This window comes from Hemibagrus wyckioides, linkage group LG06, assembly GCF_019097595.1.
Source record: "Hemibagrus wyckioides isolate EC202008001 linkage group LG06, SWU_Hwy_1.0, whole genome shotgun sequence".
NCBI classification, from domain to species: domain Eukaryota; kingdom Metazoa; phylum Chordata; class Actinopteri; order Siluriformes; family Bagridae; genus Hemibagrus; species Hemibagrus wyckioides.
The window spans coordinates 25,319,355-25,382,740 of record NC_080715.1 but is presented as its reverse complement, the minus strand read 5'-3'; the positions used below and the strand labels follow the sequence as shown (position 1 = coordinate 25,382,740).

General features: G+C 38.4%; 3 protein-coding genes across 5 annotated transcripts in view; all 3 read right to left on the bottom strand.

Annotated features, from left to right (window-relative positions):
- Positions 1-5,687: 5,687 nt before the first annotated feature.
- On the bottom strand, positions 5,688-20,177 carry LOC131354220 (MORC family CW-type zinc finger protein 3-like). Of its 3 annotated transcripts, XM_058391595.1 has the most exons (18): positions 20,027-20,177; positions 19,028-19,100; positions 16,974-17,106; positions 16,471-16,694; positions 15,923-16,073; positions 15,469-15,616; positions 14,865-14,993; positions 14,614-14,733; positions 13,191-13,288; positions 11,076-11,168; positions 10,078-10,137; positions 8,818-8,863; positions 8,687-8,698; positions 7,704-7,779; positions 7,553-7,616; positions 7,113-7,431; positions 6,659-6,942; positions 5,688-6,474 (listed from the first exon to the last, which is right to left on the bottom strand). In XM_058391595.1, exons 1-18 carry the CDS (start codon positions 20,063-20,065, stop codon positions 6,339-6,341), a joined length of 2,205 nt encoding a protein of 734 aa, XP_058247578.1. In that variant the 5' UTR covers positions 20,066-20,177; the 3' UTR covers positions 5,688-6,338. The 3 variants fall into 3 exon arrangements, with proteins under 3 accessions (XP_058247578.1, XP_058247579.1, XP_058247580.1); XM_058391596.1 differs by lacking the exon at positions 8,687-8,698; XM_058391597.1 differs by lacking the exon at positions 8,687-8,698 and having other exon boundaries at positions 7,704-7,776.
- A 2,138-nt stretch (positions 20,178-22,315) lies between these two features.
- On the bottom strand, positions 22,316-41,760 carry LOC131354217 (uncharacterized). The gene is made up of 20 exons (XM_058391593.1): positions 38,495-41,760; positions 37,537-37,609; positions 35,401-35,527; positions 35,002-35,247; positions 34,548-34,695; positions 33,946-34,074; positions 33,695-33,814; positions 32,573-32,670; positions 30,845-30,937; positions 29,165-29,204; positions 28,466-28,566; positions 28,083-28,386; positions 27,735-27,920; positions 26,752-26,819; positions 26,407-26,624; positions 24,804-25,060; positions 24,510-24,620; positions 24,282-24,426; positions 24,028-24,066; positions 22,316-23,765 (listed from the first exon to the last, which is right to left on the bottom strand). Exons 1-20 carry the CDS (start codon positions 38,531-38,533, stop codon positions 23,512-23,514), a joined length of 2,796 nt encoding a protein of 931 aa, XP_058247576.1. The 5' UTR covers positions 38,534-41,760; the 3' UTR covers positions 22,316-23,511.
- A 7,152-nt stretch (positions 41,761-48,912) lies between these two features.
- LOC131354215 (uncharacterized) overlaps positions 48,913-63,386 on the bottom strand; it is a 28,415-nt gene continuing 13,941 nt past the window's right edge. Inside the window, exons 12-23 of the mRNA XM_058391591.1 lie at positions 60,392-60,492; positions 59,987-60,302; positions 59,657-59,859; positions 59,270-59,406; positions 55,473-55,519; positions 54,029-54,096; positions 53,684-53,901; positions 50,990-51,246; positions 50,700-50,810; positions 50,472-50,616; positions 50,200-50,238; positions 48,913-49,946 (exon numbers count right to left, since the gene is read on the bottom strand). Of these exons, the coding sequence (XP_058247574.1) occupies positions 49,681-49,946; positions 50,200-50,238; positions 50,472-50,616; positions 50,700-50,810; positions 50,990-51,246; positions 53,684-53,901; positions 54,029-54,096; positions 55,473-55,519; positions 59,270-59,406; positions 59,657-59,859; positions 59,987-60,302; positions 60,392-60,492 (1,908 nt within the window). The 3' untranslated portion in view covers positions 48,913-49,680. The remainder of the gene's footprint in view (positions 49,947-50,199; positions 50,239-50,471; positions 50,617-50,699; positions 50,811-50,989; positions 51,247-53,683; positions 53,902-54,028; positions 54,097-55,472; positions 55,520-59,269; positions 59,407-59,656; positions 59,860-59,986; positions 60,303-60,391; positions 60,493-63,386) is intronic.

Below are 63,386 nucleotides of genomic sequence, written 5' to 3'. Positions count from 1 at the left end.
AAACCTATAAAACAAGAGATGGGGGGTTGGATACTAAACCCTTTATGGTGTCTAGAACCCATAAGACAATTGTCAGAAGTTGCCAAGCTGCTAAGTGATCTGATACATGTGCCATTCTGGCATTTTCTATCTGTTCAGAGCATGGTGGGACACAAGCTTAGGATGGATGAGCCACCGGATGCACTTGTTCCCTGAAGCAGTGGAGTTGGCAGAGGCTCCCCCTGAAAGCAATGGGGGATTCAGAGACATGGTGAAATGGTGAGCTTGAACCCGCCCTGATGGGACTGCTCTTGGAGACCTGGTTAGCAAGTCTTTTTCATCTCAGGCCTTTAGAAGATGACAGTCCTCAGATCACCCTTCCCCAAATGTGGCTGCTCCAAGTGCGCTGCAAAGCCTCTCTATCTTTGCAAGAGGCCCAGGTCTATGGCCCAGTGGAGATCCACTACTGCCTCAAGGACTAATCCCTCAGCCTTATCAAGCTCCCTCAGCAGGTCACCTGGCAGACCTGAAAAACTGCCATAGTGTGAAGGGACTAGTCTGACCTGCTGCCACATGGGCTTTGCATATAAAGACAGAAGTAGTTGTACACGGTCTAAGGGGAGAAAAGTGGGTTTTCTCCATGACATTTCTGATTAGGAGAAAAGATAGTTCTGGACAGGAGCTTCTTAAGAGAAAAACTCATACAGTCAGCTCTCAAGTGCTGAGTGTTCTGCTCCCAAACAACAAATGAAAGAGTGCACAAGGTAGCACACATCTTTTTTAATTCTTTGCTTGCCATATTACTGAGAAACACAACAAAGTAGACAAAACAGATGGCAAAATAGACAATTCACATGGACAGCTTGCTGAAGACAAAGAATCTGGCAAATTTGATATAGATGTCTATTTAAGGTTTTGTTGATGCATGTTGCTACATTATCTGACCACCTCAGCCAATTAGATTTGCCATATGTTTACATGTGCTTCAGGGTGTTCCCATAGCATCAAGCCATGATGCAGCATTAAGTTCCCTGATAGGGAACACCATGTAAAGCAGAAAGATATAATGTTTTAGCTCATTGGTATGCTTTATAGAGTACTATGCTAAAGCTATAATAATTGATGATTAAGTCGTGATAAGTCTGGACATGTTATTCAAACACAGCTGTATTCGTCTGCTTGTTATGAGTTTGTTTAATGTGGTTGCACTCTAGGACCCCAATAACTCCCACTCCTGTGCTGTTAGCCTGGCAACAGAATGCAATAAACACTATAAATATCATCAGAAAAAAATTGTAAAATCACACCAGAACTAAATGTGACTGCATATCAATTGTACAACATGTTTTTTTCTTGCATGATAAATACCCATAAGTAGTGGGGTATATTGGAATACATATCCTTAATTAAAATGATGTGTAATCTGTCATAGATTATCTTGTAGCTGACAGCACTTGATAAGTAAGGAACTCATGGCTACCACTGAATATCAATCTCAGAAATACTTAATGCTAATTAAGGATGTTTTTGCCATAACTTTACTGTTCAACGTGACTTCACAAATTTACAGTATTTGATGAAAATATTGGGGGAAAAAACTACACCAGGTTGTGTATATAACTCTGAAGAGGATGTTTTGCAGGGTGATAGACAAGGATGGAAGGAACTGGGACCTCCTCCTGCCTTATGTCTGGGTTTTGCCATCTGGGAACCCCACACACATCGACAGGTTTCACCCCGTTCAAACTGCTTTTCAGACGGCAGCCTCCGGGACTGTTAGACATGGCCTTGGGAAGCCTGGGAGGAACAGCTGTTGCCCTACAGGTCTGTTATTGAATATGTTCAGGAAATGCAAAGTAGAATTTGCAAATTAACTCTTATCATCAAGGAACACATGGAGGCTATCCAGAAAGAGCAACAGTGAATTTATAACTAACCGGCACAACCACAAAAACTGTCCCCAGGTGACCAGATGCTGCTCCTTGTCCCCAACACTACCTGCAAATTCCTGGCACAGTGGCAAGGCCTGTACACAGTCATTGAGAGGGTCGGTATGGTCAACTACTGCCTGCAACAACCTGTTAGGCACGCAGACACACAACTTTACCATATCAATCTACTTAACAAATGGATGGAACTGGTTGCTGCTGTGTCTCCATTTGCTATTGCCCACACAGATCCCATGGAGTGTACCCTAATCCAGCAGGGGGCTGATCTCTCTCCGTACCAACAGCAGGACCTGACAGAGTTGGTAGACCAATATGCGGATGTCTTCTCCTTCTCCCCTGGCTTGACCCTCCTAGCTCACCATGAGATCAAGACCCCCCCGGGAGTGGCGGTAAAGCAGCGGCCGTATTGGGTTCCCAAAGCCTGCCATCAGGCCATAGAAGCAGAGGTAGGCCAAATGCTGCAGGAGGGCATCACTGAAGAGTTTGTCAGTCCCTAGTCCAGCCCCATTGTGATTATGCTAAATGAAATGACTTCGGGAGGCTCAACCAGGTTTCAGAGTTCGATAACATGCTTTTGCTGCAGTAGAGGGTGCTCAGTTTAGATACCCTCAGCTCCCTAACCAAAAAACAGGTGCATACCTTTCTTGTACTGCCTGGATATTATAGAAGACTTGTGCCTAATTTCTCTTCTATAGCTTTCCCCCTCTCAGACTTTACTAAGAAAGGACAACTGGATTGGGTACAGTGGACTGACACAACAGAGCAGGCATTCCAACAGGTTAAAAAAGCCCTCACCTGTGGCCCAATGCTTAGAAACCCTGATTTCAACCTTCTCTTCTTAGTATTTTACATTAGCTGAAATCTGAGCCACTACACCACAGTGGTACAAGAGGCCCTCATGAACAAGTGGGCCATCGAGCAGCTCAGGTGTTATCTGGCTGGTCAGCACTTTACATTGTTGACTCCAATGGATGGCCAAAGGAAATGACTCTAATGCCTGAGTAACTCTGGGGTTCCTTGCATTGCAGGATTTCTTATTCCAGGTGCAACCCCAAGCGGTAGCTCAACATGGGAATACAGACATTCTATCCAAGTGACATGCACTGTCAGCAACCACCGACAGTAGGTTTGGAGCTGGGGGGGGTGTTCACTGTGACAGTAGCAGCATGCACTGCCATCTTTCAACATCTTCCTTTCGCTTCTCTCACTACTACTGCAGTGCTGCTGAATGGACAGTGGCATTTCAGTACCATGCTTGTTGTGGATAGCCAGAGAGCACATGGCAGTGGGGCAGAGCAGCAAAAGACCACCAAAATCTCAACAGCCAATTGGAGTTGCACTGCTAACTCACCCTCTGGGAGAGAATGAGTGAGTTGCCTGAGGGACAACGGTTCCAACGAGATAAGACACCTTATGGCACGTAAACTAATGCACATTCTTTGCTCTCCAACACAGATTGGCCCAGAGAAACTGCCAAGGAAGAGGACAGCGACCATCCCTGAGCCTGCCACATGCTTTCAGGCACCTGGGTTTCGTCATACTGCCAAGCACTTCTTGGAAGCCTGCATCCAGCCATTTCACCATGAGGGACACCGAAGCCTCTCCCAAGCCCCTAGCTGCTGCAGATCTCTCCACTCTGCCACTAAGTAAACTCTTTTCTTTCTTCTGTGGTTTTGAGCAACTCTCTCACTTACTAATTGCACTTTTACTGCACTGTGAAATAAACCCTGCAATTGCTAATGCCCCACATACAATCTATGTGTCTGTGTCTCGCAGCTCTGAGTAGCCACAATAGGTAAGTGGAATTTTATTATTTTATTATTTGTTTATTTTTATGATCTGGACTGTAAAAAAGCGTTTTACTGCATGTCACATTGTGTTTGGTTGTGTATGACCAATATAATTTCAATTTGATTTGAAAATTTGAAAAAAATCCAAATTACATATTTTAGGTTATGAATAAAAATTAAAAATAGAAGTTATCTAGTAACAGGCAACAGAATATTTAAGAGACCTGACCTTGGAAAAAAAGAAAAACAGATTCACTTACCCATTATGTGAGGTTTGTACCATTTAGTAGGAACCCTCCTACAGTAAAAGGAAGTGAAGGAAAACTCTCTTCAGAGATTGTAATACTTTGTTTAGCCCAGGGGTGTCAAACTTATTTTAGTTCAAGAGCTAGTTTGATCTGAAGCGGGCTGGACCAATAAAATAATAGCATAATAACCTATAAATAATGAAAACTTTTTTTTCTTTTTTTTAGTGCAAAAAATTATAATTATATTATGAAAATGTTTACATTAACAAACTATTCTTTCACAACAATGTGAATAACCTGAACAAACTTAAATTTATTAAGAAAAAAAGTTTAATTTTATCCTCAGCTTAGGCTACACATGTGCATTAAAACTTATAGATCAGTGGATCTTCAAAGGAACAAAACATTTAGTAACAGACATCTGGAACTAAAAAACATATTAAGATATTTAACTTTATGATCAAACCAACTAAGACTCACTGTTTAACTTGCTCCTGAAACTTGGCATCTTTTACAAGTGCATCAATATCAGGTGTCAAATCCTGAGTAGCAGCCAATTTCAGAATGCCATTTAAGTAAGTCATTTAGATAGTCCCAAACATGCACCAACATGCAGAAAAATTTTTGCAGCTAGAGCTGTTAATTTGGCAAGAAGATACTGATAAAATGTGTCCAAGCCTGCTGAGGCAAATTTGTCCTTCAAACCTGAATCACACTGCAAGTCACTTATTTTAAGTTGGATGATCAGAAGCCTTTACTGTGAATGGCGAGTGAAAATTCTATCAAACCATTCATCAAAGACCTGAAGCTGTTGCTCAAACTCCTGTAGCTATCCGGTAATCTTGTCTTAGTTCCGTTACATGTCAATAGTACCTCCGGCCATGCACACATCTGTTAGACAAAGAAAATGAGTAGGGTCATCATTTGACAGCTGTGTCTCCCACAAAGCCAGCTTGAACTGGAATGCACATCTGCTGTCATAATACTGTGTGACAACTTTTCTGAGGCCTTGCAACATTTTGTTCAGATTATTCAAGTGCTCTGTAATATCCACCATTAAGTCCTGCAGCCATTTTGGGTTTGCTGCATTCCATCACTGGTTTGCCTTTCTTGTCCATGAACGGTCCAATTTCCTCTTGTAGATCAAAGAAACTCTTTAGCAAGGCACCTCAGCTTAACCACCTTACTTTGGTGTGGTATGGCAGGCCACAGGTAACATCTTTATCACTGAGAAAGCTGTAAAACTGACTAATTCAGACCTATGGTTTGGATGAAATTAACAGTTCGGATAATCATTTGCATGACATTTTTAACAACTTGCAGCACAATGCCTCCTGGTGCAAACTACAGTCAAAAGTCATGTCCTACATTTGCGGCCTGTACTTTTTCTCTGAATTTTGTTACAACACCTTTTTTTCCCAATCACTGACGGTGCACCATCTGTAGTCAGGCTGACAGCATGGGCCCAGTCCACTCCAACCGTGTCCAGCGCTCCAACAAGAGCATAGGTACCAACTCAAGAAACTCCTCTGTGGCGGTCAAAGTCTCATCAACACCACAAATGAATTTGGCCAGTTGAGCAACATCTGTAATGTCAGTCTGCAAAAATGCGGAGCCAGACTGTACACTGTACCCTTGTTGTGCCAGACCAGTTCACATGTTACCAGCTTCATCTTGATCCAAACATACAAGACAAACCTTTACAGGCCACATGCACAGAGTCTGTAATATGATTTTTTTATTGCAGTTCAAACACACACAAAGAAAGAAATAAAATACAAAGAAAAATGAAAAAATCTGAGTTATATATCTTTTTTCTTTATAAATATTCTACTAGCTGCATTATTCAGCAATATTAACATTTATTTGTGTACATAATCATGTAGCTTAGTAAATCAGGCCCTTGATGAGCACATTATATTGCATCAAACAAACTACCTGCTGTATATAACGTCCATGTTTTTCTCAGTTTTGCCCTACAGCGAAGTATAATATTTTTCATTTCAAGCACAGAATTTACAAAATGGGAACAGAAAAAAATGGAAGATTTTATGCCTATACATGAGCTGAATATATTACCACCCTTTACACATGATTATATATAATAATAATATGAAAGTTCAAATATGAATATGTATATGAAACTTAATTCTAAATACATGAAGTAAAAGGCAAAATGAATAAAGGCTAAATGTTATAAATGTGTAAAAGGGAAAAGAGACAGTACCTAAACCTTACATTTTTGGCTAAAATACACTGGAAACAATAAAAACTTCATATCTTGTCAAAAAATTTTTTAAACAGAATAAGGGATTTTAAAAATCTATATGCGTAGGTATTTTATTAAACAATCAATCAACCACTGTTTTTACTTAGATCTTATTTATAACTTGAGTAAGAATCTCATCAACATCTTCACAGTCGTAGTTCATCTGCTGAAGATTTAGATCAGGGACAAGGCTGACCAGGAGACATGCCACACTTTGCCTGAGTTCTCTTAACCTAAGGCTTTAAAGAAGAAAAAATCGACTTATGTTGCAGTGCAGGACTGGACTACAGGAGTAAGTATTCCATGTCAACTACCATAGTCTACATTATGTTGAACTGCACATCCTATATGATCATATAAAAATATAATACAGATTTTATTGGTATTGTGTTGATCTGCATATTTCCAGACTGGAGATCTTACCGGTATATCTGGGTGTCACTGTTTCCTTGCATGCTTTCCAGTCTGTCCTGTGTCTGATGCTGCTGAGTACCAAAGTGTGAGTCTCTCACTCTTCCTGAGTTGGAGGATTCTGCTGAAGTTGCACCACACCCCTCAGCAGAGGAAATAGGAAAATCTGTCTGCATCAATCGATCTTCTACACTTATTTTTACCTTTTCACTTTTTTTCTTTGTTTCCTCTAAATCTTTCTTCAGGCTCTCATAGCAGCTCGTCAAAGTGCAATTCTCATCTTCTAGACATTTCACCTGTGTGTGAGGATTTTGTACAAAAACAGAAAAGGATAAGATAATAATTACAGTACATGAAACAAACTCACTTAACTATTAATGCAATTTGCTATGACTCATTTACATATGTCTACATCAGTCTGCATATGTTGCATGTGTCCTTCTTGTTCTCTGTCCTGATTTCTTACCTTAAGTTGGAGTTGATTTATTTCCTGCTTGGCCTGAAGGAGCTGAACTTCATAGTTTGGCTGGTGCTCAGAACTGGCTTGTGTGCTATGATTGTATTGCTCCTTCTTCTCTCTGCTCTTGTCAATCATGTCACCTCTGCTGTCTTTCAATTTTGTTTTAATGTTTTTTTCCCCTACTTTATTAACATTGCCATCATGGATAAACATGGCAGGTAAGTCTGTGGAAGTTGATGGGTCTGGTATGTTGTTGGCAAAATCTATTTGCTTGGCTTTCTTCTTCTCTGTGTTCTCTTGAGACTGACCCATGACTCTCTTCTTTCTAAAGGTGAAAGTAAATTATTCAGGTATTAATTATATATCATTAATGCCAAGTTATAAATGCCAATTTGAGAGCTTTAGAGAGAGGGAACGAATTAATATTATAGATTAATAAAAAGTACCTTGGTGTTGTGGAGACAGAAATCTCCTGAGTATCTGATAAAGTGTCATCAGAAGAACTTGAGCCTAATTGAAGAAAGAAAAACTTTGATTAAAAGAAGTTTGTAACCAAAAATACAAATGAATACTTACATAGACAAAATAGATCCTCACCTGCACCTGTGAGAGACTGAAAAATAAGAGAGCTGGGGGTTGTTTGAGTAGATGACCTGGCTTTAGAAGGAGACTGCTGAGAGGTAAACACACATGGGTAAATGAGGAATAAAAAAAATAAAAAAAAATAAAAAAACTACCACATGTACATAAACATATACACTATCGCTCAAAAGTTTTGGGTCACTCAAAAAGTTTATTGTTTTCCAAGGAACCACATATGAAATTAGTCTGAATAGAAAATAAAGTAAAAGACCAGGACATGCTGACATGTCAGAGTCAGAAATAATGATTTTGAAGAAATGATGAATGCTTTCTTCAAACTTTGCCTTCATCAAAAAACAACACAAAAAAACACCTTTTGCAGCAATTACAGCCTGAGCATTCTAGCTGTCAATTTTTCAAGATAATCTGATGAATTCACCCCATGCTTCCTGGAGCATCTCCTACAAGATAAATTGGCTGATGGAGTCTTCCTCCGTAGCTGAAATCACGCTGAAATATGCAAGTAATCTATATATACAGCTCTGGAAAATAATAAGAGACCCCTGCCCAATCTCCAGATTTGAACCCTATTGAAAACCTCTGGAATGTCATCAAGAGGAAGATGGATGGTCACAAACCATCAAGCAAAGCTGAGCTGTTTGCTTTTTGCAAAAAGAGTGGTATAAAGTTCCCCAACAGCAATGTGAGAAACTGGTGGAGATCATGGAGCCAAAATGCATGCAAATCGGTGTTATTCCTCCAAATACTGATTTCTTAATGTTATTTAGCCAAAGCATTAACACAACTGGTTTACAGATTATTTGCATTTTGTTTTATTTGAGTTATTAAAGCTCTGCAAATACTGCATGATCTTGGGTTATTTTGATGTGTTGTCATTTCCTTTAAATATACACTCTAAATAACAATAGTTATATTCTGAATTTAGGAGAAATATTGTCTCAGCAGTTCACAAAAAATGAAACAAAACTGTTTCTCACCAATACATGAACCTGGAAGAAAAAAACATAAGAAACTGATTGAACACTGAGACTTGTATTTACATGAACAGGTTATAATAAAAAGGTACATGAACCATGTTAAAAGTTCAAATCCAAAGAGCAGACATTACCCACTCTCTGTTCTTCTTCTGCAACTGCAACTTCAGATTTTTCTCACTGTTTCAAAACACATACACAAGATTATATAAATAAGAAAAATATATATAGTTTACAGCAGTGGCGGACCATCAAGGCCAGCAAGGCCTTCTCTGCTGGTCTAAACAGCAGTGATCTGAGTCACTGACTTGCATGTTGATATATTTAATATATTTTTCCATGAATGTGGAGTAAATTATTCCCAATAGTCTATTCTCTACATTTCATAGCTTTTCTCTTGGTTGCGCTGCTTTCAGTAATGTATATTTATGATAAGAGTATTTATCCAATCATATTTCAGCTAGTGGCTGACATCATGTGTTGCCCGGCCTTAAGGCCTTCAGAATCAATAGTGCAGGTGCCCGTATCTTAAAATAAGTGGCAATGAAATTGTTCCATTAACCAATCAGATTTTGAGCTGGTGTCACTGGGGCCATCTAGCAGGCATACGATTACGTCAGCAATTTCATGTCTTTTGATTGGATAATTGGAGTAGTCAGAGGCAGGGAACCGCACAAACTAAATAAAATATATATATTTTAACTCACAATGGCTGACAGAGGAGAAGAAATCGATTTGGTCGAGGACATCCTTACAAATGTATTTTTAAGGTGGACTTTTTAAGAAAATTTGATTCTTCAAAATAGTTGGTAAGGTTTTTCAAGAACCATTTATGCTTTTTGGTTTTCTTTTTTTTCTTGGTTTTCAGTTCAGCCTTCATTACAGATCCCCGGGGTGGACTGTGGTTTTTTTTGCTGCAGTTAAAGGAAACTTATGAGACTGAATTGTGTTAATTTGTTTTTTTTGCTACATGTAATGTAATTTTATTCATGTTCGCTACAAGAGCCTGTGACACAACGCACTGTTATACATTTTCTATATTCTGTTTCTATATTCACTGCGTCTCATTTCAGATGCTGCGTCTTCCGGAGATTGCAGTTTGCTGCACACGTCATCAAGAATGTCTTTTTTGAGAAAAGTAACCGTAATTAAATGACTATTCCTTGTGAGGTGTGAAATACTGTAGCGTAATTTCTTTTTTACTTTGTTATTTAACGGTTGATTAGTATCTATTGCCGTGGCGTCCTAATGATGGTATAGAGGTGGATTAATTCAGGAAGGACACCAGTGAAGGCCTAGGTGTGAAATGCACAGCCCACCACTTGTTTACAGTATGTTAGAAGAAATGTTTATTAAAAATGACAGGATTTGATTAAAATGATTGATTGATTCACTGTTGTTTGTATGCAGGTAGTTCCACAATAGAATCCTCAGGCTTCTCATCTGTAGAACTTCTGCAAAAAACAAATAATTGCAAATAAAGACATGTTAATACAAAGAAACTAGTTCAGTTGGCAGCTATGCATGCCTACAGCATAAGGTGAGTGCATTTACACATTATTCTGGTTCAAGTGGATAGGTTGACATGGGAAGAATTTTGTAAGGTGTTTTGGCAAACTATAATCTGGTCTTTCTGTTTTTGAGACTTACCTGTGTCTTACATGTTATGGTAAATGTTCAGTATTTACTCTGGTGAAATTTCTAACATGGACATGAATATACCTACCTCCTGGAGACTTTTATGTTTTAATCATTTTAAAAACAGTTAATGTTTTGCTATTTGTCTGATGGGTTTGTTTAGATTTTTCATCTTAATGGCTTAGTTCACTGGCATTGACATCTCTCTGGACATCATATTGTTAGTTAATAACAACAGATTCCATACGCAAATGTGGAATAAGACACACTTGGCTATTGTACAGGTGAGCAGCCAATTGTCAGATTACTTTTGGTTCCTTTAAAAAAGGGGGAGGGGCAACATACAAAAAGTGATGTAATTCCTTCCATTTCAAAACTGATTTAGGGGATGTATATACCCTCATAAAATAACTGGAAGTGTACACTTTGAAATCTTGCTCATTACTTAAATACAGTTCCTATATATTGTGTTAGATAGTTAAAATAACTTATTTATAGACCTGAATGTATAACATCAAAAGAAATGTATGTCCACACAATCCTGTTTTAATATTTATGTACTTATGTTCCTGTGTTAATCATTGTGGCTTTTTACACAGGATGTGTGTCTGCAGGCATGCAATGTTGCTTCTGTTGTAATTGGAAACTTGGAAACATAATATTTGATTTGTTTCCAGAGTAATTTAAGACATTTGACAAATTTATTTCAAACATTATTAGAATTTTTGAAGGAAGAGGGCATTTTTAAACTTACTCAGTATTCTCAGCAGGTTTAAAGGCTTGATAACTATAAGAGAAGTTCCTCCAATATTGCTCAAGTTTATTATTTAGATTCTTCATAGTGTTCCTGCAAAGACACAAAATAGCATCCTTACTTACATCAATGTTGAAAAAAACCTCTAAAATAGCAGATAGTATGCATACTGTATACTGTAGTATATTCAATCCTGTGTACATAGATAATTATATAAACTTAATTTTCCTGTTGGAAATTAAACTTTGCTGAAATGGTCACAAGACTTAAAGGAGAAGTTCACTTCCAGGACAATAATCTACTAATAATTTACTCAGCCCCTTGCCATCCAAGATGTCTTCATGTCTTTCTTTCTTCAGTCGTAAAGAAATTATGTTTTTTGAGGAAAACATTTCAGGACTTTTCTCCATATAGTGGACTTCAATGTGCCTGAGAGTTTGAACTTCCAAAATGCAGTTTAAATGCAGCTTTATAGAGCTCTAAACAACCCCAGCCGAGCAAGAAGGGTGTTATATAGCGGAAAGGTCATTTTCTTAGACGAACTAAAAATTGTATACTTTTAAAGCACAGCAAAGCTCGTCTAGCACTAGCACGTGTACACAACGCTACATACTACGTAATCACGTCAAAAGGTCATGCATGACGTGGGCGGAACTACAGATCCAGTGTTTACAATGCAAGTCCAAGGAAGATCAAGGAAGTGCAAATAAGTCAAATGCCCTTTACTAGAAAAAAGATACGAGGAGAATGTATGGGTTTGTTGATATCCAGGTGCAGAGCGAGCAACCACAGCTTCAGACGCTCAGGATTTTTTAAAGGAAATTTGTGAGCAGTCACGTTATTTCCAAGCAGACGTAATCTTTTAGGTTTAAAACGATTTCCACATCCAGGGTACACACATGACAAAATACTGACACAAAGACATATAACTTTGTGTCATTCTACACGCAACAACTTCGGAGCAATCCTTCTTCTCCACACTAGTAAAAACTGGGTCTGTAGTTCCTTGATTACGTAGTACATAGCATCGCAGATGCGCATACCAGAGCTAGTGCTAGACAAGCTTTTGTGGTTAAAAAGTATACAATTTTTTAATTTTCTAAGAAAATGACAGATTGTTTCACTAGATAAGATCCTTCAATGGGGCACTACTGAAGTCCATGATATAGAGAAAAATCCTGAAATGTTTTCCTCAAGAAAAATGATTTCTTTACGACTAAAGAAAGAAAGACCTGAACTTGGATGACAAGAAGGTGAGCAAATTACTTGCAAATTTTTGTTCTGGAGGTGAACTTCTCCTTTAAGTCTTGTGACCATTTCAGCAAAGTTTAGCAGAATAGATTATATTTATTTTCATTTTATATTTTATTTCTTTGTGTATTTCACTATTCATATCATTACAATATCATGGTAGATTGCATTTTTGTTTTAAAATAATACACTGAGTTTTATGTATGAGTGATGTTATTTCCTCCTGTGGAATTGCCTAATTGCTTCCCACCCTCGTACAGTAAAGCTTTGGATGTGATCAAGGCAGGTCTGTTGCAAATGGCTTTTTTAGTAAAGTGTTTAAATGTAGCAGATTAAGTTACGATTTTGGTCAATGTCTGTGTATGTCGTGTTTTATTTCTGGATTGAGTCACATAGTGTGTTTAATTGTTGCTTGTTGTGTGTATATTTGGAGTTTTGTGTTTACAAGCTGAATGAGTTCAGCTCAAGCTGCTGCCCGCGCAGTTTTCTTTAATATCGGTTAGCAAAAAGCATAAAATGGTTTAACTTATGCTAATTACTTTAATTTAATGGTAATGCTTTATTTGAAGTATATTTTCATTTTCTATGTCTAAAATACTGTGTATATTCAAATTAATCGATCAGGTACAAGTGCAGCGTTAATGGGGGTAGGTGTTCAGTTTTCTCTTTTCACACTCCTCACAGAGAATACAGACCTGAGGGTGTGTTAGTGATGTGTATTAATCCTTATCCTGTCATTAATATACTGCAGACATAGACCACCAAAGCCAGTGGTGTTGTGGGATTTCTTTGTGGTATGAGATGACAATGAACTCCTGCACGACGGAAAATTGTAGGTCATCTGAAAATGTTACTTAAACACACCTGTACTCCTGAGTATCATCAAAGTCCTGTTTATTGTGAGTTGGTTTGAGGTGGTTACACTCTATAACCCCGATAACTCCTTGTCCTGTATTGTTGTTCTGGTAACAGAAAATAAACACTGTAAATATCATGAATAAAAGAGGATTTTATTTTGTCTTTCACAAAATTACACTCAAACTAAATCTGACCATGTATTATTGAGTTGAAGTGAATAACAGTGATCATCCATGGTACCTTTCTAGTAATAATTCTCCCTGCTAGACTCTAGACTCCAAAAAATGGTTCAGGTTTAACTAAAATAACGAAGAGTTCATAGTGTTGACTTGGCTTCAATCCGATCAAGCATTTGTGGGATTTGCTGGATAAACCAGTCTGATCCATGGAGGTGCCAACTTACAACTTTTAATGAACTTAAAGGATCTGCTTCTAGCCAGATAATAAATCACACCTTCTGAGGCCTTGCAATGTCCATGCCTTGATAGACCAGAAATGCTTTGGTGGCACAGAGGGGATTACATATTATTTGGCAGGTGGTTTTAATGGTATGGTTGATATCAGTGTAAATAGTTTTGCATATTGGGCTACATGTGTTTAAGCAAACTGTGTTATTTATGGAATGTTCTGAAGGATGACCTTCATAGAATGATGCATGATCATATTCTTGGGGATTTATGTTCAGTGCACATGTGTATTGACTACTGTTCAGCATCCCTTGCAAAAAGGCTGACACCATGTCTGACTGACTGACTACAAACCATTTTTTTGAAGAATTCCCAACAGGAATGTTCCCTTGACAACTACAAATGATAAAGTGCACAGCCACTAATGACCATTTAAGCACTTCAGTATGTAGTGGTCAGAGTAATCCTATTTTATGTGTAATTACTGTAATAACTGTGTATATAATGTGTAATAACATTTCGTTAACAACTGCAATACGTTATCTTTTTAAAAATTGTTTAATTCTTTTTGATAAATAAATCAGAAAATAAGTAATTTAGGATTTTGCATACACCTGTATATAGGTCTGTATTTATTCTCATCTATGTCTATATACTGTAGGGTCCAAAAGTGTGAGACAACTACACATTTGCCTGTAGAGACCTAGAAAGAGTGCAGAATTTAAATATTAAATATATTTAATATGTTGAATATTCACTTTGTATGTTTTCTGCATTTTACAACTTTCTCTGTTTGTATTTTTTGATCGTAAAACATCTAATTATTTCCAATTTTAAAAAAGATTTTCATTATAATAGTTTTAGACTTTTGGACCCCACTGTAGTTCTGTATTTATTCTATGTCATTCCATCTGTGTTTATCTTTTTATTCTAGACTTGTTCTCCTCCTGATTCTGTTCCTGTTTGCAGATGTTTGCAAAATTATAAAACATTAAGCATTAAACAAACTGTATGATCCTCACCTTGCGCTGACAGGGGACACGCACATAGGCTTTGATGAGACGGTTTTGGTGGTACATCATCAGTCCATAGTGCTCCATCCTCTTTTTGTTGTAGCCAAATGTGATTGTTAGTCCCTTTTTCTGAGACAAAGTCTTAAGGATTATGAGGTTTAAAATATTTGTATAATAATCATTTAATAAGTAACTCTTACTAGAGAATCATTAGCTTATATGTTTATATTCTGGTCCTCTAATATTTGTTACAAGGATACCAAACAGTCAGGTTTGTATATGTCCGTACGGGCCTTTGCTAGAGTTGTTGTGATAGACTGAGTTTCCACCTTCTGCCCTTGAAGGATAATTTCCATTCTTGGATTCAGGTACAGGATACTACAGTACGCCTGAATCAATCAAATATAAAAAAAAATCGATTTGGCTATTCATTGATCAGTGGTTAAACTTAATCTTGAAACTGCACCTGTAGATTTGACAGCTGCTGCAAAAACTCAATTCAGTTCATTTACCACATTCTCACTCACCTGCATATCGAATGTAACATGGAAACAATGCAGATGAACATGAAATAGAAATGTTTTAGGGAAAAAATGATTACCTGGTTGCATAAGTGTTATCATAACCAATAACCTGATGTACACACCCCTTACAAATAATTTCTTAAAGCACCTTCTGCTAGTAACATATTCAGCAGTCTGGTTGGACCCAAAGAGTCGAGCAACGTTCTGCCAAAGAATCTATCAAATTAGCACATCTTGAGTTGGCAATTTTATTCACCATTCCTTTCTGGAAAGATCCCTTTTCAGCCAATGAACTCTGACAACTCAATATTCATATAATATTTGCTGATTAAATTCTTACCCGCAGTGAATAGTCACTCTCAGGCACTGACTTGCTTTCCTGACCCTGACGCTTGTTTGACTCCCTGAATGTCTTGTACACATCATCAAGGATCCGAATGTCTTTGGGGTCCTTCATGAAATCAAATTCTAATTCTCCTGAAGATTTTCTGCAGTAGAATAATTAGAGGTTAAAACCAGGTAAGAAATTCATAATCTAATTTCATACCATTAAAAATATTGTTTTTAACCTTCAGCCCATTTAGCAAAATAATCTAGGCTACCCTGTTTTAACAATGTTTGCAACACGTTTCAATTGGCGTTACGTTCATATCATTAATTATACTCTTTTTGCACAGTATTAATAGTTTAACTATATTAGACTTTCCTACAAGGAAAAATGCAATTTCATTATTCATATCCTTAACCTAAGCAGAGCTCTCATATAAATCTATATTAAAGCAAATAAAACTCACGTGCGTAGGTTCCAGATGATGATACGGGTTCCACTTGAGTTGCTTAACCTTTCAATGATACTGAACTCAGACAGCAGTTCTTCCTCAGTGTTAAACAAAGAATGTTTCAGGATATCTCGAAGACTCTCTGCATGCTGTGGTGCAGCACTGAGTGAGCACTGAGGTTAAGGAGCAACACAAAGATGCCTTTATACTCTCAGGAAGTATTTATTTACCTTTCTAATGTTGTCCTCTTAAACTCCTTTCCAATTTCCAGCATTTCCAGCATATTTCTCACCTACATAACTACATTAATTCATATTAATTTTACTACATACTCTGAATAATCCATAGTAGTTACTGCATAATATGCACTTTTATAAAACTACTAAACTGAAGAACAAGTCTAAGCACTTAGGTGGTCGGCTACACTTTGTTATTTTTTATTCGGTTTTAATCACAGTATCTCTTGCAGTTACAAAGGATGTGTAATACATTTTTATATTCAATATTTCTGTACACTATTCCATAAAAATCGATCCATCTATCTCTTTGTTTTTAAAGGATATCTGTCTGTCCAGTTTTGGTGAACATGACAATAGGCACTACGACATTCTTTGCTCCTGTCCTCTCGAGGTAAGTCTGTGACAGGAGACCCACACACATGGTGTTGGCTTGCTTTGAGAACACGATGGCGTCTTTCCCCAAGCGCATGGAGCCTGACTTAAAACCATTACCATAAAGACCGACTGCAGCACGGCCTTTTACCGACTCCTTATCACTGAAGCCAAAACTGAGAGAGTAAGAGAGAGAGAGAGAGAGAGAGAGAGAGAGAGAGAGAGAGGGAAAGAGAGAGAGATACAGGCAGACAGACAGACAGACAGACAGAATTATGCTGAGAGCTTTGTTAAGTAAAATGAGAAACTATATATTTACACCATTTAGTTTACACCATTAGTTTTGACTCTCCATAGTTAAACTAAATTGCTGGATTACTGTAAATTGATTCAATTTTGAATTGATTATATATTTGCCTTCTGACAGACAACGGAAGCTTCATGAACACACATACCTGAGCATTTTGTGCATCTTGTCATAGTTCATGCCTTGTCCATTGTCCATGAAGATGAGGCAGTCTGTCTGTTTAAACACCATTTTATTAATCCAGAGTTGTTTTGCACTGACATCTGGGTCATAAGCATTGTCTGTCAATAGGGAAAAAGAGGAAAATCAGACACTATCAAATATTATTTAGGCACAATTTACAATTGCCTGTTTCATGTGTTCTCAGGAGTGCTTACATTTTTAGTCAGCTCTAAAAACCATCAACATAACCTTGAAAAAAGTATTAAAGCAGAATACACAACTTGGGAGAGAGAGAGAGAGAGAGCGAGAGAGAGAGAGAGAGAGAACAAAGAGACCACAAATCAGTTTATCAATCAAATTATCTCTCACCTCATTTTTAGTTTCATTGTTTAGGAAGTAAATGATGTTTACCAGCTAACATTACACACACACACACACACACAATCAGGCACAGGTCAGGAAATCAACAAAGAGAATTTCAAAGGGCAGGCAAAATCAAAAACAGTGAGTGAGTAACTTTACAGGAATAAGAGAGGATGAAGCATGAGGATCTGAGGGGTTAAGTAGAGAAGAAAAGATGTTGTAAAGATTGTGAGGATCTTGTGCAGCAGTTTCCATTTTTCTTTGTAGAAGGGAATCTTAGTCACATCAGAGGAGAAGTTGCGCAGGTGAGCACAATAAGAGTCAAGAAAAAACAGGCAAAGCAAGCAAGGCAAGAATGAAACACCAGGAAAAACTGTGTGACAGTTGAAAATAGGTGTAATGCAATCAGAAGACTTTTGAATAATGTGAATTAAAATGTTGAAGTGCATGTGTATTGTGGGAAGTGGAGTTTGGTGCAGACATGTTTGTAGGCCACAATTTGTGATGGTAACCTCCATACCTACTATCCCCCACAATGAAGAATGCACACCAGGAGCACTTACTTGTCTGGGCTTCTCGCTAGGATGTGGCCCAGGACACTCTGGATGGTTTGCATGGAAATCTCACGTGCCAGCGGCCAGTGAATAAACCCCATGCCACAGGCAGAGGGAGGCTCAACTCCTCCCTCTCAGACTGGTGCTCTCGTGTATGTGTGGGACAGGGCATCTTCTTTGGTCTTTTTAGAATCTTGCTGGTAGAACAGGGTAAACCAGACCAACAGGCCTGTGTGGGGTTTAGATGCTTGGTGGTACACCAGCTCTTATGGTCAGTAAAATGAACAAAAGGATTTTCCACCCAATTGTTCAGTTAGTGCCGCCACTCCTCCAGTGCACTGTGGAAGTTGAGCTTCCCTAGGTGTTGTGATATCTGAAGCTTATAGAGGGATGCAGGGTCTATTGGCAGAGGATAGGTATATTTGACGGCACACCTCTGTCTCAGTAATCAATACATAGTCAAAGTCCCCTTTTTTTGCATCTACATTAAAATTTATGGCATATGGTAGAATCCTGTATCCAGAGTAACTAACTTTCATCTTATTTATACAACTGAGCAGATTTTTTGAGTAGGGATAAGGACTTTGTGAAGGGCTTTGTGTCAGAATAGCAACACCGAGGGTTTAGGTGCAGATTTTATTTTATATTTAAATTGGACAAATCCAAAATGCTAGGCAATCTCAAAAATGAAAACAGGCAGATACGATACAAATCATTTACATTTATGGCATTTAGCAGACTGAGTACCTCTAATATAAAGAGGTAACAGTGTGAACAATAGTAACAAATCAGTTTGCTAAAGAACAGGGCACAAAGGATCATACATACTTTGCAATAAGCCTGAAAAAAGTATTTAATAAACATGAGCTGTGAGTGACAATTCAAAACAGATATAGTACATAGTGCAGGGAATTATAGTATTGAATTCTGAATTTTAGTTAACAAAAATGTTCACATAATTTCCCCTCCTGGTTTCCAGACAGGTCAGAGCTGTGAGTGGGGGTTGATCTGTAGAACTGCCCTTATCAAGCAGCTAGAATATTGCCTAGAGTCTATAATGTGGAAGATTTCATCTTTTTATGAAAAGTGGTCATAAAAGAATAAAGAAGGAGTTTTGACTCACCAATCAATTCTGCTACAGCACTGAAGGGCCAGGTGTGGCTAGTAGAGTTTGAGTGCAGATACCGTGGATTAATCTTTAGGAGAAAAACAATATGATAATCACATACCTTGACAAATAAGGGTGCTATAAAGATAAATAAATATTCCAATACTTCCTCAGTGCTCCAGATTTACACTGTCATGCAAGGGCAGCTAATAGCACAAACAAATAAAAATAATCTGCTCTAGAAAATTCATTTAATTTTTTAAATTGCTGTATATCTTTTGCACATTCTCAGTGTTTTGAGCATACAAGCTAAGTGACAAAAAAGGCTATCAAAATGATAGTAAAATCATTTTTTTTCTCATTTTTTTGTAGGTGAGCTGATCATAGGTTAAAGGGAGAGCCATTTTTTAAGTTTTAGTATCCTGAATATTTGTCTATCCATGTGATGAGCTTTATTGCATTCAGTTCTCAAATGGGTTCTTTTTTTCCCCAAAAAAGCTTTCCACATATCCACACACATTTTTTTTTTTAACATTTTTTCAAATATTGTAACAGGAAAGTGTTGTCTGCCCTCTTCTGCGAACTTTTGCAACTGACAGGGCAACACTTTGCAGTTTTAGCTTTTAGTTAATTGTAGGATTGAGTAGATGGTTTTGTTGGTTGGTAAAAGCTTAAAAAGGACTTGCACGGTCCTGCCTGAACAACAGTCACACTGCCTGAGGACTGTAATGATGAAATAAAAGTGAAAGTTATCCAAGAAGGGCAGGGCAGTTTCCAAGAAACTACATTGTACCTAGACAGGTTTGCGGCAGTTGTTAAAGTAAAAATTTTTTAAAATAATTTCACTTATTTATCATTACATAATTAATTATTTATCTTGATGCCATAGTGCTAGTTATAGCCTGAAAGTACACTGGTGACAATATAATATTATATGAATTATCTCCAACATTTATAGTACACAAAAAGATAGCTGGTTGTAGTTTAACCTAGTTACAGTCCATACATACGTACCAAGCTTAAAGGTATTCCTCTATTTGTTAGTGATGTCATCTTTGTTTAAAACTTCAGTCTGCAGTTCCAGAGTAAGCTTCTTAGGAAGGAGTAGGAGACTCTTCTGTTTTGAAATACAGGAACAACGCATCCACATTTATACTGACTTTGTGGAAACTCCACCCCCTCTGGCTCATCAGGAAGAGCAGATACTATTTCAACATTCAGCAATTGGTTATATTTGTTTTGTTTTGTTTCTTTGTTTGTTTTTGAATGAAAGCAGCATTAAATGTCTGTTTGTGTAGCTTGTGCACAGCTGATGGCAGTCTTCAATTAAATCTATGACTACTGCATTATATACATTTTTAGGAGTAGTTCCCAATATCCCTATATATTGCAGAGTTCGTAAACACAATAATTTGACACAACTAAATTATTCATCAAAATAACATTACCCATCTACATTCATTTTAAATTTTCTAAAAAAAAAAAAATAAAAAAACTTCACTACCTATAGAGGTAAGTTCTATTTTTATTGTAACTCTATTCTTATTCTATTTTTATATTATATTATTCTATTTCATGACATAAACAGACATGTATTGACAAGAGAATTTGAATTATATTTGAAAATTTTGAACATCTGAATTAGGAATGTTAGATTACAAATAAAAAATAAAATTATAAATTATAAATAAAACAGAAATAAAAATAGCAGTTCTCTTAGAACAGGAGCAGACAACAAATTATTTGTGAGACCTGAACTTGAAAAGAAGCAACATATATTAATTTATACAGTACAGTGAAAGGAAAAGCTGTAGGAAAACTTGTTGTTTGCAATACTGTGTTTAGGCAAATAACTTTCACACTGTGCATGCAATAGACAGCATTACCGGATAACTGTCAAACGTTTAGCAAATGGGCATCACACATTTAAGTACATTTTCTTATTATTGCATAGATTAAATGATTCTTTCATGAATTATTAGCTGTAGGATCAATTAAATGCAGATTTGATTTGAGCGCCATTATCACAAAAACACATATGTTACCAAAAGCAACTTTTAACTGATACAACTTGAATTCAACTATAACCAAAAGGTTATGCCAAAAATAGAACCAAAAGCCCAGGGAATAGCCATTCTGTTAAAAAAAACAAAACAAAAAAAAACAGACCATTGATGAACTTCAACATCTTCAGCTCTGCTACCTCCAGCTCTCACTCCTGTCTCTTCCTCAGTGACACTGCCTCTAAACCATACAGCATGGCCGGTCTCACCACTGTCCTGTACACCTTCCCCTTGATTCTTGCTGAAATTTTTCTATCACACAGAACTCCCAACACCTCCTCCACCCATTCCAACCTGCCTGCACTCGCTTCTTTACCTCTTTCCCACACTCTCCATTACTCTGGACTGTTGACCCCAAGTATTTAAACTCCTATACCTTCTTAACCTCTTCACCCTATAATCCTACTGTTCCACTTCCCCCCCTGTCTTTCACACACATGTACTCAGTTTTACTACGACTGACTTTCAATCCTCTTTTCTCCAGCGCAAACCTCCACCTCTCCAGGTTTTCCTCCACCTGCTCCCTGCTCTCACTACAGATCACAATGTCATCTGCAAACATCATTGTCCAAGGAGACTCCTGTCTGACCTCCTCTGACAACTGGTCCATCACCATAGCAAACAGGAAGGGGCTCAGAGCCGATCCCTGATGCAGTCCACCTCCACATTGAACTCCTCTGTCTGCCCTACAGCACACCTCACCACTGTCCTGCTCCTCTCATACATGTCCTGCACCACTCTGTCATACTTCTCTGCTACTCCTGACTTCTTCATACAGTACCAAGTACCATTTTTATTTATTATTAATATAATTGTTATATTTAACAGCAAAATGTCATACAAATATTTTTTTGCATCCATGATCTAACAAAGCTCTCATATAAAACTATAGTAGAGCATATGAAACTCTATATGTTCACCTGTGTAGGTGAACATATGTAGGTGAGGAGTAGTTACTCTGTTTGTTTAATAAAAAGTCTACCATTTTTCCCCATGTTTCTAAGAAGATTTCATTGCACAACACTGGTTAGACTTCAGTCTAGTTATAGTTCTGTAAGGTAAGATAAATTAAATTCAATATTTAAAATAATAGTTAACTCTCTAACAAAGAAGAGATTATGAGTTGAAAATAAGCAAACCACATTCATTTATATGTGTGTCTCACTACATTTGGCAGGGATTCTACCGGAGTGAAAAAAGACCTGATGGGAAACTTGTTCTTTGACATAGTATTTTAACTGTTTATGCCTTTTGGGCTTCTTCAAGCATGTACATGCAATGGATAGTGGGCAAATGCCAATTTACATTCAACACATTTAATTTAAGCACATTTTCATATGAGAACACAAATTATATGAGAAATGGCTACACAGAGAATGACATTTTCTCTCATAAATTAGCATTAAACATATTTATTTAATTCAGGCTTATTTTACACACACAAATCAGCAATCAAGTGGCAGTGATATCTGTTTGGAGGAGAAAAAAAAAAAATCCCGAACAGTAAATTCTGCCCTCTGCAAGTCTGTTCAAATTCAGACTCTACATTGGCAGAACAACAATAATACTAAATAATACCATATTACTACCATCAGCTTGATTCTAAAAGACAAGACAAAAAGCAGAATGGGAAAACAGAACATGAAATGATGAAATGAACATACAGGCCAAATGCAAGGAAATGATGTGTATTAAATTAAAACTTTTTATTATTATTTTAAAAACATGAACATGATATGAAAGAATGTAAAGTGAGTATTAGATTGGAAACTGCTTTAAAAACATACACTACGATTTAAAAAATTTACTCTACAAACGATCCAAAATGCAGATCTTCAACACGTTTTCAACCGTCTGAAGTTCTCCCACACCACCCCATTGTTGACTCCCTCCACTGATATCCAGTAACTGCCCACATTATATTTAAAACACTGATACTTGACTACAAAGCTTGTGATTGCTAGCTGTCTAGTGTATTTACTGTAACAGTGCTATTGAAAAGAAATTGTGGAACCATGGCATGCTTGAGTAAAATCTTACAGACATAGATAAAAAATATAATTTTATAACTAACTGCAGATATTTTATTTAGGATTTTCAGATGTCTATTTTGGACTTACTGCAGATCTACATATCAGTTAAATGTTCATCAATGCCCCTGTATATATTACAAAAAATACAAAATACAAAGCACCAAGTAAAGGAAAGGTTTCACAAAAATGTTTGGATGACATATTTTTATATAAAATTGTATAAAATTTAGATGGTGTGCCATGGGTCTAACTTAATTGTAGAAATCAATAAATATTTGCTTGTGTTCTTTTGAATTCTTCCACCAAAAGTTCATCCATGAAATGAGCATGTGCTTGGATCTTAACTTTAATTCACATTTCATGGTGTGTAAAAGTCTCCTCTGAGGATCATCTATGCATTATTTTATCTAGGATTCAGCTCATCCACTACGTCAGGCTGCTTCTCCTTAAGGATCTTATAGAATTCTGCTGTCACAGCTCTTGAGTTAAGATGTCTGTACAGTATCCTCATTTTGTTCTGTGGTGTTCTTGCCTCAATCATTTCATTATACATTTCATGTGTGATGAGTTTCTTGGTCAGTAGAGTGTCTGCGATTTCCAATACTGGTAAATCTCTCTGGATGAGTGTGTCTCTGTGTTTATCTACAAATGCAGCACCTAAAATAGATATAAACATTATAATAATGTACACTGCAGGAATCTTTGAACAAAATTTATCATTAGTACATTTAATTTAATAAGTAAAAATATTCTTAAGTGTTATTAGTCTTTAGTATATTATTAGTATAAGTCTTATTTGATACATAAGAATGTTGCAATTGGATAAGTAGTGATCAGTGAAGCAAAATCTAAATATAATCTTGCAATGCACACATTTATCTACTGAAAAAGAGCACAAATTTCAGTCTGAAAGTTTTACCTTCATTCATTTCCACTGGAACTGCTTCTCTACTCTCATCTGAGGCAATAAGACAGAAAACAAGATTCAGTTCAAAGATAGTATTATGAGACCTCAAGCAATATAATAGTAAAGTCAACCTACTACATATGTATGAACATCCCATGACTTACAAATCATTTGTTTGTGGTACTCTTTTGGATTTGCTATGACAGACTGAAAGCTATGCCAATGCTTTCTGTCAATTTAGAATACTAAAAGGAACTTTTGGCTACCTGTAAGAAAGACCTGACGAGGTTCCCACACCTCCTGGTCAGTTTCATCCAACAGACCCAATGTGAGGTTTTCAACCTCAGCATTAAGGATCACCTCAAATGTGGGGTGATAGTTAGGGCCAAAGTCACAACCAAATCTCTCAACCTAAGAAAACCAAAAGATAGCTAAACACACTACTTCAATGTATCAATATATGTTCTTTCTCTGCAAAAGGAATTGTGGTTTACCTTTGGCTGGGATACATAAGGCTCACAGTGTGGTCTGTATTTTTTACCAGGGGTCAGTGTACATATGGAGCTGCACTGAATGTATGTGTTGCACTGATGTTGTTCCTGTACCTACATGGTCAAGTGAAGAATATTTAAGAAAAACAGGGAGGTGGATTTTAAAATTAAAAAAGAGAAAAAATTGTGTTCATCTGAAGCAAAAATGCTTCATATAATTTCATGATTTTTCAGCAACAACATCTGAAATAAAATACTAAAATGTAAAAAGTTAATTGAAGCAGATTAGTTGATTACCTTATCAACTGGCACATTTCCTGGCAACAAATGAATGTGTAGTTTTCTCCGCCTTTCGTTTCCAATAATTTCTTTGTAGAACAGAAGGACTTGGGCACTGATGGGGTTTTCCGAGAAGATCCATTTTTTTAACAGGCCAAAGATGGAGAGACCGTGAACTTCAAAGATCACATGTGTGCTTGTTATATTCAGGGGCTGAATGATCTCCACATTATCCTCACTGAAATGTGCCACAGCCAGTTCAAGCTTATTTTTATCTGAAGCATAAGCCCGAGAAGGAAAATAAGGGTTTTTATTATTATTATTATTATTATTATGGTGTAAAGTGTCATTAGATACACTAATGAACCAAAAAAATATGTCCACAGACAAAGTGAATAGTGTATCTCATAACAATGACACAGATAACAGGAAGTGAATGCGGATGTCATTTTGACACATGCCATTTATCTACACCAGGTTGTGGACCAGGTAGACTACTTAATGGAAACAGGATTTTTTCAGATGGCCATAGTCTTTTTTTAGCAGAATAATGTATAATGCACACTTTGTTCAGGAATAGTTTGAGAAACATGAACAGTTTAAGATGCTGCACTGGCCTTCATATACCCAGATCTCATTCCGATTCAGCATCTATGGGACATGCTGGAACAACAAGTCTGATCTACGCCAGCTCCACTTCACAGCTTACAGGACTTAAAGGATCTGCTGCTAAAGTCATGGCTCAGTGGGTTGAAGCTGTTTTGGAAGCATGCACAGAACCAACAGCCTATTAGGTATATTAATGGTCATAACTTTTTGGATCATTTGGATCATGTTTTACAATACTGTGCATTGATTACATAACAAGCACATATACACAGACAGGCAACATTAAAACCGCCTGCCTGTGTCTCCAAAGCAGCTCAGATCCATGGACTCAAGACCTCAGAGGGTATGCTGCTTCCATTACTCAATGGTCCAGTTCTGATCCTACCATTGTATCAAATTTCAGAGGAGGACAGGGGGCAGCATTGGCTTTGACGCACCGTGTGTTCAGAGACCTTTCTATTATACCCAGCATTAACCTTCTAGGTACTCATCATTGAGCCTTGGGAGCATTTTTGAAGATATTCTGACACAGAAGTCTTGCTCTACTATACCCCTCCCAGGGTCTAACTTGAGAGTATTGCAGGAGCAGCCCCAGTGGCCATGCATAATTGTTCATTGGTACCCCACACAGTGACTGATATCACTAAAATGCATTGCCAGATCATACCAGTCTTTCAGAGAGATAAAAGCTGTGGTGGACCACTTTTGCATTTCTCTGACAGACACATGCAACAGACAAGGGACTGGGGACCATAGAGGGATAGGAGAACGCTATGCTGTACATCACTCACAGGCTCTCTGTTTGAGAGAGCTAATTCAGCATGGCAAAGAAGGAGTGTTTGGAGAGTCATTAAATGGGAATTTATGTATGCCACATTAAATGGTTTTAATGTTATATCTGATCTATGTATATCATTTTAAACACTCTTGTGTTCATTCTCACACATAACTCTGTATTTCTCTTTTATTAGGTTAAGTATAATCATAACATTATAACCCAAAATTAACTTACCGGTGTGTATCTCACAGTGTGGAAGGTGCAGATAAAGAATTGAATCTTCAGAGCAGTCAATGTTATACAGGGGTCCGGCAGGCTTGAACTGGCCCATGCCCTGCAACTGACTGTTATCCCAGGACTCTACTGTGTACAGCACTTCCCCACTCCTTTTCATGTCAAACGAAATGTTGGTCAGTTTACAAGGAAACACACCAGCATGAGAGCACAGAAACCTGCAGAACAAAACACATAAAGGACTGTGTTTTTTTTTTGTAATGTTACAAAAAAAACATGCAAGAGTAAAGTCAACAAATAACTTCCTTATTGTTTAGGATACAATAAAATATACCCATATGGTACCTGTATGCACCACTGTCAGCACAGTGTTGAAGTAATTCAGGGGTGAATACATCTGTGGCTTCTGTGTGCTGATAAAAAGAGGAAAAGTACAATGCAGCATCTATTTACAAGAATATTGCATAAACACACACTTAAATTAAGTGGGCTGAAATATGTGGGGCTCAAATATGTTCAGGTCAAAAGATTACATACACCTAGACACTAAAGATACATTTCACCTCAGTTTTTCATAACTCTGCATATTTCATTTACTTTAATGCATGAAGTAAATTTGGGTATCCATATGCTTTCTATCATTTAAAATGATTTATTTATTATATCATGTTTGTAGTGACTCAAATGTTTACATATAGATAATATCTGATCGAATTGCCTTTTCATTGCTTGATTCAAACATTTAGAGTAGCCTTCCATAAGCTTATCTTTGCTCATTCCTCATGACAGAACTGGTGTATATCTATTAGGTTTGTCGGCCTCCTTACTCAGCCATACTTCTTCTATGGGATTCAGGTCAGGGCTTTTTGTAAACCATTTTCTTACAACTTTGAATAGTTTAGGATCAATGTCCTGCTGGCCAATATATTTCTGGCTGGTGTCTTTGGCTGGTGTTGCTTTAGTATTTCTGTATTCCTCATGATGTCATCTATTTTCTGAAGTGCACTTGTCTATTTTTCAGAAAAAATACCCACAAAAAAGATGTTGCCACCTTCATGCTTCTGAGTTAGGCTTACATAGGCCATTTTAGTGGAATAAATCTGTCTATAATCATCCCTGTTTTGAAAAAGCAGATTAGGTGTGGTAACATGAAATGTGTGGAGTTGTGGCGAATTAAAACTGAATATATTTAACTTAGGTGTATGTAAACTTTCGGCTTTAGTTGTATACAAAAACTGCATTAGATTTAGATTCTAAAACAAAATACCAAGTAATATTATTTTTTCAAAATTCTGATACTATTGAATAATTAAATCTAGGAGACTTACATATTTGGTGTTAGAGTGCTGTGTAGATATTGTGCGATTGCCTTTTCCTTCACATTCCATAAAATCTTCATCAGTTACCTTCACCTTTTCACTTTCTATCTTAATTTCTTCTAAATCTTTCTGCAGGCTCTCACAGCAGTTTGTCCACTTCTCATATTGTAGACTGTCCATCTTTTTGTCCACTTCCTTTGTACATGGAGGGATGGACAAGATAAATACAGTAATAAGACAAAAAACATCTTTACAATTGTATTTATATTTAAACTTCCCTTTAATTAATGATTTAAAAACTAAATTAATTAATTTAGTTAGGACACACAATGTAAAATGCAACAAGTTTAAACACACCTCTGTCTTCAGCACTTGTTTCAGCTCTCTTAGCTTATCTTGGAGCTGCCTCATGGTATCCATGGCCTGCAGGTACAGCACTTTGATATTCTGCTGGTCCTCAAAACCGGACTTTGTGATTTTACTGCTCTCTTCCCTCATCATGCACAGGTCCGTCACAGCACTGTTATCCTTCAGTGCTGTTTTAAAATCTTTACAGTCTGCTGTATTAGGTTCACTAACAGGACTGATTATGGCAGGAAAATCTTTTATTCTAGTTTTTTTCTTTGGTTTCTCTTGACTTGGGTCCAGGGCTTTTTCTTTCCTGCAAAAAAAAGTAAAATAAAATAATTCAGGCACTTATAATGCCATATTATTGTGAAGTACCATGAGACAGAAAGTACCGTTTAGGAGTAGTAGAGAGAGTTTTGTCAGGAATGAAAACAGATGTATCATCAGAAGGTCTGGGTGTCACTGGCATGGATGGCCTTGGAATCACAGGGATCTTGGGAGAGAGAAGAAAAAAAAAGTACATGTGAATAAAAGATGGAGACAGATTGAAAGCTATTATATTATTACAAAAGTGTATTATATGATTATAAAAGTTGGTCCCACGCTACATAATAATGTCTATAATTATGAATCTGTAAACACCATTAAACTGTTTCATTAGCACCTATTTATGTGGATGCATTACATGTATTTTTGCTCATTGTGCAAAAACAATTCATAGCTACCCACAAAATTACTCCTATGACTAGCAGAGACATAATTTGGTGGATGGTAGGGATTACTTGTTTTCTCAGATTATCATATCAATCTCATACATCTCAACAACTGCAATGGCTAATACAGAAAAGGAAATCTTCATTGTTTTGTCTGAGTTTTGCAAAGCTCTGGAATTTTTTACATCATAAACCAATCTTGTTACACCCATGAAAAATAGTCTGTCTTTTTGCTAAAGATGATTCATGCCACAAAACCTAGCTAGTCTATTTATAAAAGGCATATTTACACTATGAGCAGGGTTTTTGATCTGCACAGAGGAAATAAAAACTACAGTACACATCCTGATAAACATCGTTTAAACAGTGTGACATCACCTGCTCTCTCTTATCCTGCTGCAGCTTCTCAGCTCTCTCACTGATCAAAACACAAAATTAGATCCATGAATGGGCAGTAAGAATGTTTTTGTTATTTTAGCTGTCTACTAAAGTCTATAGGATTTGAAATTAGTATGTGATCAAAATGCCGATTTTAAGATTTCATTTGGGGATATTTACATCCAAATCACATGAATAGTGTAGGAATTATTTTTACATTCAGAAATAATTAGGTAACTTAGGTGGCTGAATCCATTCACGTGGCTTTCAACAGCAATCTAAACTGTCTGGCAAAATCAGAATTGGCAATCATAAATCGTAAAAACCAAGAAACAAGGCAAACAATCCAAATCACAAAACCAAAATGCAAAAAAGAAACAAGAAAACAGGGTCAAACACAAGCAATGGCAGGCAAACAATGAAAGGCTTGGTACAAGGACACTGATCAATTATACACATCTGCTTAATGTTCGTAAACCAGAAGGGCATGCGTGACCCGAACGTTGTTAGTATTCTGGGGAGGGCTCCCTCTGGCAGGCTGGAGGGGGATCTGTGAGTGGCACTGTTACAGTAATTGGCTAAACTAATGTAATTATAAACTACAATTTTTAAAATTCAATACTTCTAAAAACATGCCTCTTTGTCTTCAGTGTCTTCAGGTCATTGTCCACCTGCCCTGTGAAATGCCTTCTATTGAGTTCTGAAGCATTTGGGTAAATCTGATGATATATAATTATTATGATATACTACTACTACTAATACTAATAATAAAAATAAATAAATAAATACAAAGGAACCAGTTCTATTGGCAGTCATACATGATCACAGCATAAGATGAGTGGTATACTTCTTTTTTGTAAGGTGTTTTGTCAAACTATAATTTGGTCTTCATTTTTTTTGAGTACTCTGTTGTGGTGTTCTCTTTATTGTTGACTTTGACACAGATACACCTACCTCCTGGAGAGTGTTATTGAATTAGTTACCTGTTGTGAAGGTTGAACTGGTTACCTGTTCCATCTTCACCATGGAATGAATTTTTCTGTCATACACTGTCATAGTTGTTTTCTGCGGTCTTACAGATATTTTGGTGTTCCTGAGCTCACTAGTTCATTGCTTATTTTAAGATTGTAGCAAATAATTGACTTAGACACATTTAATGTACATATGCAAATGTGGAATGATACCTGGCCATGGAACAGGTGAGCAGCCAATTGCCTGTTAGTTTTGGTTCATTAAAATAGGGGAAAGGCAACATACATAAAGTGATGTAATTCCTTCAACTTCCAACTTATTTGGATGTATATACTCTCAAATAAAACCTGAAAGTATACACTTGTTCATCAGTTAAATCTGCCTTCAAAAGACTAGTAATAATTTATAATGTTCAATTAATTCAATTAATTAAATAATTTTATCAATGTCTTAATATTTATGGACCCAGGTGTATAACATCAAAAGAAATGTATGTCCACACAATCATGTATAAATGTTTATGTACATGTTTATGTACACCATATTAATCGTTGTGGCCTTTTACACAAACGATTGTGTGTCAGCAAGCAATTTGTTGTAAGGGGAACCTGGAAACCTGTAACATCTGATTTGGGTCCATAGTAATTTATGACCTTAACAGATTTATACTAAAATTAATGGAATTTTTGAAGAAAGAGGGCAACTTACTCAGTATTCTCCGCAGGTTTAAAGGCTTGATAACTATAAGAGACGGCCCTCCAATATTGCTCAAGTTTTTTATTTAGATTCTTCATAGTGTTCCTGCAAAGACACAAAATAGCACCCTTACTTACATCAATGTTTAAAAAAAACCCTCTAATATAGCAGATATTATGCATACTGTATACTGTACTATATGGTCACAAGATTTAAAGGAGAAGTTCACTTCCAGAACAATAATCTACAAATAATTTACTCAGCCCCTTGCTATCCAAGATGTTCATGTCTTTCTTTCTTCAGTCGTAAAGAAATGATGATTTTTGAGGAAAACATTTCAGGATTTTTCTCCATATAGTGGACTTCAGTGTGACAAATAAGTCAAATGCCCTTTATTAGCAAAAAGGTACAATGAGAATGTATGGGTTTGTTGATATCCAGGTGCAGAGCGAGCAACCACAGCTTCAAACGATTTTTTAAAGGAAATTTGTGAGCAGTCACGTTATTTCCAAGCAGACGTAATCTTTTAGGTTCAAAACTTAAAATTTCCACATCGGTACACACACGACAAAATACTGACACAGAGACATTTTAATAATAATTTTAACAACTTTATTATTTCCACACGCAACAACTTCGGAGCAATCCTTCTTCTCCACACTAGTAAACACTGGGTCTGTAGTTCCTACGTGATAATGTAGTACATAGCATCGCAGATGCACATACCAGAGCTAGTGTTAGACAAGCTTTTGTGGTTAAAAAGTATACAATTTTTTAATTTTCTAAGAAAATGACATTGTTTCACTAGATAAGATCCTTCAATGGGGCACTACTGAAGTCCATGATATAGAGAAAAATCCTGAAATGTTTTCCTCAAGAAAAATGATTTCTTTACGACTGAAGAAAGAAAGACCTGAACTTGGATGACAAGTTCACTGGAAGTGAACTTCTCCTTTAAGTCTTATGACCATTTCAGCAAAGTTTAGCAGAATAGATTATATTTATTTTCATTTTATATTTTATTTCTTTGTGTATTTCACTATTCATCTCATTACAATATCATGGTAGATTGCATTTTTGTTTTAAAATACTACACTGAGTTTTATGTATGAGTGATGTTATTTCCTCCTGTGGAATTGCCTAATTGCTTCCCACCCTCGTACAGTAAAGCTTTGGATGTGATCAAGGCAGGTCTGTTGCAAATGGCTTTTTTAGTAAAGTGTTTAAATGTAGCAGATTAAGTTACGATTTTTACGGTCAATGTCTGTGTATGTCGTGTTTTATTTCTGGATTGAGTCACATAGTGTGTTTAATTGTTGCTTGTTGTGTGTATATTTGGAGTTTTGTGTTTACAAGCTGAATGAGTTCAGCTCAAGCTGCTGCCCGCGCAGTTTTCTTTAATATCGGTTAGCAAAAAGCATAAAATGGTTTAACTTATGCTAATTACTTTAATTTAATGGTAATGCTTTATTTGAAGTATATTTTCATTTTCTATGTCTAAAATACTGTGTATATTCAAATTAGTCGATCAGGTACAAGTGCAGCGTTAATGGGGGCAGGTGTTCAGTTTTCTCTTTTCACACTCCTCACAGAGAATACAGACCTGAGGGTGTGTTATTGATGTGTATTAATCCTTATCCTGTCATTAATTGTTGGGGGATTTCTTTGTGGTATGAGATGACAATGAACTCCTGCACTAATGAAAATTGTAGGTCATCTGAAAATGTTACTTAAACACACCTGTACTCCTGAGTATCATCAAAGTCCTGTTTATTGTGAGTTGGTTTGAGGTGGTTACACTCTATAACCCCGATAACTCCTTGTCCTGTATTGTTGTTCTGGTAACAGAAAATAAACACTGTAAATATCATGAATAAAAGAGGATTTTATTTTGTTTTTCATAAAATTACACTCAAACTAAATCTGACCATGTATTATTGAGTTGAAGTGAATAACAGTGATCATCCATGGTACCTTTCTAGTAATAATTCTCCCTGCTAGACTCCAAAAAAATGGTTCAGGTTTAATTTAGGGATTATTAGCGTTATTTAGGGAATGTTCTGAAGGATGACCTTCATAGAATGATGCATGATCATATTCTTGGGGATTTATGTTCAGTGCACATGTGTATTGACTACTGTTCAGCATCCCTTGCAAAAAGGCTGACACCATGTCTGACTGACTGACTACAAACCATTTTTTTGAAGAATTCCCAACAGGAATGTTCCCTTGACAACTACAAATGATAAAGTGCACAGCCACTAATGACCATTTAAGCACTTCAGTATGTAGTGGTCAGAGTAATCCTATTTTATGTGTAATTACTGTAATAACTGTGTATATAATGTGTAATAACATTTCGTTAACAACTGCAATACGTTATCTTTTTAAAAATTGTTTAATTCTTTTTGATAAATAAATCAGAAAATAAGTAATTTAGGATTTTGCATACACCTGTATATAGGTCTGTATTTATTCTCATCTATGTCTATATACTGTAGGGTCCAAAAGTGTGAGACAACTACACATTTGCCTGTAGAGACCTAGAAAGAGTGCAGAATTTAAATATTAAATATATTTAATATGTTGAATATTCACTTTGTATGTTTTCTGCATTTTACAACTTTCTCTGTTTGTATTTTTTGATCGTAAAACATCTAATTATTTCCAATTTTAAAAAAGATTTTCATAATAATAGTTTTAGACTTTTGGACCCCACTGTAGTTCTGTATTTATTCTATGTCATTCCATCTGTGTTTATCTTTTTATTCTAGACTTGTTCTCCTCCTGATTCTGTTCCTGTTTGCAGATGTTTGCAAAATTATAAAACATTAAGCATTAAACAAACTGTATGATCCTCACCTTGCGCTGACAGGGGACACGCACATAGGCTTTGATGAGACGGTTTTGGTGGTACATCATCAGTCCATAGTGCTCCATGCTCTTTTTGTTGTAGCCAAATGTGATTGTTAGTCCCTTTTTCTGAGACAGAGTCTTAAGGATCATGAGGTTTAAAATATTTGTATAATAATCATTTAATAAGTAACTCTTACTAGAGAATCATTAGCTTATATGTTTATATTCTGGTCCTCTAATATTTGTTACAAGGATACCACACAATCAGGTTTGTATGTGTCCGTACGGGCCTTTGCTAGAGTTGTTGTGATAGACTGAGTTTCCACCTTCTGCCCTTGAAGGATAATTTCCATTCTTGGATTCAGGTACAGGATACTACAGTACGCCTGAATCAATCAAATATAAACAAATCGATTTGGCTATTCATTGATCAGTGGTTAAACTTAATCTTGAAACTGCACCTGTAGATTTGAGAGCTGCTGCAAAAACTCAATTCAGTTCATTTACCACATTCTCACTCACCTGCATATCGAATGTAACATGGAAACAATGCAGATGAACATGAAATAGAAATGTTTTAGGGAAAAAATGATTACCTGGTTGCATAAGTGTTATCATAACCAATAACCTGATGTACACACCCCTTACAAATAATTTCTTAAAGCACCTTCTGCTTGTAACATATTCAGCAGTCTGGTTGGACCCAAAGAGTCGAGCAACGTTCTGCCAAAGAATCTATCAAATTAGCACATCTTGAGTTGGCAATTTTATTCACCATTCCTTTCTGGAAAGATCCCTTTTCAGCCAATGAACTCTGACAACTCAATATTCATATAATATTTGCTGATTAAATTCTTACCCGCAGTGAATAGTCACTCTCAGGCACTGACTTGCTTTCCTGACCCTGATGCTTGTTTGGCTCCCTGAATGTCTTGTACACATCATCAAGGATCCGAATGTCTTTGGGGTCCTTCATGAAATCAAATTCTAATTCTCCTGAAGATTTTCTGCAGTAGAATAATTAGAGGTTAAAACCAGGTAAGAAATTCATAATCTAATTTCATACCATTAAAAATATTGTTTTTAACCTTCAGCCCATTTAGCAAAATAATCTAGGCTACCCTGTTTTAACAATGTTTGCAACACGTTTCAATTGGCGTTACGTTCATATCATTAATTATACTCTTTTTGCACAGTATTAATAGTTTAACTATATTAGACTTTCCTACAAGGAAAAATGCAATTTCATTATTCATATCCTTAACCTAAGCAGAGCTCTCATATAAATCTATATTAAAGCAAATAAAACTCACGTGCGTAGGTTCCAGATGATGATACGGGTTCCACTTGAGTTGCTTAACATGACAATAGGCACTACGACATTCTGTGCTCCTGTCCTCTCGAGGTAAGTCTGTGACAGGAGACCCACACACATGGGGTCAGCTTGCTTTGAGAACACGATGGCGTCTTTCCCCAAGCGCATGGAGCCTGACTTAAAACCATTACCATAAAGACCGACTGGAGCATGGCCTTTTACCGACTTATCACTGAAGCCAAAACTGGGAGAGAGAGAGAGAGAGAGAGCTCTGTTAGTAAAATGAGAAACTGTATACTGTTTACACAGTTAGGTTTTACTCTCCATAGTTAAACTAAATTGCTGGATTATATAATTGCCATCTGACAGACAACAGAAGCTTCATGAACACGCATACCTGAGCATTTTGTGCATCTTGTCATAGTCCATGCCTTGTCCATTATCCAGGAAGATGAGGCAGTCTGTGTGTTTGAACACTCTTTTTTCAATCCAGAGTTGTTTTGCACTGACATCATAAGCATTGTCTGTCAATAGGGAAAAATAGGAAAATCAGACACTATCCAATATTATTTAGGCACAATTTACAATTGCCTGGTTCATGTGTTCTCAGGAGTGCTGACATTTTTAGTCAGCTCTAAAAAACAACATAACCTTGAGAAAAGCTTTTCATAATATAAAGCTTGATAGAGAGCCAGAGAGAGAGAGAGAGAGAGAGAGAGAGAGAGAGAGAGAGAGAGAGAGAGAGAGAGAGCAGGATGGAGAGACCACAAATCGATTCATAAATAAAATTATCTCTCACCCTATTTTAGTGTTTAATTGTTGAGGAAGTAAATAATATAATTTACCACTTAACAGCTAACATCTCACACACACACACACACAATCAGACACAGGTCAGGCAATCAACAAAGAGAATTTCAAAGGGCAGGCAAAATCAAAAACAGTGAGTGAGTAACTTTACAGGAGTATAGGGAGAATGAAGTATGAGGAGCAGGGGGGTTAAGTAATGAAGAAAAAATGTTCAAAAAAGATTTGAAGATCTTTTGCAGCAGTTTCCAGTTTTTCCTTGTAGAAGGAAATCTTAGAAGTCACATCAGAGGAGATAACACCACAGTAAGAGGAAAAAACAGGTGAAGCAAGGGAGGCAAGGATGAAACACCAAGATAAACAGTGATAACTAAATGGTTTGGTTAATTACAGGCAACTGATCACATGGTTTGCTACATGGCTAAAATTAAAAGTGGTTTTTAAAGGTGCACTGTGACAGTGTGTGACAGTGTGTGACAGTTGAAAATAGGTGTAATACAATCGGAAGATTTTTGAATGGTATGACTTTAAATGTTGAAGTGCAGGTGTATTGTGGGAAGTGGAGTTTGGTGCAGACATGTTTGTAGGCCACAATCTGTGATGGTAGAGGGAGGATCAACTCATCCCTCTTAGACTGGTGCTCTCATGTATGTGTAGGAGAGGGCATCTGCTTCAGTCTTTTTAGAATCTTGCTGGTTGAACAGACTAAACCATATGAAGAAAAGGGACCAACAGGCCTGTGTGGGGTTTAGAAGATTGGTGGCTCTTATGGTCAGTGAAAATGAACAAAAGGATTTTCCACCCACTTGTTCAGTTAGTGTTGCCACTCCTCCACTACACTGTGGAGGTTGAGCTTCATTAAGTATTGTTATATCTGAAGCTATTAAAGGGCTGTGGGGTCTATTGGAAGAGGATAGGTATATTTGACGGCACTCCTCGGTCTCAGTAATCAATACATGGTAAAAGGCCACCACTTTTTTTGCATATACATTAACATTAATGTATTAATGCCATTTCGTATATGCCTCTGTCCAGAGTAACTAACATTTATCTCATTTATACAGCTGAGCAGCTAAACACAAAGGCTTTGTGAAGGGCTTTATGTCAGAAGAGCAACACAGAGGGTTTAAGTGCAGGTTAGCTTTAAGTTTATTTTTAAATTGGACAAATCCAAAATGCTAGGCAATCAACAAACAGACTTGCAAAGGGCAGGCAAGATACAAATCATTAACATTTAACATTTTATACACTTTATCCCTTATCTAGTTCAAGTATAAGTACCTCTAATATAAAGAGGTACAATAAGAGGCAAGGCAAGCAAGGCAAAAATTTAAAATAGATAAATAAATAAATAAATGAAACAGTGTAAACAATGGTAACAAATCATTTTGGTAAATAACAGGGCACAAAGGAAACTAAGCATACATACTTGGCAATAAGAATGGGAAAAAAGTATTTTATAAAGGTGAGCTATGAGTGACAATTCAAAACAGATATAGTACATACAATTATAGTAGGAATTATAGTATTGAATTCCGAATTTTAGTTAACAAAAATGTTCACATAATTTCCCCTCCTGGTTTCTAGACAGGTCAGAGCTGTGAGTGGGGGTTGATCTGTAGAACTGCCCTTATCAAGCAGCTAGAATATTGCCTATAGTCTATAATGTTGAAGAACTTTTTATGAAAAGTGGTCATAAAAGAATAAAGAAGGACTTCTGACTCACCAATCAATCCTGCTACAGCACTGAAGGGCCAGGTGTGGCTAGTAGAGTTTGAGTGCAGAAACCGTGGATTAATCTTTAGGAGAAAAACAATATGATAATCACATTCCTTGACAAAAAGGCTGCTATAAAAGATAAATAAATATGCCAATACTTCCTCAAGTGCTCCAGATTTACACTGTCATGCAAGGGCAGCTAATAGCACAAACAAATAAAAATAATCTGCTCTAGAAAATTCATTTAATATTTATTAATTATTAATTAATTATTTATTAATTATTAATAAATTATTATTATTATTTAATTTATATCTTTTGCACATTCTCAGTGGTTTGAGCAGAACATACAAGTGACAAAAGAAACTATAAAAATGATATTTCTTTTTTTTTCTCCAAATCTCAGTCACTTCCTTTTTGTAGGTGAGCTGATCATAGGTTAAAGGAAGAGCCATTTAAGATCCCCAAAACTTGCCTGTTAAATATTTAGGATCCTGAATATTTGTGTATCCATGTGGTGAGCTTTATTTCAATGAGTTCTCAAATGGGTTCTGTTTCTTTCCAAAAATTTCCACACACACACATTTCTTTTCTTTTTTTTAATCACTTTGCAGATTTAGTTTTCTTTAACCCCAGTTAATTGTAGGATTGAGTGGATGGTTTTGTTGGTTGGTAAAAGCTTAAAAAGGACTTTACAAAAATCACACTGACTGAGGACCATAATGATGAAATAAAAGTGAAAGTTATCCAAGAAGGGCAGGGAAGCAATTTAATTTAAATTCATTTATCATTACTTAATTTTTTAATTTTAATTTTTGATTATTTATCTTGATGCCACAGTTCTAGCTATAGCCATAAAGTACACCTGTGACAGTATAATATTATACAAATTATCTCCAACATTTATAGTACACAAAAAGATAGCTGGTTGTAGTTTAACCTAGTTACAGTCCATACATACTTACCAAGCTTAAAGGTATTCCTCTATTTGTTAGTGATGTCATCTTTGTTTAAAACTTCAGTCTGCAGTTCCAGAGTAAGCTTCTTAGGAAGGAGTAGGAGACTCTTCTGTTTTGAAGGCAGGAACAAGGAACAAAAAACATTTATACTGACTTTGTTTAAACTCCACCCCCTCTGGCTCATCAAGGGGCGTTGTAACGGGCATGCCAGCCCCAGCAGCACTTCCTCGCTCTCATTCCCCTGATTACTGATCGCTCCACCTGCACCCAATTTCCCGGCGCCTATTTAAAGCCCTCACTCGCCAGCGTCTGTGGCGAGTATTAAGACTGTGGTAGCTAGAGTACCGAGTTACTGCTCCAGTATTTTCAGGTTGAATATTTCCTTTCGTCGTTTTGCCTTTTTCCCTGCCTTAGTTATTAAAGCCGTGTTGGACCCGCTCTCTGTTTCCGTGTGTGATTGTGACAGAATACTCGCCCATAATGGAAGGAAGTGAGGAAGCACCTACCTCCGTGATGCAACTCGGCATACCTCCCGTCTCGGACCCGATGGCTGGATTGGCGGCTTCCCTATGTAACACAGTTCGTTCTGCGGCCGCTCCTGTCTGCCCCATGGCTGTACCAATGGTATACGCGGGTGAGGTATCTGAATATCCGGGCTTTATGATGCAATGCCAACTATACTTTGATGCTCTCCCCCACCAGTTTTCCAGCGACCGCTCGAAGACCGCGTTCATTCATGCGTTCATGCGTTCGCTACTGACTGGAGACGCTCAGCGCTGGGTGGAAGCATAATGGGCATCAAAGAGCCCAGCACTCGACTCCCTGGACTCCTTTTTGGACCCACTTTAAGGAAGTCTTTGGAGCCAGCTCAGCTGCCCTCTCCGTGCATGAGGAGTTATTCCGTCTACGGCAAGCCAACCGCTCCACTTGTGAGTACACGCTTCATTTCCGCACGCTTGAGGCATCTAGTGGCTGGAATGAGGCGGCGCTACTCGCGGCCTACCGATGGGGCTTACGGCCGGCGATCCAACGGCAGATGGCGTTATACGACGACACCGTTGGCCTGGAACCCTTTATGCTTAAGGCACAGAGTGTTTCACAACACCTGGCCGCGATCGTCGTAGAGCAGAGTGACCATCCCGATACCTCACCCCGCTAGAACTCCCCAGCACAGAAACCAATCTTGATGGAGGAACTCCACCTGTCTCGTAGCGAACGCAATCGCCGCCTTCGTCAAGGTTTGTGTGTATATTGCGGAGAGTCGGGCCACCCACTCCAGACCTGTCCAGTCCGTCCCACGCGCCCAGCGGTGAGTACACTCCAACTAAGTTCTATATTCTGCAATCCCCGCTATCATGATGCTATACTCATTCATTGTTCTCACCATTATTCAGTAACGGTGTTGTTCGACTCGGGCTACCAGATTACTACGATTCAAGGGAAACTGCTGGGGCTCGGTCTGGTGCAGTGGCTAACCCCTGAACTGACTCTCCACATTGGATGCCTGCATGAGGAGACGATATCTCTCCTGGTGCTGGAGGAGTCCCGAGTGGATGTCGTCCTGGGACGCCCCTGGCTGGCGCAGCACCAGCCCAACATCTGTTGGAGCACGGGGAGTATCACCCAATGGAGTGACCACTGTCTTCGAGCGTGTATGAAAGCACTCCCCATCCCGGCTCCCAAAACAGCCCTCCTCGGATCTACGAGCATCAAGAGCCCGCAGCAGTATACCGAAGTGGAACTCCCAGGAGAGTATAGGGGCTACCAGGACGTATTTAGTAAAGCCGCAGCAACAAAACTGCCCCCACATCGATCATGGGACTGTGCATTGGATCTCCTGCCCGACACTAAACTGCCCAAGGGTCGGATTTACCCTCTGTCCGTCCCGGAGCAAAAAGCGATGGAGGAGTACATTCAGGAGGCGCTCTGCCAGGGATTCATACGCCCATCCACTTCCCCAGCAGCTTCCAGCTTCTTCTTCTCAAAAAGGACGGTGGGCTTCGACCGTGCATTGACTACCGGAGTCTGAACGCGCAAACGGTGAAGTTCGCCTACCCCTTACCACTGGTCCCAGCGGCCCTCGAAGCACTACGTGGAGCTCACATCTTCACCAAGCTCGATTTACAGGGCGCCTACAATCTAATCCGTATTCGGTGAGGTGATGAGTGGAAGACGGCGTTCATCACACCATCTGGACACTATGAGTACCTTGTCATGCCGTATGGACTCTCCAATGCCCCGTCGGTGTTCCAAAATTTCATGAATGAAATTTTTCAGGACATGCTCCACCGGTTCGTCATTGTATATATCGATGACATCTTAATCTACTCCTCGAGCCGGCTGGAGCATGTTCGCCACGTTCGGCAGGTACTCGAGTGTCTCCGCTGTCACCACCTCTACTTGAAACTAGAGAAATGCGAGTTCCACCAGCCCATCATTCACTTCCTTGGCTACGTCATCTCCTCAGAGGGCATCAAAATGGACCAGTCCAAAGTGGAAGCGGTGAAGACCTGGCCGCAACCCCAAACCATCAAGGATCTTCAACGCTACCTGGGGTTCGCGAACTTCTACCGCCGCGTCATCGCAGGCTACAGCCAACACACTGCACCCCTCACCTCACTGTTGCACAACCAGCCTAAAGCGCTATGCTGGACGACTTCCGCGGTCGAAGCCTTCCAGAAGTTAAAAGCCGCCTTCTGTTCCGCACCAATCCTTCTACACCCCGATCCCAGCCGACCTTTCGTGGTGGAGATGGATGCCTCAGCTGTCGGAGTAGGAGCGGTGCTGTCTCAACGGGGAGGTGAACCCCTGGCACTCCGTCCATGTGTGTTCTTCTCAAAAAAGCTGACCCCGGCGGAGCAAAACTATGACATCGGCAACCGGGAACTATTAGCTATCAAGCTGGCCTTGGAGGAGTGGTGGCACTGGTTGGAGGGAGCTGTCCATCCCTTCGAGGTTATTACGGACCATAAGAACCTCCAGTACCTCAGGGATGCAAAACGTCTGAACCCTAGACAAGCTCGCTGGGCTCTCTTCTTTACTCGCTTCCGGTTCACGGTCACCTATCGTCCAGGGTATAAAAACACAAAGGCGGATGCACTCTCCCGGATGCATGCACCTGATCCCCAACCGGAAGAATGCGAGCCCATACTCTCTCCTACTCTCTTCGTCTGTCCCCTCCTCTGGAATATTGACGAGGACATCCGTGCCGCCACTGTGGAGGAACCTGCTCCGCCGGGCGGTCCAGAAGGGAAAATCTATGTTCCTTCTTCACTACGGCGTGGATACTAATTGAGAGTTAAGAGAATATAGAGCTAAGTACTATTTTGATTGTAACTCTATACTTATTCTATTTTTATATTATTTTATTCTATTTTGTGACATGGACAGACATGTATGAACAAGAGATTTTGAACTATATTTGAAAATTTTGAACATCTGGATTAGGAATAGATTATAAATAGAAATAAAATAGAAATAAAAATAGCAGTTCTCTGAAAACAGGAGCAGACAACAAATCATTTGTGAGACCTGAACTTGAAAAGAAGCAACATATATTAATTTATACAGTACAGTGAAAGGAAAAGCTGTAGGAAAACTTGTTGTTTTGTGACTTGTCAGATGATCCGTTCCACACACCCAAAAGTGTTCATATAAAAAAAAAATCATTTGTAATGGTATTTTATATACAAATTATTGTCCCTAATACAGTATCTGAAACAAATAACAATGATTAATATACTTCTAGCGTAATCATCTCTTTCTTCTTACCACCTTCCTTTTCCGGATTTTTCTTCATTGGGGCCATTGTTGCAGTACTAAAGAACAGTCACTTGGATGCAAAATATGAAAAAGTTTACACACACACAGTTACAATGCTATAGTAAACAGTACGCTCGCGCGGATGTTGCCTGTACCAGAGATTCACGCCGACTGAGGATGAGTACAGGGAGGTTACCTGCGCTCCCAGTATTTTACCCAGCGAGAGAGAAGAACCATCGGCTCAGTTGTGAGCTTTTCAGTGCAAGCTCATAGCATGATGGTCATGGTGCGGTGCTCATGGCCCGGTGCTCGTCTTGCAAGTTATCACTCGTTAACCAAGTTAAATTTTATTAAAAATGTTTGCTCGTCTCGCAAAGCACTCGTAAAACACGTTACTCGCAGTCCAGGGTTCCACTGTATGTTGCTGTTAGAATTTGGCTGTAATTTTTAATTTGTTACAGTATAGTTCATCTTTAACATTATTGTTTAGTATTATTTATTATTTAGTGCCATTATTATTTAATATTATTAATATAAATATTACATTTATAACAGTAAAATGTCATACAAATATTTCTTTGCATCCATGATCTAAACAAAGCTCTCATATAAAACTAGAGCATATGAAACTCTATATGTTCACCTGTGTAGGTTACAGATGATGATGCTGAAAGTGCTGTCTGTCCTCTTCTGCAAACACGAGCTCACAGATGCCCAGGATAAACTAGGGTCACTGTTTATCAGGGACTCAAATTCACAGCTGACAGGGCAATGTGCCATTTGGAATTCAAACTCAGAGTGATTTTAAACCAAAATTTAAAAATAGAAAAGCAAATCACTGATATTGTTGAAAGCAGCTTCAGCTCAGAACAATTTCCAAAATGAAGCTATTTCTTTCCTCACATAAGCTAGATGTCCTGAGATCTGCCAGTCATCCTTTTCTACATCTATGACTTGATCAAAATTCTGTAGTTCAGCTAATTAAATGTTCAAGGAAGAGGAATCTACGGAAGCCGAGAGAGGCCATGTGATATTATTTTTGCTTTTGTTTTCTCGTGATCAAGACATAATTTTCTCGTGATTCCGAGATAACAAAAGTTGTTTTCTCGTGATTGCGACATAATCAGAATCTAATGACATATTTTTTCTCTGGAAAATTAGGCTCAGTTTCAACTGACTGTTGCACATACACGTTGGCGTCTTCGCCACCACCATCATCAATGTACTGTAATATCCGCTGTAAAGATGGACTTTATCTCCGCATTAAGAGAGAGGGGTGTCCCAGAGGAGAATCTCACAAAAATGGAGGTAGATAAGGCAAGGTGCTCTTTGAATATTGTTTACTAATCCCGTGTTGTGGCGATTGGAATAAGCTTGCGTATGCGTGCGTTAATGGCGTTACGTCGTGATCACATCACAAGAAAACATTTCGATATCACAAGATCATTAAGTCGAGATCACGAGAAAACAACTTTTGTTATCTCGAGATCACGAGAAAACAAAAGCAAAAATAATAATATTACATGGCCTCTCTCAGGTTCCGTAGGAATCATATTACCGCAGTTTTAACTTCCTTTCATTAGCTCCATTTAAAAGAGAAGTTCACTTCCAGAACGAAAATTTACAATTAATTTACTCGCCCCCATTTCATCCAAGATGTTCATGTCTGTCTTTCTTCAGGTGTAAAGAAATTTGCTCAAGCCCCGAATGAGTTTAATCTAGCCCCGAAAGTTTTATCCCGAATTTTGCCACCGGAGTGTAGAGGAATTAAGTAAATGTTGATCGGTTTAGTTATGCACTGTTGCCATTTACTGTACGTGATTTTGACTCGCTCCACACACACACGCTAGAACCGCTCTCGCGGTACTTTACTGTCATACACCTATCGGGCTGCACAGCGCCGTTTTACCAATACACACATTCACACACCTATACACACACACCACATGACTAAAATACACACCTATACACACTTACACACCACGTGACTAAAATACACACCTATACACACACACACCACGTGACTAAAATACACACCTATACACACACACACACCACATGACAAACACACACCTATACACACACACACCACGTGACTAAAATACACACCTATACACACACACACCACATGACTAAAATACACACCTATACACACACACACCACGTGACTAAAATACACACCTATACACACTCACACACCACGTGACTAAAATACACACCTGTACACACACACACCACGTGACTAAAATACACACCTATACACACACACACACCACGTGACTAAAATACACACCTATACACACACACACCACGTGACTAAAATACACACCTATACACAAACACACCACGTGACTAAAATACACACCTATACACAAACACACCACGTGACTAAAATACACACCTATACACACACACACCACGTGACTAAAATACACACCTATACACACACACACCACATGACTAAAACACACACACACCAGGTGACTAAAATACACACCTATACACACACACACCACATGACTAAAACACACACCTATACACACACACACCATGTGACTAAAATACACACCTATACACTCACACACCACGTGACTAAAACACACACCTATACACACACACACCACGTGACTAAAACACACCTATACACACTCACACACCACGTGACTAAAATACACACCTATACACACTTACACACCACGTGACTAAAATACACACCTATACACACACACACCACGTGACTAAAATACACACCTATACACACACACACACACACCACATGACTAAAACACACACACACCACGTGACTAAAATACACACCTATACACACACACACCACGTGACTAAAATACACACCTATACACACACACACCACATGACTAAAATACACACCTATACACACTCACACACCACGAGACTAAAATACACACCTATACACACACACACCACATGACTAAAATACACACCTATACACACTCACACACCACGAGACTAAAATACACACCTATACACTCACACACCACATGACTAAAATACACACCTATACACTCACACACCACATGACTAAAATACACACCTATACACACACACACCACGTGACTAAATTACACACACCTATACACACACACACCACGTGACTAAAACACACCTATACACACTCACACACCACGTGACTAAAACACACACCTATACACACACACACCACGTGACTAAAACACACCTATACACACTCACACACCACGTGACTAAAATACACACCTATACACACTTACACACCACGTGACTAAAATACACACCTATACACACACACACCACGTGACTAAAATACACACCTATACACACACACACACACCACATGACTAAAACACACACACACCACGTGACTAAAATACACACCTATACACACACACACCACGTGACTAAAATACACACCTATACACACACACACCACATGACTAAAATACACACCTATACACACTCACACACCACGAGACTAAAATACACACCTATACACACACACACCACATGACTAAAATACACACCTATACACACTCACACACCACGAGACTAAAACACACCTATACACTCACACACCACATGACTAAAATACACACCTATACACTCACACACCACATGACTAAAATACACACCTATACACACACACACCACGTGACTAAATTACACACCTATACACTCACACACCACGTGACTAAAATACACACCTATACACAAACACACCACGTGACTAAAATACACACCTATACACACACACACCACGTGACTAAAATACACACCTATACACACACACACCACATGACTAAAACACACCTATACACACTCACACACCACGTGACTAAAATACACACCTATACACAAACACACCACGTGACTAAAATACACACCTATACACACACACACCACATGACTAAAACACACCTATACACACACACCACGTGACTAAAATACACACCTATACACACACACACCACGTGACTAAAATACACACCTATACACACTCACACACCACGTGACTAAAATACACACCTATACACACACACCACGTGACTAAAATACACACCTATACACACACACACCACGTGACTAAAATACACACCTATACACACACACACCACGTGACTAAAATACACACCTATACACACACACACCACATGACTAAAACACACCTATACACACTCACACACCACGTGACTAAAATACACACCTATACACACACACACCACGTGACTAAAATACACACCTATACACACTCACACACCACGAGACTAAAATACACACCTATACACACACACACCACATGACTAAAATACACACCTATACACACACACACACACCACATGACTAAATTACACACCTATACACTCACACACCACGTGACTAAAATACACACCTATACACACACACACCACATGACTAAAATACACACCTATACACACACACACACACCACGTGACTAAATTACACACCTATACACTCACACACCACGTGACTAAAATACACACCTATACACAAACACACCACGTGACTAAAATACACACCTATACACACACACACCACGTGACTAAAATACACACCTATACACACACACACCACATGACTAAAACACACCTATACACACTCACACACCACGTGACTAAAATACACACCTATACACTCACACACCACGTGACTAAAATACACACCTATACACAAACACACCACGTGACTAAAATACACACCTATACACACACACACCACATGACTAAAACACACACACACCATGTGACTAAAATACACACCTATACACACACACACCACATGACTAAAACACACACCTATACACACACACACCATGTGACTAAAATACACACCTATACACTCACACACCACGTGACTAAAACACACACCTATACACACACACCACGTGACTAAAATACACACCTATACACACTCACACACCACGTGACTAAAATACACACCTATACAAACACACACACCACGTGACTAAAATACACACCTATACACACTCACACACCACGTGACTAAAATACACACCTATACACACACACACCACGTGACTAAAATACACACCTATACACACACACCACGTGACTAAAATACACACCTATACACACTCACACACCACGTGACTAAAATACACACCTATACACACTCACACACCACGTGACTAAAATACACACCTATACACACACACACCACGTGACTAAAATACACACCTATACACACACACACCACGTGACTAAAATACACACCTATACACACTCACACACCACGAGACTAAAATACACACCTATACACACACACACCACATGACTAAAATACACACCTATACACACACACACCACGTGACTAAAATACACACCTATACACTCACACACCACGTGACTAAAATACACACCTATACACAAACACACCACGTGACTAAAATACACACCTATACACACACACCACGTGACTAAAATACACACCTATACACACACACACCACATGACTAAAACACACCTATACACACTCACACACCACGTGACTAAAATACACACCTATACACTCACACACCACGTGACTAAAATACACACCTATACACAAACACACCACGTGACTAAAATACACACCTATACACACACACACCACATGACTAAAATACACACCTATACACACACACACCACATGACTAAAACACACACACACCATGTGACTAAAATACACACCTATACACACACACACCACGTGACTAAAACACACACCTATACACACACACACCACGTGACTAAAACACACACCTATACACACACACACCACGTGACTAAAATACACACCTATACACACTTACACACCACGTGACTAAAATACACACCTATACACACACACACCACGTGACTAAAACACACACCTATACACACACACACCACGTGACTAAAATACACACCTATACACACTTACACACCACGTGACTAAAATACACACCTATACACACACACACCACGTGACTAAAATACACACCTATACACACACACACACACCACATGACTAAAACACACACCTATACACACACACACCACGTGACTAAAATACACACCTATACACACACACACCACGTGACTAAAATACACACCTATACACACTCACACACCACGTGACTAAAATACACACCTATACACACACACACCACGTGACTAAAATACACACCTATACACACACACACACCACGTGACTAAAATACACACCTGTACACACACACACCACGTGACTAAAATACACACCTATACACACACACACCACGTGACTAAAATACACACCTATACACACACACCACGTGACTAAAATACACACCTATACACACACACACACCACGTGACTAAAATACACACCTGTACACACACACACCACGTGACTAAAATACACACCTATACACACACACACCACGTGACTAAAACACACACCTATACACACACACACCACGTGACTAAAATACACACCTATACACACACACACCACGTGACTAAAACACACACCTATACACACACACACCACGTGACTAAAACACACACCTATACACACACACACCACGTGACTAAAATACCTTACAGCCCTTGAGCGCGACATCAATAAAAAATAATAATATTATAAAATAATAATAAAAGGATCTACACTGCACTGATTCACACACAAGCTGTAAAAGAGATAATATTGCATGGTATACCTGTGTGTGAGAGAAATTGTAATGAATTTAATGAACTCCTTTTTTAGTAGCAGGACTCTGAAATGATGGGAGGAGTCAGACAAAAGACTGAATGAAATTTTCTAAAGTTGCATATTGTTTGTGTTCATTTGCGTTTATTATTAAACAATATTACATAAAAATGCTCTTACAAAACGTGTTATTCTTGCTTACCCCGTCCCTAAAGTCGTTATTTTAATGCCTGACACCACTTACTATAAAAAAAAAAGCCCTGAAGAGTATTGAATATTTATTGTAACAGTGCTATTGAAAAGAAACTGTGGAACCACTGCTTGAGTAAAATATTACAGACATAGATTAAAAATATATAATTTTATAATAAACTGCAGATATTTCATTTAGGCTTTACAGATGTCTTTTTATCTAGACTTACTGTAGATGTATATATCAGTTAAATGTTCATAAATGCCATATATATTACAAAAAGTACAAAATACAAAGCACCAATTCAAGGAAAGGTTTTGCAAAAATGTTTCGATTATATATATATTTATATAAAATGGTATAAAATGTAGATGGTGTGCCATGGGTCTAACTTAATTGTAGAAATCAATAAATATTTGCTTGTGTTCTTTTGAATTCTTCCACCAAACGTTCATCCATGAAATGAGCATGTGCTTGGATCTTAACTTTAATTCACATTTCATGGTGTGTAAAAGTCTCCTCTGAGGATCATCTATGCATTATTTGATCTAAGATTCAGCTCATCCACTACGTCAGGCTGCTTCTCCTTAAGGATCTTATAGAATTCTGCTTTCGCAGCTCTTGAGTTAAGATGTCTGTACAGTATCCTCATTTTGTTCTGTGTTGTTGTTGCCTCATTGATCTCATTATTCATTTCACGTGTGATGTGTTTCTTGGTCAGTAGAGTGTCTGCGATTTCCAATACTGGTAAATCTCTCTGGATGAGTGTGTCTCTGTGTTTATCTACAAATGCGGCACCTAAAATAGATATAAATATTAAATTATAATAATGTACACTGCAGGAATTTTTGAACAGAATTCATCATTAGTACATTTAATTTAATAAGTAAAAAATATTCTTAAGTGTTATGTGACACAAGAATGTTCCAAGATCAGAACATCTTTCATATCTGAATAAGTAGTGATCAGTGAAGCAAAATATAAATATAATCTTGCAATGCACACATTTATCTACTGAAAAAGAGCACAAATTTCAGTCTGCAAGTTTTACCTTCATTCATTTCTACTGGAACTTCTTCTCTACTCTCATCTGAGATAATAAGACAGAAAACAACATTCAGTGCAATGATATATTACTGTACAAAGAAAGTATAATGAGGCCTCAAACTATATTATAGTAAAGTCAACCTACTACATGTGTACAAGCATCCCATTATTTTATAATCATTTGTTTGTGGTACTGTTTTGGATTTGCTATGACAGACTGAAAGCTATGCCAATGCTTTCTGTCAATTTAGAATACTAAAAGGAACTTTTGGCTACCTGTAAGAAAGACCTGACGAGGTTCCCACACCTCCTGGTCAGTTTCATCCAAGAGACCCAATGTGAGGTTTTCAACCTCAGCATTAAGGATCACCTCAAATGTGGGGTGATAGTTAGGGCCAAAGTCACAACCAAATCTCTCAACCTAAGAAAACCAAAAGATAGCTAAACACACTACTTCAATGTATCAATATATGTTATTTCTCTGCAAAAGGAATTGTGGTTTACCTTTGGCTGGGATACATAAGGCTCACAGTGTGGTCTGTATTTTTTACCAGGGGTCAGTATACATATGGAGCTGCACTGAATGTATGTGTTGCACTGATGTTGTTCCTGTACCTACATGGTCAAGTGAAGAATATTTAAGAAAAACAGGAAAGTTGATTTTAAAATTAAAAAAGAGAAAAAATTGTGTTCATCTGAAGCAGAAATGCTTTTTGAAATTTCATGATTTTTCAGCAACAACAAAATAAAATACTAAAATGTAAAAAGTTAATTGAAGCAGATTAGTTGATTACCTTATCAACTGGCACATTTCCTGGCAACAAATGAATGTGTAGTTTTCTCCGCCTTTCGTTTCCAATAATTTCTTTGTAGAACAGAAGGACTTGGGCACTGATGGGGTTTTCCGAGAAGATCCATTTTTTTAACAGGCCAAAGATGGAGAGACCGTGAACTTCAAAGATCACATGTGTGCTTGTTATATTCAGGGGCTGAATGATCTCCACATTATCCTCACTGAAATGTGCCACAGCCAGTTCAAGCTTATTTTTATCTGAAGCATAAGCCCGAGAAGGAAAACAAGTTATTTTTTCAATTATTATGTTCTAAAGTGTCATTAGATACACTATTGAACCAATACAATATGACCACAGACAGACTAGTGAATAGTGTATCTCATAACAATGACACAGATAACAGGAAGTGAATGCAGATATCATTTCTACACATGCCATTTATCTACACCAGGTTGTGGACCAGGTAGACTACTTAATGGAAATAGGATTTTGGAGATGGCCATGGTCTTTTTCAGCAGAATAATGTATATTGCATACATTGCCTACCAATACCCAGATTTCATTCCGATTCAGCTTGTATGTGCTGGATAACTATGCCAACTCCATTTCACAGCTTAAAGGATCTGCTGCTAAAGTAATGGCTCAGTGGAGTGAAACTGTTTTGGAAGCATGCAGAGAACCAACAGCCTATTAGGCAAATTAATGGTCATAACTTTTTAGATCATTCGGATCATATTTTACAATATTGTGCATTAATTACTTAACAACCACATATACACAGACAGACATAGCATTAAAATTGCCTGCGAAATATTTGTAGCTCCCCTTGTGTCTCCAAAGCAGCTCAGATCCACTGAGGCATGGACTGAGTACCTCAGAGTGTGTGCTATGGTATATGGCTCCAAAACATTAGCAGCAGATCCTTTAAGACCTGTAAGTTGCAAGATGAAGCCACCACTGATCAGATTTGTTTTTCCAGAACATCCCACAGATGCTTGAACAAATTGAGATCTGGGGAATTTCAAGGCCAAGTCAACATTATGAACACTACCTTTCAAACATTTCCTGTATGTGTGCATTTCTCAGATCAAACCTCTTCCATTGCTCTATGGTCCAGTTTTGATGCTCACAGGCCCATTGTAACCAATTTCAGAGGAGGACAGGGGGTAGCATAGGCACTCTGACCAGTCTGCAGCTATGCACGCTTTGATGCACTGAGACCTTTCTATTATTCCCAGAATTAACCTTCTCAGCAATTAGTTCAATAGTAGCTCTTCTAGGCACTCAATATTGAGCCTTGGGAGCAGTTTTAGAGATATTCTGACAGTCGTCTAGCCACTACAATTTGATATTTGCTGTGTAATATAAAGTACCTCTCCTTGACAGGTGCCATTTTAACAAGGTGTGTGGAAGCAAGGGAGTGGTTGAATGCTAGTTTGTGAATGGAGGGTGGAGCTGGGGATAGTGCTAAGGATCACACACCTGTGCCGAAAGTGTACTAATGACTATTCTCTGTTATAGTGAGCTGCAGCAGGAAAAAAAGAGGGAGACATGGGAGCCGAAAGCTGTGTGTGTGTGTGTGTTTGTTTCGGCCTGGCTCCAGTTTCCTCTTTCACGAACTGTCAGAACTCGCTACACTGGTGCTGAAGTTATTAAGGCCGTGATTCACTAAATTCACTAATTCACTAAATTCACTAAAGCAGGCAATTTTGGAGTTGTGGATGGAACAGAAGCAGCACTTCCAGGCCCAGGCAGAGGACTGGCAGCTGCACCAGAGCCTGGTCTAACAAGAGGCTATTCCAGGGGCAGCCCCAGTGGCCATGCCTAATTATTCATTAGTCCCAAGTCCACTGACTGATTTCACTAAAATTGTACTGCCAGATCATCCCAACAGTCTTTCATAGAGATAAAAGATGCAGTCTGTGGTGCACCATCTTAACCTTTCTGTGACAGACAGATGCATCAGACAAGAGGCTGGGGGCCAGTGAGGGACCGGAGAACCCGTGCTGTACATCAATCACAAGCTCTGGGTGTGAGAGAGCTAATTCAGCATGGCAGAGAAGGAGTGTCTGGAGTGTCATTAATTGGCTGGTCCTCACCCTCCTCTACTACCTGCTGAGACAGGCCTTTCTGTTTGGACCATTCCCTCTCTGTTTGGACCATGCACCGCTCCAATAGCTTTTGGTGGTGGGGGTCTGTGGCAGTGCCAAGAGAAGTGAGTTTTAACAATCAATCACACACTTGTTGAATTGTAGTAATGACTGTTCCCTGTGGCAGTGAGCTGAGACATGGATGAAAGGGGGAGAGAATGGAGCCAAGGGAGAGGAACACAAAGAGCTGTTAGTGTGTGTGTAGCATGTGCACTGAAAAGCATAAAAAAAATAAAAGATCTTAATGTGATCTTTATGCCTGCATCCAGTTTCCTCTTTCCTGAATCATCAGAGCTTGCTGCACAATGTTATTCACTTAAAGTGCCAGTGGTTTTAATGTTATGGCTGATCTATGTACACCATTTTTAAACATGAATAGGTAAAAAGAGAAAAAAAAAACTGCCTTCCCACTTTTTGTGAGAATGCAACAAATGTTTGAGTTATATTACTGTAGCACTCTTATGTTCATTCTCACACATAACTCTGTATTTCTCTTTTATTAGGTTAAGTATAATCATAACATTATAACCCAAAATTAACTTACCGGTGTGTATCTCACAGTGTGGAAGGTGCAGATAAAGAATTGAATCTTCAGAGCAGTCAATGTTATACAGGGGTCCGGCAGGCTTGAACTGGCCCATGCCCTGCAACTGACTGTTATCCCAGGACTCTACTGTGTACAGCACTTCCCCACTCCTTTTCATGTCAAACGAAATGTTGGTCAGTTTACAAGAAAACACACCAGCATGAGAGCACAGAAACCTGCAGAACAAAACACATAAAGGACTGTGTTTTTATTTTGTAATGTTACAAAAAAAACATGCAAGAGTAAAGTCAACAAATAACTTCCTTATTGTTTAGGATACAATAAAATATACCCATATGGTACCTGTATGCACCACTGTCAGCACAGTGTTGAAGTAATTCAGGGGTGAATACATCTGTGGCTTCTGTGTGCTGATAAAAAGAGGAAAAGTACAATGCAGCATCTATTTATAAGGATATTGCATAAACACACACTTAAATTAAGTGGGCTGAAATATGTGGGGCTCAAATATGTTGAGATTACATACACCTAGACACTAAAGATACATTTGTCCTCAGTTTTTCATAACTCTGCATATTTCATTTACTTTAATGCATGAAGTAAATTTGGGTATCCATATGCTTTCTATCATTTAAAATGATTTATTTACTATATCATGTTTGTAGTGACTCAAATATTTACATATACAGTAGGACCTTGATTCATGAACACATTAACCCACGAACAAATTGATTCACGAACAAAAATATATATAAAAATGCTGTTTGATTCACAAACTCATTTTTGATTCACGAACATGGTCTGATGGCCAAAATTTGAAAAATGCGGGCAATCGCTCATCTCACGTGGGTGCATCCGAGCCGCTATGGGGGCCGCCATCTTGTTATTGTAGGGTACTGTACATCTCCCACGCACTTCCCACACACTTCCACCCACGCTTAGTCTGTTTTTGATTTCGGTCTTGAGTAATGGAAAAGTGGAGTGATCGTGAACATGGTCAATGAAAATTTAATGAATCATTTTAGAACAGTTATGCTAGGAAGGAAAAGGCAACAGACATTGGATAAGTTTGTTATTAAAAGTGCAAAAAAAAACCCAGAAGAGATGACTCTCCGGAACGAGATTTCCCCGACCTGGATACGGGGGGCTCTCCGTCTGCGCAATAACCTCCTCCCCACCCACCCTCCTCTTTTCTCGTCTGTCAAGCCAAAAGTCGTGTCAGCCAATGTAAGTGTTCACATTTTAAATGTTTTTTTAGCTTTAGTTTACTATTATAAATTATATTATTAGATATATTAAGGTCGCACTTTGTTTAATATTATCTGTGTAAAATAAAACAAAATACGTAATTTATAATGGTTCGGAGGGGTCATGAACAAATTAATCGTATTCCCATTAAACCTTAAGGGGAAATTTAGGTCACTTTAGGGAACATTTTGGAACACAAACAAAGTTTAGGAACGAATTGTGTTCGTGAATCAAGGTCCTACTGTAGTTAGAATCTGATCGAATTGCCTTTTCATTGCTTGATTCAAACATTTAGAGTAGCCTTCCATAAGCTTATCTTTGCTCATTCCTTATGACAGAACTGGTGTATATCTGTCAGGTTTGTAGGCCTCCTTGCTCACCCATACTTTTTCTATGGGATTCAGGTCAGGGCTTTTTGTAAACCGGCTTTAGTTGTATATAAAAATTGCATTACGTTTAGATTCTAAAACAAAATACCAAGCAATATTATTTTTTCAAAATTCTGATACTATTGAATAATTAAAACTGGGAGACTTACATATTTGGTGTTAGAGTGCTGTGTAGGTATTGTGCAACTGCCTTTTCCTTCACATTCGATAAAAGCCACATGCAAAGAGAAACAAAACAGAACTATAATTAATCATGAGCTTTGTTTACTCTCTGTGTGGAGTTGCACATGTTCTTCGTGTGTATGCGAGGGTTTAGGTACATGCATCTTTACATCTTTGCCAGAAACCCAGAATCATCCCAATCCCTCTGACCCTCAAGCAGCAGCTTGTATATACAGTATCTCACAAAAGTGAGTACACCCCTCACATTTTTGTAAATTTTTTATTATATCTTTTCATGTGACAACACTGAAGAAATGACACTCTGCTACAATGTAAAGTAGTGAGTGTACAGCCTGTATAACAGTGTAAATTTGCTGTCCCCTCAAAATAACTCAACACAGACATTAATGTCTAAAACGTTGGCAGCAAAAGTGACTACACCCCTAAGTGGAAATGTCCAAATTGGGCCCAAAGTGTCAATATTTTGTGTGGCCACCACAAAATGTGGTGATGGAGTTCACCAGAGCTTCACAGGTTGCCAATGGAGTCCTCTTCCACTCCTCCATGATGACATCACAGAGCTGGTGGATGTTAGAGACCTTGCACTCCCCCACCTTCCATTTGAGGATGCCCCACAGATGCACAATAGGGTTTAGGTCTGGAGACATGTTTGGCCAGTCCATCACCAAGGCAGTGGTCGTCTTGGAGGTGTGTTTGGGGTTGTTATGTTGGAACACTGCCCTGCGGCCCAGTCTCTGAAGGGATGGGATCATGCTCTGCTTCAGTATGTCACAGTACATGTTGGCATTCATGGTTCCCTCAATGAACTGTATCTCCCCAGTGCCGGTAGCACTCATGCAGGCCCAGACCATGACACTCCCACCACCATGCTTGACTGTAGGCAAGACACACTAGTCTTTGTACTCCTCACTTGGTTGCCGCCACACACGCTTGACACCATCTGAACCAAATAAGTTTATCTTGGTCTCATCAAACCACAGGACATGGTTCCAGTAATCCATGTCATTAGTCTGCCTGTCTTCAGCAAACTGTATGCGGGCTTTCTTGTGCATCATCTTTAGTAGAGGCTTCCTTCTGGGACGACAGTCATGCAGGCCAATTTGATGCAGTGTGTGGCGTATGGTCTGAGCACTGACAGGCTGACCCCCCACCCCTTCAACCTCTGCAGCAATGCTGGCAGCACTCATACGTCTATTTCCCAAAGACAACCTCCGGATATGACGCTGAGCAGGTCCACTAAACTTCTTTGGTAGACCATGGCGAGGCCTGTTCTCAGTGGAACCTGTCCTGTAAAACCGCTGTATGGTCTTGCCCACCATGCTGCAGCTCAGTTTCAGGGTCTTGGCAGTCTTCTTATAGCCTAGGCTAGGGGTGTCCAATTGGCTAATCAACTGATCTTGGCTTTCAGTGGACTCAGGTGTGGCTTCTGCTCAGTTGGAATGAAAACCTGCATCCACACCGGCCCTTTGCGGATAAGACTGGACACCCCTGGCCTAGGCCATCTTTATGTGGAGCAACAATTCTTTTTTCAGATCCTCAGAGAGTTCTTTGCCATGAGGTGCCATGTTGAACTTCCAGTGACCAGTATGCGAGAGTGTGAGAGCGATAACACCAAATTTATCACACCTGCCTGCAACACTAACAAGTGACATGACACCGGGGAGGGTAAATGGCTAATTGGGCCCAATTTGGACATTTCCACTTAGGGGTGTACTCACTTTTGTTGCCAACAGTTTAGACATTAATGGCTGTGTGAAGTTATTTTGAGGGGACAGCAAATTTACACTGTTATACAGGCTGTACACTCACTACTTTACATTGTGGCAGAGTGGCATTTCTTCAGTGTTGTCACATGAAAAGATATAATAAAATATTTACAAAAATGTGAGGGGTGTACTCACTTTTGTGAGATACTGTATGTATGTGTGTGTATATATACACATACACATATTATGTGGTGGGCCGTCAGGGCTAGAAAGGCCTTCTCTGCTGGCCTAAACAGCAGTGATCTGAATCACTGACTTACATGTTAATATATTTAATATGTTTTTCCATGAATGTGGAGTAAATTATTCCCAATAGTCTATTCTCTACATTTCATAGCTTTTCTCTTGGTTGTACTGCTTCCAGTAGTGTACATTTATGATAAGAGTATTTATCCAATTATATTTCAGCCAGTGGCTGACATCATGTGTTGCCAGGGTGAAAGAAATCTGCCTTAAGGCCTTCAGAAGCCCGTAGCTTAAAACAAGTAGCAATGAATCTATTACATTAACCAATCCAATTTTGAGTTCACTGGGGCCATCTAGCAGTCATACGATTACGTCAGCAATTTCCTGTTCTTTGATTGGATAATTGCAGTATTCAGAGGCAGAGAACCGCACAAACTAAATTATATATACACTACTCACAAAAAGTTAAGGGTATTTGGCTTTTGGGTGAAATTTATGAAAAATATAAAAAGTTCACGCTACAGTGCTATTATATCATGAAAGTAGGGCATTTAAGTAGAAGCATGCAATGGTGATTTCCTCATCTCAAACAATTTACTTAAACAAAAGCCAACAACAGTGGTGGGTATACCACAACAAAAAATGTCAGTGTCTCAATAATTTGTCATGTGCCCTTGACCATCAATTACAGCTTGACAACGACGTCTCATGCTGTTCACGAGTTGACTTATTGTCTGCTGAGGCATGGCATTCCACTCTTCTTGAAGGGCGGCCCTCAGGTCATTGAGGTTCTGGGGTGTAGGGTTATGAGCCTCTACATGGCGTCTCAGCTGATCCCATAGGTTTTCTATGGGATTCAGGTCTGGAGAAAGTGCAGGCCACTCCATTTGAGGTACCCCAGCCTCCAGCAGCTGTTCACTAATGATGCGACCTCGATGAGCTGGAGCATTGTCGTCCATGAAGATGAAATTAGGCCTGTGTTGTTCATGCAGGGGCACAATGACTGGATTAATGATGTTATTCAGGTAGTATTGGCTTGTCACAAGATGCAGGGCAGTTCTGTATTGAGTAGACACATCTGCCCAGACTGTAACACCACCACCAACAAAGGCTCGTCTGGTGACAACAGTGGCTGATGCATAGCGCTCTCCTTGATGTCTCCAACATCGTTGGCGGCCATCATTTCTGCTCAACGTGAATCGACTTTCATCAGAGAACAGCACTGAGGCCCACTGGTCCCTCGTCCAGCATAAATGCTCCCTGGCCCGACGCCTGTGCCTGGTGGTGTGGTCAGGTACCCTTGCAGGTCGTCTAGCACGCAGACCATGCTGATGTAAACGGTTTCAAATGGTCTGACATGACACTTGGGTGCCTCTCACCTCCCTTAAATGTGCCTGAAGTTGAGTAGCATTGATCATCCGGTTCCACAGGGCACTGTTCACAATGAAGCGATCATCAACATGAGATGTGGCCAAAGGACATCCACTTCTATGCCTTTCTGTGACTCTTCCAGTCTCTCTGTATCTGTCGCAACCTGCTGATGACACTCTGTGACACTCTAAGCTTAGTGGCAACTTCCCTCTGAGAACATCCTGTTTGAAGCCTCGCAATGGCGAGGTACTGTTGATCAATAGTTAGGTGTCGTCTTGGTCTCATGATGTCAAAATGTGAGCAGCATGATGAAGAGGACTGTTTAAATACCAATTCTAATTGAACCAGAAAATGTATTGGTCGATTTTGTACTTCAATGCACTGAGAAAAACATTTAAATCAGTAGAATAAATTAAAAATAATTAATTCAATTAACCAACCAAGTGATAAATCTGTAGTGGAGATCTCATCTATATCATGACTGAGAATCTGATTGATGACCTTTTCAAGGTCCAGAGCTGGAACAAAGGTGACCAAGAGACGTGCCATTCTTTGTCTGAGTTCTTCAAACCTGAGGCTAAAAAGAAAAGAAGCACTGTATAAGTGACTCCATTTGAGTAATTGTGCAGGTCAGAACTATGACTTTTGTCTTACTTGCCAGAAAATCTATAGTATGTTATCTAGAGTATTATGCATAAACTGTACAAACTATATAATCCTATAAAATATTAAGCTGATCATGCCTGAATTTTGTAACTTTCAAACTATATTTCAAAAACAGAGCTTTTACGGTGACTGCATGTTATTATCTCTGTATCCTCACTGACCTTTCTGATATGTCCTGTGTCTCATCCTTCCATGTCCGAAACTGTGAATCTTTTTCTCTTCCTGGGTTGGAGGCTTCTTTTAGAGGTGCTGCATAATCTTCATCAGTTACCTTTACCTTTTCAATTTCTCTCTTAATTTCTTCTAAATCTTTCTGCAGGCTCTCACAGCAGTTTGTCAATTTCTCATATTCTAGACTATCCATCTTTGGACAGACAAGATAAGATTTACAATAATAAGACATAAAACATCACAACAATTGTATTTATATTTAAACTTAATTCATTTAGTTAGAACACACAATATAAAATGCAGCAAATTTAGACACTCACCTCTGTCAGCCCTTTTTTTAGTTCTCTCAGCTTATCTTGGAGCTGCCTCGTTGTCTCCATGACCTGCAGGTACAGCACTTTGACATTTTGCTGGTCCACAAAAACAGAATCTGTCGATTTAAAGCTCTGTTCATCACTCAAGCTCAGGGAAAATACATCACTATTATCATTCAGTGCTGGTTTAAAGTCCTTCCAGTCTGCTGTATCAGGATTACTACTGATCAAGGCAGGAAATTCTGGAATGTAATTGTCAAAACATTTTCTTCTAGCTTTTTTCTCTGATTTCTCTTGACTCAGGTCCAGGGCTTTCTTCTTCCTGAAATAAATGTGAAATAAAATAATTCAGGCACTTATAATGTCATGTTATCGTGAAGAACCATGAGACAGAAGGAGTGACTACAGTACCTTTTAGGAGTAGTAGAGAGAGATTTGTCCAGAATGACAACAGAAGCATCATTAGAAGGTCTGGGTGTCACTGGCATGGATGACCTTGGATTCACAAGGCTCTTGAAAAAAAAGCACATGTGAATGAAAGATGGAGACAGATTGAAAACTATGTATATATAATTATTAGAGCTGGGCAACAATTAAAATTTTTAATCGCGATTTCTCTGCGATTAATCGCATTGTTATACTCAAAATTGAATAGGTAGCCTATCTATCTATCTATCTATCTATCTATCTATCTATCTATCTATCTATCTATCTATCTATCTATCTATCTCTGCCTAACCATCTATCTATCTATCTATCTATCTATCTATCTATCTATCTATCTATCTATCTATCTATCTATCTATCTATCTCTGCCTAACCATCTATCTATCTATCTATCTATCTATCTATCTATTTATCTATCTTTATTTCTTTATTTCTTTCTATCTATCTATCTATCTATCTGCCGTCTGGAAGAAGTTAAAAATGAAACTGTCCATGTAGAAGTTCGTTGCCTTTCTCCATGTTTGTTTATCCGCTGGTTCCTGTGAGCGCCGCCGCAGTCTTACGGTCATCCCAAATGCTCTCATTGGTTGAGACGCGTGAGGACGTTTATCCCAAGCCAATACGGATCAAGATCCCACCCCTCCCGTCACCCTTAGTTTGTTTGTATGTGTATTCAGAGCCAGTGAGCAACAGACTTTTAAAATAATTTACAAAATAATAAAAACTGCGTTAATGCGCGATAAAATAATTGTCGGCGTTAATTAATTAATGAGTTAACGCGATAATAACGCGTTAACTTGCCCAGCCCTAATAATTATATAAAATTGGGTCCCAAGCTGTCTATGATTATGAATCTGAAAATACCATTAACACCTATTTATGTTGATGCATTGCATGTAATTTTGTATACTATATTTTACCTTCCTTTTTTCTGACACCTTCTAGATGAACACCTTGTCAGTTCTGTTAAATGATTAAACTTATTTGCATATTTCACAGTCTAATTATATACATAGAATTATATATAATTGTATAGCTTCAAAATGCTTATATTAATGTGCACCCTTTCTTCAGCAAAACAACATCCTGGTTTTGCTAAAGAAAGGGTGCAAGATACATTTGTCCACAGTTTTTCATAACTCCACATATTTCATTTATTTTACTGCCTGAAGTCAATTTGGGTATCCATATGGTTTCCATCATTTAAAATTATTTATTTACTATATCACATTTTTGGAGACTCTAGTATGTTTTTACATATAGTTAGAATCTGATCGAATTGCCTTTTCATTGCTTGATTCAAACATTTAGAGTAGCCTTCCATAAGCTTATCTTTGCTCATTCCTTATGACAGAACTGGGGTATATCTGTCAGGTTTGTCGGCCTCCTTGCTCACCCATACTTTTTCTATGGGATTCAGGTCAGGGCTTTTTGTAAACCATTTTCTTACAACTTTGAACAGCTCAGGATCAATGACCAACTGCATTCAAAATGCTTATTTTAATGTGTACCCTTTCTTCAGCAAACATCATCCTGTTCAACTGAACAGTGACGCTTGACTTGTTTAAAGAAAGGAATCCTGGGGTTCACTGTGTAAAAACAATTTCCAGCAACCCACACAATTACTCCTACGACCAGACATAATTTGGTGGATGGTAGGGATTAATTGTTTCCTCAGCTTATCATACCGATCTCATACATCTCAAAAACTGCAATGGCTAAAGATGAATACAGAAAAGGAGTTCCTTTTCGAGGGAATTTGACGCTGCATTGTGACTGACGCTATGGAAACGCTTCTATGTGGAAGATGTGTCTGAAGTTTTGTGTGAAATCACTCCGATTTACTGGCTCGGGTAGGTCATGTGACGAAGCTGAGCGCGCCAGTAAGACGACAAAAGGGCATCTACGTCACATTACTCCAGCTTCTTTGTCTTCAGGAAGCGCTCTGTGTATGTTTGTGTGAATTGTTTAGGGTTAGACTGTCTGTCTAGACTAGGGAAAAAAGAATATATATATATATATATATATATATATATATATATATATATATATATATATATATATATATATATATATATTCTTATATATTCTCTATTATATATATATATTCTTATTTATATATATATATATATATAAAAGATTAGGAAAAATAGCGAGCAAGTTCAGAAAGTGCATGCATCCATGCCCCGCTACATTACGGTATGACTCATACTTTTTCTGCGTTGTTTGTTTGATAGTGGAGTGTGCATGGCCGGCTCTCGATAGGAGCAGGCTGTGTGCACTATGAAACTTTTCATCTCCATAAACTCTGCTCTCGCTTGGTTGTTTTTTTCCAGCCAAGCACCTGCGCCTTGTGACTCTGGTCCCGCATCAAATTAGATCATGGGTCTTGCAGGTCGAGTTAGTGGAGGCCCTCTCTTCTGACTCGGACTTCCCTGTTTCGGCTCTGGGAGCTCGCTTTGCGATTTCTTCTGACCTGAATGAGGAATTATTATTGTCTCATGAGGAGCATGATGTGGGCAATGATGAGTGGTATGCCACTTTCTTGTATTTCCAGCCAAGCACTTGCGCAGCGTAGCTTGAGTCCTGCATCCCATTGCATTCTGTGGTGTTCAAAAAGCTCCTGGAGGTGATCACACATGCTGTTGCTAAGCTTAGCTTAGATTGCCATGATGAAAGGTTAGTGTTGTCCTCTGTGAGCTTGATAATCTCTGACTAACTTCACACCGCCTTCCACCTCCATTCAGGCGTCTCCCTTTTTCCCCCCAGACCTCCACACTGAGGTGTCGAGGTTGTGGAATAGTCCTTATTATACCTGTTTGTTGTCCTCATCCACTGCTGACTATTCAGCCATTGTGGGCCGTGATGAACATGGGTATGTGGCGATGTTGAAGAGCTTGCAGGCTATCTCTCCCCTTCGTTGGCTGCATGGAGAAAGTCTGTATTTCCACCGAGGCCC

What these genes read in the sequence shown, in the direction of transcription:
- LOC131354220 (XM_058391595.1), bottom strand. Translation starts at nt 20,065, where the DNA reads ATGACATCACTAACAAATAGAGGAATACCTTTAAGCTTG. An exon ending in GAGGAATACCTTTAAGCTTG is followed by an intron (nt 19,101 to 20,026) that starts GTACGTATGTAT and finishes TTTCTCCTAAAG; the next exon opens with ATTAATCCACGGTATCTGCA. An exon ending in TGCTGTAGCAGAATTGATTG is followed by an intron (nt 17,107 to 19,027) that starts GTGAGTCAAAAC and finishes CCCTATTGACAG; the next exon opens with ACAATGCTTATGACCCAGAT.
- LOC131354217 (XM_058391593.1), bottom strand. Translation starts at nt 38,533, where the DNA reads ATGACATCACTAACAAATAGAGGAATACCTTTAAGCTTG. An exon ending in TGCTGTAGCAGGATTGATTG is followed by an intron (nt 35,528 to 37,536) that starts GTGAGTCAGAAG and finishes CCCTATTGACAG; the next exon opens with ACAATGCTTATGATGTCAGT. An exon ending in AGAGTGACTATTCACTGCGG is followed by an intron (nt 34,075 to 34,547) that starts GTAAGAATTTAA and finishes TGATTGATTCAG; the next exon opens with GCGTACTGTAGTATCCTGTA.